At 42.4% G+C, this 60,948-nt stretch overlaps 2 protein-coding genes across 2 annotated transcripts in view; one reads left to right on the forward strand and one right to left on the reverse strand.

Annotated features, from left to right (window-relative positions):
• Window positions 1–8,123, forward strand: part of usp31 (ubiquitin specific peptidase 31) — a 14,628-nt gene extending 6,505 nt beyond the window's left edge. Inside the window, exons 13-16 of the mRNA XM_079281718.1 lie at window positions 1–54; window positions 153–311; window positions 600–752; window positions 2,191–8,123. The exon at window positions 1–54 is cut by the window's left edge and continues 172 nt beyond it. Coding sequence (XP_079137844.1) covers window positions 1–54; window positions 153–311; window positions 600–752; window positions 2,191–3,665 — 1,841 coding nt within the window. The 3' untranslated portion in view covers window positions 3,666–8,123. The remainder of the gene's footprint in view (window positions 55–152; window positions 312–599; window positions 753–2,190) is intronic.
• Window positions 8,124–33,514: 25,391 nt separating this feature from the next.
• hs3st2 (heparan sulfate (glucosamine) 3-O-sulfotransferase 2) lies at window positions 33,515–48,192 on the reverse strand (the record flags this gene model as incomplete). Its single annotated transcript, XM_079281057.1, has 2 exons — window positions 33,515–34,133; window positions 47,696–48,192. The coding sequence occupies 2 exons, from the start codon at window positions 48,190–48,192 to the stop codon at window positions 33,515–33,517; spliced, it is 1,116 nt and encodes a 371-aa protein (XP_079137183.1).
• Between the last annotated feature and the right edge of the window lie 12,756 nt (window positions 48,193–60,948).

Genomic DNA, 60,948 nt, shown 5'->3' on the forward strand with positions numbered 1-60,948 from the left:
ACCTGTATGCTGTGTGCAACCACCATGGGAACATGCACGGAGGCCACTACACAGGTAATGCTGTGAACAAATGTTCCGGTTCAAATGTTGAATGAGACTGCATAGCTATGTGTTCATCCAGTCTTACCCCAGTCTTCCCTTCGCACTCGCAGCCTACTGTAAGAACTCCATTGACGGTCAGTGGTACTGCTTTGATGACAGCGAGGTTTCACCAGTCGCTGACGATGACGTGTGTCAGCCGACGGCCTACATACTCTTCTACCAGCGGAGGACGGTTATTCCCTCCTGGTCGGCCAACAGCTCTGTTGCTGGTCAGTACTCGTCTCCTACCTTCTGCCAAATATCTGCTGTATTTAGAGTTCATGGCGTCTTGAAGTCAAAGTGTGGTTTTATAACAAAAGCTACAAAGATACACTACAGTAGCATTGTGACAGAAGGTTTAGAGCGGAGTACTGGAGAGAAACTAACTAACAATCTAAACATCTAAAGCCCAACACTGACTTTTGCCATTATGACTTTAATGTGCATGAATCTACAATTACAATGTTCTGCCTCACCTCGCCCTGAAAGAGACTGGAGTTCTTATTGTCTTTCCACAGGTTCCACCAGCTCCTCCCTGTGTGACCACTGGATCAACAGGTTACCCGGCAGCAGGCCTGCTAGCTTGGCCTCTGGAGCCTCATCCAGGCGCACCTCTCTGGCGTCGCTGGCTGAGTCGGTGGAGTTTCCAGTAGAGCGTAGTGAAGATGATGGTGAGACGACGCTTACAGGCGTCCATTGTATTTCTCTGTGGCGCTGCCTTGTGTACATTTTCACTACACGTGAACTGCTGCTGTCCTGACTCTTATTTTCAGTTTCATATTTCTAACAGAAGCACAAAGGTCAGAGCTAGCTTGTGATTTTGATCTTTATAAAAGCAAAACCATCCACCAGATGAGACCGGAGTTTTATAAAATTCAGAAGACCAAAACAAATATAGAAACAACACATGTGGCAAACCAGTTGTAGTCCAAGATGAGGAAAGGAAACAGCTTCAAGGAGACAGCTTTGCTTTTTGCTTTTTTAAAACAAGCAACACAAACCTTTGTACGAAGTGCAATTCTCCTTCCACTGACTGTTTCTGTTGGAATCTGAAGAAACCACCAAGGCTTCCCAGAGATGTTTACAGTCAGGATCTCTGACTGGACGAGCAAGGAGAACGTGCTCGAGAGCTCTGTGGGAAACCTGACACAGCGAGTGAAGCCCAGCAGACACGGTGTTGGCTGGTGCTTCTGTTTAACCCTCCTGAGCGCAGTCAGAGTCCCAAAACAATGCTGACCAGGCAAACTGCTACTTAACTACAACTTTCACATGTATCACTACGGATAATGCTGCCAAATGATGTAATATATTTAGCTGTAAAACAGTTTTTTAAACTCCTAATATGTTTAAATGCATCGGTACTTAGCGTAAGTTATCATTTTATTGCTTGTGGTGATTGAGGCCGTACAGATTTCAGCTGATCGGGAAGAAACCTGAGAGCCAGTTCCCAACCACACAAAACACAATGTTTAATTGGAGAAACAAATCTCACAATTGCTTTAACAATGAAAAACAAAGCCTCTTCGGTAATAAAACAAATTCCATAAAAGGGTTTCAGTAACAGAATAAAGCCTGCGGGCGTCAGGAGAGCAAACTCAATTAGAAAAGTTAAGACAACAAAGAAATCTCAAATTCGCCTGAAGACCAGAGTTTGTGGATGAACTGACGTCTGCATAACGTCAAGGCAGAATCAGAATGTGTTCTCCTAAGGCCTGCTTAAAGGGTGTCCTCACATGCTGATTGGCCAAGGGGAGAAATGCACCAAGCTGCTCTCACTTCTTCTTAATTAGGAGCCGACCCCCAACACACACACACACACACACACACACACACACACACACATCCTGCACAACAGGTGATCTGAATAACCCTCCAATCAGCTTGTGACTTGTGACATTCAGCTGAAATTAATTGGGAAAAGGGAACGAAGGCAAGTAGCAGAGATTGAGAGACTTACATTCTTATTTGTTAAAGTTATGTAGAAACTTACGCTTGCTAAAGATTTACTTTTGGAACAAATTAGAAAATGTAGTTAAATACAATTGTTGTTGTAAATGTGTTCATTGAGGGTTTTCGAACGGTTCTTTTTTTCATGTTTCTTTGTTTCAGGAGGATTCTCGGTCCGCCCTTTTGTGAGGAGCATTCAGCATCAGAGCGTGTCCTCCAGGTCGTCCCTCGCTAGCCCTTTAGCCTTCAACGATAGCGGCATAAAGCCCTCTTGGTCTCTCTCTGCGAAGCTGCACATGAGGTCCAACTCGCCCTCCCGGTTCTCCCTGGACTCTCGATGTTCCCCTCCTCTGGAGAGGATAGGAGAGGCCTGCGACGACAAAGTTTCCACTTCCTGTTTTGGCAGCTACAGTAAACATGAACGCTACTTTGGCAGCAGGACTCCCCTGTCTATGATGGAGAGCAACTTCGGTGACCAGGACAACAATACCAGGTTCCTAGACATGTACTGCAGGGCTCCCACTCCAGCGGAAAAGAAGAGCGCCAAAAATGAGGCAACTGAGAACAACAACCAGATAACAGCAATAGATCAAAACATTCTCCCCGCCCAAGCTACTCCCTCCAAAGAGCAGAAGCGTAAGAGCAGTATCGGAGGATTTGCCTCAAAGGCAGAAATCACAGGCTCTTCAAAGAGTTCCAGCAAAGTGGAGCAAGAGAAAACCTCCAAGAAACGCTTGTGCTCAACCCATAAGACCTGCACCGCTGAGACGTCTTCCAGTACGCCCGTCAAAGGCAAAAAGGCGAGCAATACTAAAGAGAAGAGCGTAAACGCCAAGAAAAGCACCTCGACACCCTGTGGAACTCCCTCCAAAACAAAGGAGGCAGCTCAACCTGTAGCCGTAACGCCACAACGTAAGCCATTCGTCCGCTCCACACCTCAGTCCTCAGCTTCTCCTTCGCCGACCGCAAAGAAGAACTCCAGCGTCACCGAGAAGAGCTCCGCGAGTGGTCGCAAAAGGCTGGTGGAAAGGAGCTGCAGCAGAGATTCTATGCACACCAGCCCCCTGGTCGACGGCCTCCGAGGCAGCTTGGTAGCCCGCTCTTCCCTGTCGAAGAGCAGGGACGGCAACCGGCCCGAGAGGAGATCTGTGAGGAGCTCCAGCAGCAGCTCCTCTGTCACGAGCCTGCGCTCGCCCAGCGTCTCCAACAGAGACCTGCAGCGCAGCAGCAAGTCCGAGGAGAAAGGCTTGTCCTTCTTCAAGAGCGCCCTCCGACAAAGGGAAAGCCGCCGGTCGGCTGATTTGGGGAAAAGCACCCTGCTTGGCAAAAAAGCCTCGGAGAGGACATGCAAGCAGAACGGACAAGCCAAGGACATCGGCGGTGACGATGGACAGACTTCACAGGCCTCCACAGAGACGCACGGAGGCGAGTCAAAGCCAGGGACAAAGGCGTCTTCCAAGCCCCCCAGCGCTCTCAGTCGCACTCTATTAAACGTTGGCAAGTCCAAGTCTTCCACTTCTGAAGTAAGTCTCAAGTCTCCCTCTAACGGGAAGAAGCCTCTAGAAAGGACGGCATCTTCCCGAAAGCTGTCGTCGAGCATGCAATCTCCTGCACGTGCAACAAAGAGGCCTCAGTGACGCTCCCGTAGTTCCATCGTACATAACGCAGCTGTTTTCTTTATGCCTACGTTTCAGCGAGCACCAGATGTGTTTGTAAAGAGACACATTTCTGATGTTATGCTTTTGCATCAGCTGGCTTTGAGGTTTGAATATTGGCAGCCAGCTTTGAGTGTTCTTTTATGGACCGGTGACAAAGTGCATCCTCTGCATATTTAGGTGCCAAACAGTTTGTTGGTAGATTTTAAATCTGTGTGTGTCGTTACCAATTACCTCTTGAGCAGCAGCTCTGGATTTGATGGGAGCGAAACAGTTTCGATGCTGTCTGGCCTTTAGGGTACATGAGCATGCCGTATGCATTCAGCTGCACAGCTCAACCTGTTTGATTGCTTGTGCTGGAGGCTTATATGACAGCTGACAGAATTCCCTGTTGCAATCTTGAAATCCAATTATCTTTCCTTCAGACGGGAGGCGTGTTATGTCTTTGAAAAGCTGCAAACATTAAGTTTAGTTTGCTTGCAAGATTTCCTGCCGTCGGCAGCAGATTTAAAAAAGCAGCAGCTCGTGCATTTGCAGACATTAATGGTTTAAGAAGCCTTTTCACTTCGAGTGCACCAACAGTGCATCGTTTGCGTCTCTGCAGATTAGGATGGAAATCAGCTGGGTGTCGATGCTGAAACCTCACTGCTGTTGTACAAGCTTTTAAAACTCTACGTTAGTGAGAAGCGTAACGGCAGAAACAGTCTCTGGACAAACACTGAAACTGGGGTGATGCTCACACACACACACACACACACACAAGAGTTTCATTCCCAAATAACGCAGTCGTTCTCATTGATTGTTTTTAGCCGATCAAGTTGACCGTTAGTGAGCAGAACCTGCTGTTTCTCTCCACACACACACATTGGTTCAGAGGTAGTGTGTCTGACGACGTGAGCCGACTTTATGTAACTTCCAGTTTCATGTCTGGAAGATTGACGCGCAGCTGAAAAGACAAACAGGTCATTTTGATGTGACTGATTATTAACATTAAAGTAATATAAACACAGAGGGGATGGCCCCGGACCGAAAGGATCGGAGTCGGTACACTCATCGAGACAGCTTTTCCAATATTTTAAAACTTTATTTTTGTTTAATACTAGTACTTTTTTTGATAGAAATGTATTTTAGCAGATGTTTATTGAAGGGATGGAGTGTTTTTGGAATGAAAGTCTGTACAGGTATTGACACAATCTAGAGTGTAACCCATTTCTTTTTTCCATGAGCAAGATGAAAATGATCTTGAGCACCTTCCAATACTGTACGTGGAAACATAATTGCCTTTGGCAACATGGTAGTCTACTACTGTATGCATCGCTGAGGAGGGATGTCGTATTGTTCGCACTTTGTACAGATAAAGTAGTTTTCTTTGACTCTGAACAGTTCCACACACGCATCTCATTGTTCACACGTCATGAGCTCCAGACATGTCGTTGAGTCGTGCTAACGGGCCTCAGGCTTGAAAAGGTAAAACGGTGAATTCATCTCAGTGTTTCAGGGCTCATTTTAAGGAATCGCCTCCTTACCCACACCTGGTGCTGGAGCAGACCACGGTGCTGCTGGCGTTGATGTTTCTTAAATGAGCGTATGTTCATAACTGGGACCACACACACCTGTTTGCAGCAGTTCTCATAACCTGTGGGACCTCGTGGGAGGAGACCATGTCTTTTTATTTGCTTCATCAGGCTGAAACTAAACCCGATGAGCCAATGACTCGTCCCAGAACTCCATTTCCTTTGTCTCTGAACAGCTGTTGTTGGAACCTGCATATGTGTGCTGGATGTCCTTTACTACCAGACGCTGCAGGCTTTATTTCCTGTACAGTAAACGGACAGAATGCTGCTGCAGCTGATGCTGGCCGGCCTCGTTTTGAACAATCAGCATTATCATTGTAGGATTACCCCTAATGCAACTGCAATAGCCATACATTAGACACCAGCACAGGGTATGTTTTTAATGAATGAATGACTTTGGTTATGCTGTTATAATGCCGCCATTAGTAAGTACTTTAACATGGACAGAATCTTTGACTTCTAGATGTTTCTCTGTAGCATCGACCAGGTTTACATTTGTTCTCCGGTGCTTTCAGAGGGAACAGCGCTCCATCTAAACACGCATGTGTGTGTTTGAGTAGCCCGTCCGTGGTCTGAGCAAACCAGCAGCCTTCATGTGCCTGACTTTGAGTGCGGGAGGTTGTTTTGGGTCAGAGGTCAGCGTTGGAGAGCAGTCAACATCTCGTGATGTCACAATGAGCTTGAAGGAGACAGTCGGATAGCAAGTCGAATGCTACGAACAATATCTGATATTATTTGTAATTCACAAGTTCATTCAGCACTTCTGGCAGGTAAATATGATGACAAATTTAAACAGCTGGGAGTCCTAATAAGGCCATAGAAATATCCCTTATGAATAAAGACAGAGTGTGTTTGCTCTGTCGCCCCTAACCTTTTGGGACTCTATACTCGTCTTTAGAAACGTAGCGGCTACTGTGTTCAAACTGCCACGGAGCGCGTAGATAACAGACTGCTGTTTAAATGTGCTGCTGCTCCTGTAGCTGCTCTTTTCTACTTCTTATAATCGATCAGGAACGTGTGCGTGGCGGGGTGGTTGTCGGTCATTGTTTGCCTGTTTTTAAAGTCCGTCATGAAGTTGCATTGTAGAGCTTCATCACGCGTCGGTCCTTTCCTCCACACCGGTTGGATCACATGTAGCGAACATCCAGTGCATTCGGACTCAAGACATTTTCATGTCGTTCTTTGGGGGCAATGTAAACAAGGATCAGTAGACAACATCTGTATATTGCGGATGATATTTAAATAGAGGTCTAACCGAACCTTGTTGTGACGCTAATGACTGAATGAATGAACTTCTCTCTGTACAGAACTTAAAGCTGAACTTGTATCTTAAAGCGGCAGCCTGTTCTCCCAACCACGCTACGATATAAACTCTACTCTACGATATAAACCGCAGAAATACGTCCAATTGATCCAAAGACCCGTCAAATGAAAAGGAATCAGCTCCACAGAATCCATTTCCCTTTCTAGCGTTCTTCACTGCAGTTATCGTCGTCAATGTACACAATTCAGAATGATCATTAAGGAATGCAATATTGCATGAAAACGCTAATGCATGCATTTCATTAACTATGCAAGAGGCTGTGTAAAGTAGAGCATGGCTGTGTGTTCCATTGCTTCATTTGCACACCATTCCAATATTAAGAAACTAAATTACAGAATATTTCATCTGTACAGTTAAAAAGATTCAACTTAACAATATGTATTTAATGCCATCGCTTCTTTGAGCAAAAGCTCCATTAATGCAGTGCTAACTGTGTGAACCCCTGTTGAAATGTTCTCAGCTGCATCAAAGATGTGTCCAGTCTCCACTATAAAGGCATCTCAAATAAATAGAAAATAAATATATATACATAGCTAAATGCAATAAAGAAAGATAGTACGTTTTGTATTACAGTATGTAATGAGCAATGACTGATGTAAATGTTCAGTTAAAACATTTTGTAGTATTAATGCCAAGGCAATCATGATGTGATTTTTAAAAACCGTCAGTTTGTCAGAAATCAAGCGTGCTTAAAGCAGCAGCGCTGTTGTTTAAAGCTGGTGAAGGAGCATCGCTCTGAATGCAGAGAACAGGCTAGTTAAGAGGAGAGAATCCTGCACGTTGAGTTATTGTTTGTTTACAGAGTCACACAAGTTCCACTTGTTCACGTAGGAACGATGATGCATGACATCTGCAACATGTTTGTGTCATTTTACCACTGAATCAAAGTTGCAATAACCACTGAAACACCAGAATCCTTCCTGTAGTACGACAGCAATACAGCGCCGTGTTGTCCTTCATATTTAGGACTCTTTTCCACACGTAAACACTACAAATGAATAATACTGAAACTTGTCGGCAGCCTCGAGGGAAACGAACCGTGATGATAGTTTGTGTCTTTCTGTGTGATGAGCGAATGTCAGTGTCTCACTTTAATGTTTCCTAAGCTAACAGTGCTACATGCACAGCACGGCTCCACTTTCACCTTCCTGTCTTCTACTTGTGATTTTATGTATCGCTCATATTGCATTTTGTAAGATGCATTTATTGAGATTGTTTTCACAGACGAATGCTGTTTCACTGTATGTCTTGCACCAGGTTCAGTTTCTTTAAATGTTACATTCGGGCCTCTGTTCTAGCATTCGCCTCTTCATTTCATTTCAAAATCTTTTTTTCAATTTTTTTACGAGCTGAGCAAAGGGTTTAACTTTCATGGTTTATTAGAATGGGTCAAAAATCTTCAATTTTAATTTATTTCTCTGTTGTCATGTATGCACTTTTCATTTTTATTATTTTCCACAAAAAGGACAAATGTGTACAGACTTTGTTGGTTTATCAATGCAAGTACAAAATGAAAAATCTGATTAAAAATGTTAAAAGGTTTGAGTGGTGTCTTGTCATTAAGCTTTGTTTGTGTGTGAGTATTCATTTAGCCACTAGAGGGAGCTCTCCTCTAACACGCTGTCCTGCCGCTTGCCTCCATACAGCAGGCAGCTCTTGGGTTTCTTCACAGAGACTCACCGATGCAGCATGAACACAAACGCACGACAGCAGAAGGAACATTGACGTTACACAAAGCTTTGTGTGTTACGATTGCCCAACCTGAGATTGATGTCAGAGAAGCCGGTAATTAGTAACCACTCCGTGGGCTCAGATCTCAGATCTGCGAGACTGTCCACAGTCTGTTTGTATTTTCGCAGCTGTCAGATGGTGCACTGTTGCAGCATGAGGCACATTTCTGAAGGCGTTTTTATTCTTGATGTGCAAAGATCGCCCTTTCATCTCGTTTAGATCCAAGCAAGTATATGAGCACACCAATCCACTGCTCATTGTGTCGCCGCTGCAGAGACCTCAAGGCTGTGCAACACATGAGCGCCTCTACATTTCTGGGCAGGATTATTACTTAAAGCTTTTCTTAGAGGAGCTGGGATGTGCAGATGCAAGCGTGTCTGAGCTCAGAACACTGTGGCTGCAACGATCACTGATGTTTTTAATAAGCAATCAGAAAAAACAGTTGAAGGCCACTGTGATTCATCAACTGCTGATTCTTTAACTGATTCACAGACACCATCAGAGCAAAGGGTGAACCTGTTTCCTCTCACAATATTATCAGTGAAGTATATGGCATCAGTTAATGTGCATATTGTGTAACATTTAAATATATACTTTGCACTCCAGATCAGTACTTCAAGGCTTATTTATCTTCAGTCATTTCAAGCAAACATTGTTGATGATATTGAAGACGGTCATTAAAAGTCATGAGATCCTTTCTGTTGTTTACAGTTCAGTGTAATACGGGAGTGAATGCTGTACGCACACAATCATCTGGCAAACATATTCAGAAGAAGCCAGAATGTTGAAGCATCTGTCATCGTCTCCCCTCTCACCCACCTGATTTCCAGTCAGCAGGTCATCTTAGAGCAGCTGCTGAACCCAAAGTTTGACGTATTTCAGTCTCGCTCTCTATTTCTGTATCAGCATGTTGGTTTATGCCATGAAAGAAGACGGACAGCCGGCTCTTGGCTGAGATCCACCTCATGAATCATTTGAAATTTCCTGGTAAGCAGAGGATGCCGTTATCTCTCACTCTCCAGTGCTCTTCAATGGACTCGAACCAGCATCTGACTCCTCTCTCATGATAGTATCAGTCCCCCACGGTACAGTGGAGTTACTTTAGCAATTCGCCCGTGGTTTTGTCTCCTTTGTCCCCTCTTTTGACTCCACCCCAGAGTGCAGCAAAATCAATAACAATTGATTTTAGAAGGCAGGAGAGAGCGGTTGGAATTCAAGGGAAGAACCAGAGGAAGACAGAGACGGAGAGGTAGTCGCGGAGAGGTGCAAGACCCGAAGCATAATATGCATGTGCTGGCACAGCTAAAGGTCACCAACATGAACCTGTCTGTAACAACAGATTATGAGAGTGTCTAGGCCTCACAGCCAGCTGAGCTCTCTCATAGGAGATAAGAACAATGGCAGCTGTGAGCCTCTTAACTGCAAGTCATTGTAATCCATTGAGAAGATGCTGGGTTGTGTTCAAATGCAGCCAACTGCACAGTTTATTTGAAATGATTGTCTTGAAGACTGTCTCCCTATAGCAGGGCAATTGTTGATGATTCAGCTGATAAACACTGCAGGATTCAGTTGTCATTCGTTGAGAAATAAGGCACCGATGCCCGCTGTAAAAGCTGCTGCCCTGCTGCCCTGCTGCCCTGCTATCAGCTTCATCTCGTCCTCCTCCTTCAGCCAATTAGTTGTCTGTTTTCTACTCTCTGCTGCTGCGCTTCATTTCACATTCACATGCACTCTGCTTGTTTGTTATCCTTTTTTCTTCTTCCCCTGACCACTCCATCAACCTTCACAGGGTAATGTTGAAAGCAGGACAAGACAGCAGCAGACCTTCACTACAGAGAGGGAGGGCTGTTTGATGTCTGCTGCAGGATTCGCTCCGGGTTGCAATGGGTCAGCGTGGCTGACAGCTCGGAGATTGATAGTGGAGATCTTTCCCAGGCGGAACAGTGTTGGACAACACGAGCAGTGATCCACGGCACCAGCGGAGCGGGTTGGAGGTGGGGCGGCTGCATGTGGCGTGTCCCTATGTCAGGTGTGTGTGCGGGCTTTTGGCTGGAGGCCGTGTCCCCGTTGTCACCAGGACTGCTGAATGGGACTCAGTGTACCTGGGGACCCATCAATGGTTCAGGACGAGTGAAATCTCCTTTCTTTTGTTCCTTGTTTTCTTCATTGAATTTTGATCATTCCCTGCTGCCATTTCCTGTTCTTCCTTATCTCGCGTTGCAGACGAAGCAAAAGCACCAAGATCAGCAGGGAGAGAAATCGTCACTCTTCCTGATTTTGATCAGAGCCATCCGAACGCTGAGTTGATTTTAATATAGATGTGAACGCACACGGACATCCAATCACAATGCTGTTACGGTGTTGCACAGACTTTTATCTCTCTCTTATGAAAATAACATGCTGATAAATGACACTTTGTTCAACATCACAATAGTGATTTCAGAAGTTGATATGCGTGTGGTCGGCTCCACTTTAGAGAGTGTGTGTGTGTGTGTGTGTGTGTGTGTGTGTGTGTGTGTGTGTGTGTGGTGGGTGTGAAAACGTTGTTTCATAGTCTTCAACATGCATGCAGAATGGATTAAATATCACATTATCGGTGGTTGTAGAATCAGGACCCGACTGGTTGTATGAGCCCTTGTTCAGCGCTTGTTCAGTACCGTCAGCACATTTGTGCTGACGGTACCTTCAGTGGGCTTTCAGTTATTCAGATTCCATGAAATTCTGTGTTTGGTCACATTTCCATCAAAGTGGGATAAAACATGCCTGATCTGTCAGCGAGCAGGTCAATACCTGAGTTCTTCATTTGCATATAGGTACAGTCTACATACGGAATACCAATAGATGAGATCATGCTTGTACCATTGAGTGGTACTTGTTTGTTTACCTTGATGCAGATGTAGCTGTAGTAAAAAGAGCAGATGCCGGAAGGATCATCCCGGTGAAATAAAGCAAACTGAATAAGAAGAAGAAGAAGATGTGACCTTGTTTGTGAGGTGCATGCTTATCTAGCTACAAAACATACAAAGAGGAACTTTGCAGGGCTTTTGGAAGAAGACACTCAAATACGAGTGTATAGAGACATTTTCTGTGCACTCTATGTGACAACAAGCCTTTCAAGAAGACTTTGCAAGAGAGTGAAACCACATTATGGCCCGAGAGGAACTGAGAACCACTGCTGAGGTGAAGAGGCAACAGGAATCTGGAAATGGAGCCAGCGGACCATGGACCGGGACAATGGTTCCACCAGCTCTGCAAAACAGCACCGGAAGTCACCGTCTTACAATTTCCAGCCATTGGACCACCTGTTTGATCTCTTATTACGAAGAAGAGCCAAAACTGTCAAGGCAACACACAAGTACGTATAGCAGCTTGTCAAGTATGAAATAGTTTACCCTATAGGTACATGTATATACACATATTATTGGATTCTGAGGCGATAGGAAAAGAAACATTGCATGGCCCTTTAGCTTCTCTGCAGGAACAAAAGGCTTCGTACTTTAATAAAGAGGCCTCAGTGCTCATGAATCCTCTTCATCATGATTCATGGTTTCATGAGAACCGCAGCTAATACGGATATAAAGCCAGATGCACCCATAATCTGTTTCACCATTACTTATTTATGAATGAATGTTCTCCAACTGCAGGAATATGTCCCTGGGCTTAGGGAAATGGCTTAATGCATTTGTAACGCTTGCTCTGGGATTCTTTATTACCTGTCATATCTGGAAAAGTAACACTTCATCATGGGATTTCATTCCTTTGTCTTTCTCACCCCCTACGATACCGAGAATCCTAGCGGATGACAGCTGAGCCTCTGGAGCCGCTTAGATCCACATACATGTTCCTGTTGTTATTACCTGCAGTTGCTGCATTGTACAAACATAAATTAAAATGTGATAATACTTCTGTCAAGAGCACCAATGTTCCCTCAATCAAAGTGTCACGCTACAACACAAAAGCACCTGCGTGTCTGAATGACCCCGATGAAAAGGTGTTTACATCATCAACATAATGCGCTGGCGGGGAGTGAATTGGTCCCTTAATACAGTTTGAAGGCGATTCGTCAATACGTTCCTGCAACACTAGTTTTGTCCACTTGGAAAGACGTGATGGCTGACAGAAAAACACATTTAAAATCTATTTACATCACAATCTGTTTGTTGGTTTCATGTGAACGACTAGAGGAGGTGCCCCTCATGTGCCGAGATGTGCTTATTTGTTCTGTTATGGCGTTTCCATGCCTTCTTGAAGCCTCTCAATGAAAACACGGTGGGACAAACTCACAGGAGACCTAAACATTTGAAGCACTGACTGCCTCATTGCCTCCGGTTTTCCCTCTACATACCATTTCCCCGGTGAAAGCTTTTAAAAATGAGACGTGAACCACAGATTGTGTTTCAGCCATATCGCAATGAGTCAAATGTCCCAGTCACCTAATAGCCTTGTGTCATGTTCAGGACAAGTTTCCTCTCTGCTCCCCTAATCAACAGTAAGAAGAGGCCCTATCACACCCCAGACTCTCCCTTTCACCAATGAGAATAACAATGAGCGCGGCAACATGAATTATAGATCGTCTTAAACTCTGAAGCACTTTAGCACACACAACATTTTGGTGGCCATTCATCGGTGCGTTTTGAAGCTGTTTCCAGTGCCCACAGAAGCTGACTAATGAGTGTACTCACAGCGCTGTAATGAGTCAGCCAAGCGTTGGCTTTAACCAGAGCAGCGCCCTGAACCTGCTGTGTGTGTGTGTGTGTGTGCGTGCGTGTGCGTGTGTGTGTGCCGTATCAAGCTCTCTCCCTCAATTCCCAGCAGTCTCTGGCTGGCCTTCCAAACAGCCTTTCTCCAGAGATAAGTATCGCCTTTGCTTTTTAATTCTGCTATTTAAAATGCAAGTACGAGCCGTAATATCGCCTTTGTAATCACGAGAAACTCTTGAGCCACACTGCAGAGCCAAAGATGAAATGGCATGATTAAAACGATACATGGTTCTGTTGGAAACAAACATTTCCAGACTCTCAATGGATGACATGAAACAGAATTTCATATTTATTTTGTTATTTCGGATGTGGAAAATGTTCTTCCCTGGTGATACGTAATGCAGTACAGATTCCTGACCTGAATAGAACAGCTTGTATCTTCTCTATAGAGCTGGAGTGTCCTAACGAGTTCACTTAGCTGTTGCTCTAACAGACGAGATGAAGCCCTCAAGAGCTCACAGTCAGCTCCTCAGGAAGAGAGAGATGTCACCCGTGACTTTGAGGCTGGTGGTTCAGTCCACCTCCACAACTATGATGTAAGGAAACCCAGCAATGAATAAAATATCAAACTGTGCATTTAGTATGTGAATTTAAAGACCCTGTGACAACTCTTGAGGCTCTTATTTTCATGCATTTTTAATTGGTGGTAAAATTAAGGGCAGAGGAAAGAAAACAGACCAACATGAACTCCACAAAAAGCCTGTAGATGTAACGCAGAGGCAATATACAGCAATTTAGTGTGGCGGGAATCCAGCAGAACTCCTCGGGCGCCTCTTTTATTTTCATAGAAGATCCAGTGACGGTAATGAATCACAGTTAAGAACATAGCGCTGTGTGAGCCTGCAGTTTATTACACAGTCAGCAGCTCATTGCTTTTGATTCTCGGGAGCGTCATTGTAATATATTATAGCCCACACACACTGACAGTTCTCCGACCCATCCTTCTCCGGCATTCCTTCCCCTTCCACGTTTTAGACTTCATATCTCTTCAGCTGGGAGGAACAACAACAACAACAACAACAACAACAAGCAGCAAACAGACCCGAGGAGCCATCCTTTGGAAGGTGAAAGCAACGTCCTTGACTCATGTCATCCTCCTGTGTTGGGTTTCTGTGGCTGAATGCAATTGAAGCAACATGGCACTCAAGAGGCTTTTTAGGCTCCTGTATGCAATTTAACCGAAACTATAGGTTTGTTCTCGGTGTTGCTGGTAGCAACTTGCAAAGTAAGCGCTTTCTGCAGAAAAAGATGGTTGACTTCTGAACTTTCTGAGCTCTAACGTTGTACTTGTTGTGGCTGTGTTTGTTGACTAATCCTCTGTAATATTGCTGATTCTTCTGGACTCTGACTGGGATCATATGTGCCGAAACAAAATTGTAACACAGCATGTTATTCTGAATCTAACAATGTAAAATACATTTTCATAATCAACTGGTGATAAAAGCATTGCTTTAAAAAATTTTTTGTCTTTCACCCTAAAAATAAAAACCAGCAATTGTTTGTTGATAAGAGAAACTTTAACTTGAACTGATCTACAGTTCTGCAAACAAATATCACAACAACAAAAACAGGACTCATATCCAAGGAAGAGGAAGCCTGAAGCAGAATATGTAGAAATGTGGAAGAAGACTGCGGTGTATCAGCAGGCTATTGATGTTCATATCTGTGGGGCATTGGCTGTCAGCACTGACTGTCAGCATCTTATAAGATAGTGATGGCTTAAGATGGCAACAGTTGGTTCTCCACAGAATGAAAAGGATAAAAGCCAGGAAGAACTGCATTTCCCATGTGCACTTGCACAAGATAGTGCAGATGAACTCTATGTGGTCCCATCATAAGGTTTTGGTTCCCTTCTGGCAGACATTGGCTCGAGACAGCGCACACTTATTTCTAAACGCTTGCATTGTTCACAAGTGTGCAGCGGCTTCTCTCTCAAGAACTGCATTTCAATTGTGTCAGAATCTGGATTGTGTGAAATAGTTCAGAAGCACGTTGCTGCCGCCAGCTGCCCATCAGCCATCCTCGAACGCAGTCCGGGACACAATGCTTCACAGTCTGCAGAGTGCGAACACACAGAGCTGCATGTTGAACAATGAGGTCCACGCATCACATAACATGCAGGTGCTACTCCCTCCGCTGCTCTCCCTTCAGGCCGCTCAGCAGGAATCTATCCTCTGGTGATGTTCACAGCGGGGGATTGTGTGGCTGAGCCGGTGCATGCTGGTCTTTGATGCGGTTACTGGAATTATTGGATTATTTTATCGCGCGTTAACGCATTTTTTCATTTATTATAATTGTTGTTTTTTTTTTATTTATTTTTTTTATTGAAAGACAAGAGACAACACATATACATAACAACAAGAGGATGACAAGAACAGTGGGATAAAAGACAGCAAACATCCTACAGTCAGTCATTTTAGCTGGCTTTATTCAGTGTCGCCCATCCTGAGACTCCTCTGCAGGTATTATCACGTCCACAGAATACAGCGAGACAGTCAATCCCACGCCTGCTGTGCTCAGCATAGGGATGTGTGAGCGCAATCTAAAAGCTGTTCCACTAACTCAGACAGAGCGCGTATAGAGTCCTGTTCCTGGGAGCATATAATTTCCCATTTCAGCATATTGGCCTGTTGGGTAATTAATCTTAATTTAGGGGCAGGAGGTGGCAGGGGAGGGTGTTCTATGGAGGCTTCAGAGATTGGTCTGCTGTCAGGTTGGACCTGCAGTCTTTTAATAAAGAAGAAAAGAGGGAAGTGAACACAATCGCTCGTCATCAAGGAATGCAGAGGTGGAATGATTTACGACCTCTTTTGGGATCTTGATGTATGCAAAAGTGTAAATAAGTTATTTTAAGATATTGTGCTTGCTGACTATTCTGATACCTCCATGGGCAATGATTATAAAGCTCTATTTATTATTTTTCTGTCCAGGTTATTGCTTCATAAATCACTACTGGCTTTAGTGTGTTGTTTCCCCAAAGAAAACAGGGAACTATATTTAAATCAGGTGTACACTCACTTCTTTATGACTGTCACCACCACAACAAAGGTGCCTTATAGCAATATTTCCATAATCATACATAACCTCAAAGACTGATCCTGAGATGACATGAGCATGGTTTTAATGAGAAACATGACTGCCATGTAGCATCAGGTTTGTATTTATCTTTATTAGAAACGTTAGAAAATAAATGGTTTCCTCTTCCTATTACGCCATTTAATACCTCAACACACTGTAAATATCTGAGCAGACAGGTGTGTTTAAAACACAAACTCTGTTACTGACATGAGACAAAAGCACACGGAGGTCAGTGTGCTGCTGAGACCAATATGACCCCTGACCCCACACGGTAACACGGTATCAGTTCGGAGCCGAATAGATGAGTGTAGCGTGAAACATGGTTCGCTGCTCAGGGACTGAAGTCAAACTGGTGTTCATGTTTAATTGCGGCAATTTATTAATTTAAATCTGTGAAAGAACACAATGTGCTGCAGGATCCACCGTCAGGTATTTTAATTTTCATTTAATGAAAATAATGCGATTGAGGACATACACTGAAATCACTGAGCAGCTTTCCAAACACTTTCCGCACGTTGGGAACGACGACAGGGAGCTTCGTTTAACATTTGAATTGCCCATCTGTCACAACCCTGATTTAGGCCACACGCTCCTGCTCCGACATCATGAATGCGTTTCTGATATTACAGAGATTATCAGGTTGAGACAGCAGCTGGCTATTCTCCGACTTCTACCTCATTCTCAGGTTCGAGCGGGAAATCCCCGTGACGTGTTTGAAATATCAAGCAGTTCTACACTGAATTGTGCATATTTGCATGGATGGGCTGGCGGTTATTTCACTGGGATATGATATGCAGGATATGTCGTGTGGGGGGTATTAACTTCTCACCTCGCTCTATCTCTTCCTGCCTCTCCTGCTGTCCTCCCTCCTCCTTTCATCTCTCATCTGCAGTTCCCGGCTGATCTGCCACCATCTTTAAAGTCGCTGTGGATCTCGGCGAATATTCGTTGCTCGGCAGCGATGGATGAACTGATTCTCACACCCTGCTGCTGTGAAGAAGACAGGTGAGCGTGCAGAGGAGCCCACAGTTTCACCCACACGCTGGCAGATTTATAAAATACGATACCTCAACACCAGAGAAAGGGCTCAGTAAATAATAGAAAATACCATTTCCCTTGTGAGCGTGGAGGTTCGGATGAGACAACCTTTGTTTTCTGTAACAGCAAAAGCAGAGATTTTTATTTCAGTTCCTCTAACACGTCAGGTTTTATTTGTCCAAACATTGGTAACACGCAGCCCAGAATACTCACAAAGATCTGATGTCAGGCAATTCAAACAAGATCGGCCCTTTCGTCTAATCTGGTCTTGATTGTTATTGATCTGCTCTCCTCTCTGAAAACAGACGTCCGGGACTATTTTTGATCATTTCACAGTGAAGCAGCTTCTATATTCTGAATGTTTTGGTTCAGTAGAGGCCACTTGATTCTTTTCTGATCTGCCATGTGATTGGTGTGGATGTAGTAAAAGCTTTGGCTTCATTTAAGTGTTGCACATCGTGACAATGACTGAGGAGAACGCTCCTAAAAAGAGACATCATGCCTGTCAAGCATTAGACCGAGCTTTTCTGAATAGTAATAATAATACAGAATAGATCTTAATATCTCCTGCTCTTGTTTCTGCTGCGGCCTTTCATTTAAGATAATGAGTTTTTTTTTGTCAAACCACTCACAGTGCCTACAGCCACAAAGGTTAATCTGTAATAATGACTCACTGGATAGCAGAGCAAAACATTAGATTCATAATTGGAATTGAAATAATGATATTTGTGAGGTGCATGCACACGATGATGTTACTGCCTCTGACAACTGCGTGAGGGGGGAGGGTGAGGGGGGAGGGTCTGCCCACATGCCTGAAGCAGCAGTCAAAGCATTTCACTTTCATTGGTTTCAATGAAACCAATGGTGTGTCATGGTGTGTTACTGTTAGTGCTTCTGCACCAGGAACCACCGGAGGAGAGCTGGTGCTCCGAACATCTACGTCCATTTACAGCTTGCATTCTAAATGACTGGCTCATCACGTTGCATCCTGTTGATTGTGTTTTATTATTTAACAAGTTATTATTTCGGTAACACCTTAACGGCCCCACATAGCATTCATAAGCAGGATAATAAACACCACATCAATGGTTTATAACACGCTATACGACTTGTTAAAGCAGACATGAGGACATTTTAACTGTTTATTTCATTGCACAGGATTTGCCATCAATTGTTACTTCTTTTATGAAGACATATGTTCACTATTGTGCGTTACGATTCATTCATTTATTCATTATACGTTTCCACACCAGCCTCCTCTTATGGGTGCACACAAGAAGAGTTATAGTTTTTGACCAATGCATTAATAAATGCTGACAGCTACATTATGGCGTACAATAAATCATTTTGTAACATAATATATCGCCTATAAATGCTACAAAAGTGGGGAGTTAAAAACACAGAGTGACCATTGTTCAACGTTTTGGTAAAATGAAGAGCGGTTTGGTTTGATATGTCTTTAACAACTCAAATGTTGCATAAATTGCTTCCTCGCAAGCTTGTATCTTCAGTAGTTGAGTCCAGCTTACATATCTAAAGCGGAAAGATATCTAAAGATATCTCGGCTCCTAATGGAGATAAAAGCCTTTCAAGGCCCATTTGCTGTGTCGTAATTTGCAAAAGACTCAATGAGTGGAAGTTTAATTGGTTGAATTTAAAATCCCACTTCAACAAGATGCAACTATGAAGCTGCGAGTGCTTCAGTGTTGCTTGTTCTGCTGGTCGATTTAAGCTCAATGTCGACCATTAGCCTCTGGAAATCCACGAAATTAGTTTGACAGGAGGCATAATAATTGTAATGGGGGAATATTCATCATTATTACGAGCACCAGGAGATTTCCTCTCCACCAGTGGACAAACAAGCTTAGATTTAACTTCGTTGTGCAGAAACTCAGTCTCACGTTTACTTTCTCGAGTGATGGATGTTTGATGTTTGATGACTTTCTCCACTTATCTCTATTTCCAATCGACAAGTGTTTAATCAGAGAATAGAATTATTCCAGTCCTCAGTTGCAGCTCACACGCTTGTTAAAATGTCCGCCACTCTTGGTATTCTGGGCCGGAGGGTAAGTCGGCCTATCAGGAATTGTCAGTCAGTATCACGGCCACTTTCTGTGCTCTCCGACCCATGTGGGGCCACATGGCGCATAACAAAGCGCCCCCCCCCCTTCCCTTCCCTCACATCCCTGCAGCACTCGCAGCCTCTGGATTCCTCTCTGGAGTCGGCAGCCCTCCCGCCTCTCAGCAGGAAGGATGCCAGTGATTTTGGCAAGGATGCACTGAGAAAAAAATACAAAATACAAACAACAAAAAGAACACATAAATTCATCATGCATGCTGCAAGTCACACCACTTTTGCAATCAGAAGTGTGAAGCGAGAGCAAACGAGCAGCCTGTGTGTGGCTTGTGCGCAGTCAGAGAGCTGCAATCTGATTCCTACAGCAGAGCCTTCTGCATGTTCCTCCAGGACAGTTTGTGTGACACATAAATATTCCATTACCCTCAGATTAGCATCGTTTTCACCGGATCTGCATCGACCAGATATTTATTATAAACCAAGGATCAGTCCGCTCTTTTTTTCTCTTTGTGTCCATGTGTGAGGGCTTTTTGTGTGTATGCAGGTGTCCAATATCCAACACCATCTCTCATACATTGTTCAATTGTTTTAATGGGTTACAGTGATACGACTGTGTCTTTGGTTTCTGAGTGCTTTGGCTCAAACTCTCATTCAACTTGAGACATTCTCATTCACACCAACTGCCTCATCATCGACCACCAGCTAGTGCACAGAGGTTACTGACCGGCTTAGAATCAGCAAAACAGCACAGAAGTGGTTCCAACAGGAGAAAGTAGTCTGTGAGAGACACGACATTTACATTGTCAAGCTTGTCACACGGTGCTCACAGAGTACACTGAAATAACTCTCACACATCAACCTGCTTTCACACAGTTTGCTGTGACAGTGATTTACAGAATTGCCTCTCTCTCTTGCTGTTGTTGAAATAAATACACAAGCTTTTGGAAAAGTGTTGCACCTGCCAGATGTTGCTACAACTTACTTCCTGGCAACATACAAGACATGTTGTCAGGCAGAGAGGGAGGTTATAACCTCAGAGGACAATGAATAAAAAAAATGAAAAAAGCGTATGAGATCATTTCTGAAGATCTTTTGAATATCATTTTACAACAACACATGAAGTATTATCACACCCACATTATTAGTGGGCTGAGTAGATCAGGAACATCTCTGTGTATTGCTGAGTTGCCTGTCCGTTTATATGCATGTACGGTAAGTGGATTCGAAAAACACCAAATGTTCCAAAAGCTTGACTGTATTCTAAATGCATGAACTCATTGCAGACCTGTTACCTTATACATACAAACAAAGCTGTCACCTTAACTGCCTAAAAGTACTAACTGTACCTGCCACTGTTGCCAAGCATCCACCCAACCATTGCTGCCTGCTGCCTGCTACTGTACAGGAAATGGCTTAGTAATTGTAAAACAGCCAAATCCCTGCAGATACTGTACTGTGTATCAGGGAGCAGATTACTTATTTGCATCTTTCTTGGCATTGATATTACAATCACACACTTAATGGCAGGTTGTTTGAAATGTTTCTCAGGGAAGCCTGAAGCATAAATATTCTTTGAACACAAAAGATCAATTGTGTCCAATGATCAAAAACTGCAGTGCTGCGCTGATTCCCTTTGGAGCCGTTCTGCTGAAGGCTCCTGATTTCAAACATTTGCCGATTCAGTGACATTTCACAACCCCTGCACAAGGATAGCATCTCACAAACACCGCGCTGCTCATTCCTCTATGAAATAGTTATGTTTGATGCGAGGGATGAGAAATAATACACATGCAATGTTATTCCCTCCGACCGTAAGTCTCAGTTTAACTGCTGCAGTCGAACTCCTCTGGTAACAAGTACATGTGTGATGCATTAGTGAATATATATTCATAATTATTCCTAATTACCAGTGTTAGTCGTCCCATTTTGAATGTCAGCTCAGTGGCTACAACATTAAAGTTTGTGTCATTCAAATGTCTGTCATTTTGTACCAACTAATTCTGTAAAGATTTCAACTGTATTTGCTGCTGTTTCTCCTTTCCGGTTGTGTTGGTGTGATGTTTGGAAATATGTAGAACAGTCACTCTTCAGTGTCATCATCAACTAGCATCTCTGCAACGAGGAAGTAGACGGTTGGTTACTGCAGACGTGCTTTGGTGGGAAAAAGCTCTGAAAGAAACTGTTCAAGTCTGTTGATTGTCAGAAGCAACTTGAACATATGAAAACAAATAGAAGGAATAGAAACATTTGTAGTTCCACAAGCCAGCTGCTGCAGACGTCTCTACCTCAGCGGATCACACCGAAACCATCAGCATGATGAGATACTGTGTGCAAAATATATTTATTTGTGTATTTTGGGTGAACAGATCCTTCCAATGATGCCTCGTCTAAAGGGAAGCTTCTCAAATGGGATACAGTTCATTATGGTGTGAAATACTGAGGTTTTAGGACGGAGTGGTGTTCATACAACAAACTGAGTCAATGTTAAATTGCGGCTCCTGTCGTCTTGACATGCCCTCTTCTCTTTGGATGCTCATCAGGCGCTCCATGTGCTCCATGTGTGACCTTTACATGATGAACCGTGCGGGGCCACAGCTCCGACATGCCGTTCTGTCTGTCTCGGGAGTCTTCGGCAAAGAGGCTGAAGTCTCCTCAGTGCCGGAACGCCTGACAGAGTCCTGGGAGTTGTTTGAAAGGCCACTATCCATTTCCACAACATTTAACGAGCAGATTGGACACATTATATTTGCGTGGCCCCACGAATCATCTCTGTACGCCCACATCATTCCCCTTTATTTGCACTAATGTGTTCTTGAAAAAAAAGAGAGATAACATTATTGATCTCATTGCTTGGCTTCAATTTCTTTGTCAACACGTCTTTCGAACATGATTGCTCTCATTTCTGTGAAGGCACCATGAACCTTTGCTTGTTTCTTAATTGCTTGTAATGTTGGAGATATAAAGAACTGAGCCTTATTCTGCTGTTGCACTTACTGAACACTGGGGGCTGCGAGTAATAGCATCAGATACATTCAATGGAATTTTTGAAAATAATTATAGTTTCTCCTTTAAGGCAACCATGGGCATCTGCTGTTAGCCTCATGTAAACGGCAAGGAGCAACACCTCAGATTGGGTTCGATGAAAGCAACCATTCAATGGCAATGTGTTTAAAATAAAACTTTCCACAATTTTTGTAAATGGCAACTACAGTATGGTCGAAGTAATAGTTTGATTTATTTGCTTTCTTACAGAGAGCTAAATGAGAAAATCCATATCTAATGTCTGAGCAATAAATATCAAGCTTAGCTTAGCACAAAGAAACAGCTAGCCTGGCTCTGTCCAACACTGACACAACCTACCAGAACCTCTAAAGCGCACTAATTCATATGTTATATGTGTTATCAGACGGAGTGTGTTTTAGCAGCTTTTGGTGGCTTTTTTAAAAATGATTTTCAATGACAATGAAGCAGAGCAGTAATGTGCCCCACGTCATTTGTGTTATTTTGTCATTGTGGTGACTTTTGCTGGATACCCGAAGCCATATGACTCTATCAACCGTACAGTTACCATGAACTGAACAGAAAACAGCAGGGGGCAAAGTAGTGCGGTACCTGAGATTTTGGTGAAATAATATAAACGATTAGGTAGCGTAGAGTTCATGCTTTGTGTTAAGCTAACATTAACACACAGAAAGAAAGAGGCAGCAAACTGCAAATAACGATCTTGCGTTGTGTCTCAGCATTATCTAGCTTTTCACATTTGTTGTAAACTTAAACATTACAAAATGTGTCCCGGTTTATTTCCTGTTGCAGTGTCTTTGAATGACGTCAGCTGATAGGGAGTGAACATCGACACAAGCTGTTTCCTAGCGATGCAATTCCGTTGAGATGTAAATGTGTATGCGTGTGTTTGTGTGTGTCCTTGCTGACAGTTCATCTGATCTACTTCACAGTTGGCGGGTGTTTTGCTGGGGACCCAACGATACACAGTGTCAAAGTTTGAACACAGAATGCATTAAATATGAATGAACTTTGAATGAACAAGTGAACAGCGCGCCGAAGAGCCGTGTGTTTTCTGTTAAAAAAATGATCACGGCAGCAACAAAGCTCCCAGAGTCTGTTGTTGGACTACCACCAAATCCTTGGTAATAGTTGGCAGCAATAATACTAATAATGTGATTTGCACTTTAATGACCTGAAACAGGCAAAACCTCCCATGTAGTCCTTGAATCTTGAAGTGCCATCTTCTGTTCTGATTCTTGCAGCGCGCAAGTCATTTATTTTGAGTGAGAGAAAAACACATTTGGAACCATCTTCAGCTCCGGTTCCTTGAAGAAGTGCCGAAGCGTTGGTCTCAAAGAAAAAGACGTTCACTTCAAAGTCGAGCGAGGATCTCGGTCTGTGTCAAAGCACCAGCACGACTTCGAGAAACAGGGAAAAAAAAGAAAAGAAAATCGGCAGCAAACAGAATTGCACAGACTCGTTCTTGACACTTTTGTGGTAAGGCATCACTCGACACTTACAGAAAACACAGAGAGCAGGAATTTATTCAAACAAGTGCTGTGGTAACATTATAAAAATATCTTTCTCAGTCTGAGGTCTTTGCTTAAAGATGTCTTCTGTCTCTTTCTCTGCAATATTTATTTACTAGTTCAGAAAGTCTGTAATTGCTGAATGATCAGTCTGAACTTTGATCTCAGAGTCCATTCACCACCTTCTAAGGAGAACGTGTACCAATCTTACATACAGCCCCTCATATCTGTGGCTTTCTTGCTTTCTGTGTATAAATCAAGGTTGATAAAATGAATTGACTGAATATTGTTGATGGACCACTTTTAATAATTCAGTCGACAAACAACTTTGATGCTGAAGAAACAAAGGCTGACAATTCCAGCGGAGCTCAACGTGAGTCCCAGTTATGTCAGTACACATGAATAATCCTCTTACATTCGGAATCTGTGTAGTGCAACTTGTCATGCATTTCAGATTGATTCTTTTGTCGCCTTCAACAGCTTTAGAGCGTCCCTGCCAACCACAAGCCATTAAGCTGTGCTCATTTCATGGGCCGACAGAACAGACGAGCCTTGTTAAGTCTTTTACCTTTTTTTCTCCGATTTCAAGGGTGCGCGTGAAGTCATTCAGATGTAAATGTCTGTACGTCCACAGGAGGAGAAGAACTGTTAAAACCTGGGGTGAATGTTCAATGAGTGATTTTCTCAAATCCACCAAGAAGACGAGGCTGGTAGCGTGATGTTTCAAAAGGTGCATGAATATAAGGTGCAACGAGAGGTGGTGCAATGGAAGAGGTGGGGGTGGACGACGCCGTCATCTACCTGCTGCAACGAGCTCAGTCGCACCTGGATGGATCCGGTGGCTCTGTGAGAATCACTTCCTTTGATTTCTCCAGTGCATTCAACACCATCCAACCAGTGCTGCTGAGTGAGAAGCTGCGGGGGGTGGGGGTGAACGCGTCCACCGTCTCCTGGATCACTGACTACCTCACAGGCGGACCACAGTTTGTCCCACTGGGCCGTGTGCTGTCTGATACGGTGGTCAGTGATATTGGAGCCCCACAGGGAACTGTTCTGTCTCCCTTCCTGTTCACCTTGTACACCACTGACTTCCAGTACAACTCTGTGTCATGCCATCTGCAGAAGTTCCCTGATGACTCTGCAGTGGTCGGGTGTGTAAGGGACGGACGGGAGGAGGAGTACAGGGCAGTAGTGGAGGACTTTGTGGAGTGGGCCGGTAGAAATCACCTGCGTCTGAACGTGGCCAAGACCAGAGAGATGGTGGTCGACTTCAGGAGGAAGACGACGGCTCCACAACCGCTGAGAGTTCTGGGAGAGGATGTGGACATGGTGGAGGAGTACAAGTACCTGGGTGTCTCCATCGACAGCAGACTGAACTGACAGAACAACATCAACGCTGTGTACAAGAAGGGGAGGAGTCGACTCTTCTTCTTGAGGAAACTTCGATCCTTCAACGTGTGCAGCAAGATGCTGGAGATGTTCTACCGGTCTGTTGTGGTCAGTGCACTTTACTTCTGTAGTCTGCTGGGGGAGCAGCATTGGAGCCGGAGACACCAACAGACTTAACAAACTGGTTAAGAAGGCCGGCTCCGTCATTGGCTGCAAACAAGACAATCTGGAAGAGGCGGTGGAGAGGAGGACACTGAAGAAACTATTATCCATATTGGATAACCCGGACCACCCTCTCCATCACCTCCTGCAGGGACAGCGGAGCACTTTCTCCAACAGACTGATGCAGCTCCGCTGTCACAAGGACAGATTCAGAAAAACATTCCTGCCCTCTGCCATTAGACTTAATAATAAAACACCTCGGGCCAGATCGTCGTCCTTCACATGACTACAACGCTACAGGCTGTTGCTTGTTGTTGGTGATCCTGGCTCTACTGTCCAGGTTGTTTACTTTAGTTTACTAGTTGCTAATTTTATTTCATTAATACCACTATATTCATGGTATATACTGTGCATTTCTATTTCTATTCAACTCATTTTTTTTATTAATCTATTCCTTCAATTCAATATCTGCTCTGGTATTTTATTGTACTGTAGATATTGTGCATTCCATATGTTATATTTTATTTTACTCTGTAAATTGCTGCTGCTACAAACAAATTTCCCCCTGGGGATAAATAAAGTTTACATCTATCTATCTATCTATCTATCTATCTATCTATCTATCTATCTATCTATCTATCTATCTATCTATCTATCTATCTATCTATCTATCTATCTATCTATCTATCTATCTTAATTAACATACCATTTTCAGCTATTGTTTCTCCGAGCACATTGTTTTGAAAGACACCTAAATCAGGCGTGTGTCTGCGATGACAGATCAGCCATCTTTTCTTTGTTGTGGTAATCATTTACTGACAACAGAGACATTTGATATTGCCAAAGGTAAAATGTCTCCTGTAAAATCAATGATTGTTGTGACCGGAAATGTCATACAGTGGAAAGTTTCACCTAGAGAGCCGATCGAGACTTAATTCAACAGTATCAGCAAACCCCCCCCCCCCCCCCCCATGATCCCACGATCTATCCAGCAGCCGTGCAGTAAACTAAGTCCACCTGTACATCTAAAGCTCACAAACAAACATAACATTTATTAGATCTGAACAGAAACTGAAGTGTATTTCTTAAGTCTGGGCTGAATGATAATAGTCATTTGTAAAAGTGCAAATTGTCGTTTTTACACTTTTTTGTCATTTTCTTGGTACAGATTGAAGAATCTGGTGATAGCTGTGTTTTCTGTTACCTTTCCACCTGTTCCCAGTCTTCTCTGTGCTAAACTAAACTCACCGTCTCCTCATATCAACAGACATAAGAGTGGTTTCAATTCTTCCATCTCACTTTCCGACAGAAAGAATATAAGGACATTTCTCAAAATGGTTCTTGAACAAGTTCGGACTCGGGTAAAGTTTGTAGGGGACGTTCACATGACAAACCTTTGAGACTGCAGAGAATCAATACATTTTTCATTTAATCCTTCATTTCATTTTGAAAGAAATCATTCAAACACGGATCTGTTTTATTTCATTCTCAAAATCAGTGGAGAAACATGCATTCATATTCCACTTCTTAAATGAAAGACATATAGACTCATATCGTGAAACATCCCAGAGGAAGAGTAGTGTGAGAGCCGGCTGGAGTGAGAGGTATTTAAAAATATTAAATCTGCGAGTTGTGGGTTGAGGGCCGCTGTGAGGGGGGATGGTTAAAGAGAGGAGAAGCAGTTAGACTGATACTGACTGAATGAGCCCATTTCCTCTGAAAGCATGAAAGTAATGCCACAATGGAAACGCTTTGACGAGTCACATTACACTAAACCAGAGCCAGTGCGATTGCAAAAAGCTTCGCTCCAATCTATGATGATTTCCCTCTGAGAATCTGGCAGGCAGAAGCAATCTCTGAGGCTTTGCATTTTGCTCTGATTCTTGTCTCGTCTTCTCCAAAGTAAAGCCACATTAGTTCCACAATTACAGAGTTATATTCAAAAAATGATTCACCATTTTTCGCCAGAATGCCTGCACGTTAAACGAAGCATCACAGCAACAGATCACGTCCTCCATCCGTGTTCACAGCGCTGATGGCATTTTGCTCACACCCCGAAAACAACAGTGACAGCTGTATGGCTCCATTTCATTAGAGATGCCGTCATAAATCCCAAACTCCCGTTAATAATTACATCTGAATAAGCAACACAAATATGCGGTATCGATCATCAAGCCAAACAGAAGCATTGGTCTTGTAATATATTGCTGCACACACTATGAGGGTTTCCACACAGTGTGTCTCTGCAGACCGTTCATCTTATCATGTCTGCAGGGCCTCACGAGGTGAAGAAGAAGAAGAACAGACAATGAACACACAATCTGGCCTTTCATCCAGAAAACAGGGAATAGTATGCGGCACGTGTGCCTGACTCTCGGTAATGGTGTTCAGATTACCTGCTTACTTTTCCATTTGTCACCCATTAGTAGTGAAGTGAACTCTCTGTGTTATTCACAATGAAGGAGTATTCATTTTCACCACCTGCTGGGAGTCTGAAAGTTTCAGGATCTGTGTGCTTGAGCTGCTTTCAGCCGAGGCCGGCGGGCTCTGGGATTTGAATGACAGAAGCGGTGAAAGTTTGGGTAAGTGCCGGTCATTTGGCAGAGCTTCTGCTCTCCTGAACACGCCGGTGGACACATTCCCTCAGTTGAATAAGGACTTAATGATCGAACTTTCAGACTGAATTCATCAGGCTTCCTGCAGAGGACGTCTGTTATCACTGCGGGCCATTTCTTGCCCTTTGGTCCCCTGGCAATGGAAGGCAGCGGGCACTGGACAGCTCTGTGACTTGCAAGGCTGCAGCCTTCATAACAGCAGCTTCACCATTTGTCTTCCCGTTTGATTTCACGAACAGAAAAGCAGTTCATTATCATGCTGTTCAGCAGATGTCATGGAGGTTTCAGATATCGCAGCGCAGGACTGATAGGGTCACTTCAACAATGTATTCTGATATAATTACAATTACCTGTTAGTGACTAACCTAATCCAAGTACCACAACATTGACAGAATGTAACTTGATTACTCTCTGTTACTTTTTGGACAAGATTAAAGAAATATTATTTAGCTTGTTCAGCAGAAAAGGGGAATAACATGGCAGTGCAGTGCAAGTTCTGCTGTCCGGCTGTGAGAATGCTGCCATCATCCAAGGACTCAAATCATCATCCAGGGACTCAAATCATCATCCAAGGACTCAAATCATGGCACATTAACGTTCCTATGTAGATTAGATTGAATGAACCAAAGTTCTGATGACGGAACTTTTTCCTCCAATGAGATTCCAGCTGACAACATTTCCAGATATTTCTGCACATCCAACATTTTTCATTTACGTTCTCCAGCTGTGATTCATGTCCATGGGAACAGTATTAAAATGGAGAAATGCTGTGTTATTTTTTTTTAATCAATAACACTGTTTTATATAATTTGTGTTATCAAAAATAAATAGGCCTATAAATAGAAAGACTCAGACATTAGCACCTTTGTTACGTATTATCTGCTTTCTTTCCTGCCATAGGTCTTTTATATGTTGCATGACAACAATGTAATGTTCAAGGTTCAAGCCAATCCCGAGCCTGCTTGCATGTTCATTCTCCCTGAGGGTGGCTACCGACCGCTGCAGCATCCCAGGAGCTGGAATGCATCTTCCCTCTATTGCTTAATTCGTTGACTGTGTGCCCGGAGACCCGTTCTGCACTTGGCCTTTGTGAAGGCACGCAGCACATGTTCAACAGACCAGAGGAAGTGAGCTTCAGGGGAAAGGTTTTCACATTGGTTGTAGTACATATGCTGGTTGTGTGTGTGTGTGTGTGTGTCCCAAACAACCTGCATGGCCTCTTTCGTGGGAATCCTTTCACGATGTGCGACACTGAACTCGTCAGCTGTATGACATGAAGCATGAAGCAGAATCCTGAGAAAGCATCTGCAGAGGAAATAAATTCATGTTTTGGGTCCATATTTTAATTTAAAGGAGCAGCTTGAAGTATGATGCACAACATGTTCCTGGAAGAAAAAAAAACCTTGGGGAATGATGACATATTCAGAAGGTGCAGGTGCAGGTTAGCTTAATGAGATTTCTGGAGGGGTTCGTGGCTGCTCCAATCATGCTCCTCTCATTGTCCGCTGGAGAAAAAAAAGACACATCCTCATTATCCTCCATAGCTTTGGCTCATCACGGGGGCCAAGGAGATGTCTCGATAAATACTTCAACACTGTAGCCCACAGGGAGGACATCTTCTTGGAGAAAGCGTGTATTCCAGAAAGAAACAAGCTGCTTGCATTACATGTGTTACATCAGCAATCCAAATAGCAGCAAACTTGGTTCGTACAAGAAGTCGCTAAATAGCATTAGATATTCTCTGCCTTTTTCCCATCTTTTGTATTTGAGCATTTTTCATGTCATCGATGAATGTTTTTAGATGAGCCTTTGTGCTTTCTGGGACACGGCACATTTTCAGCTTTATTTCTTTCGATGCCATCCCGACAACATCGAGATTACAGACGCGAGCTTGTAAAGTGTGTGAAGCTTCAGGGTCGGAGCCTCAGTGGAATTTCAAATAGGTCTTCAAGGCAGGAGTTATGAAAGACCGCTGGAGCTTTGGAGTCCATAAGAGGCAACTGCAAAACATATATTCAAATGCTGCCTCGTTATTTATTTTCATTTAATAAGAAGGAAAATAAAAGGTCTCCGAGGTAATTGATTTCATTGTGTACTGTTAGACATGCATGATGAGTGGCAGAGGTGTATTTTACCGCAGAGTCTTTCAAAGTTCATGACATTTGCAACAGCTTCTTTGGTATTTACTCTGAAGTTTAGAACGGTCAGACAGCTTTTAGTTACCCAGAGAAAACCGGTGTTTCTTCATAATGAGGATACTTTATTTACATCGACGCCTTCAATGCTGCACGACAGCATAAACATTACGGCGATACACTACAGGCAATGGCTTCGTTTGTCATGCACCGGTCAATTTAGAGATTTGGTGTAATTTTGATTCCATGAAATGTCTTCTTTCAGACCAGTGGGAAGAAAACATCCAAATTACATATTTACGTGTTTATTTGACCACTTTGTCTATTTACGTCTGTGGCTTTCTCCTAAATTCATCAACAGTTAGCATTAGATAATGCCTCATTTGTTTTCAACATGAAATTACATTACTTGCAATACCGAAATATATCTGTATGTAAGTCATCAACTGGGGAAGTTCTCATGGTATCTGTTGGTTAATGTTTTCTCTTTTAACCGAAGTGTCGTCACATAATCACATATCTTTAAAGGCTGTTTTCTCAAACTTTTTCTTTTCTCAGACTGAGCCGGATATTTTCATTCCAGTTTCATTCATATTCATAATTTAAAGGTTTATACTGAGGAATTAGTTCATTTGTCATTCATAGCCTGTTTTATGAAACTTTTTCCTCCTGAAAAAATAGCGAAAATAGATTTCTTCATGGCCGTTGACATTATTTTCAGATTTATTGAATATTTCAAAAGAGAAATCCAAAATCCCCTCTTTAAAAACCTTTGACTCTAATAAGTCAACAAAGTGAAACAAGAATGTGAACCAATGTTCACATTTGTGTTTCCGGAAATGTGTACAAATTGAATATTGAAACATATCTAAACATTATTTTCTGAAAACTTTCTGAAAAAGTTTCGTGGCAATATCTAGTTTTGGCCCTATTTGCCCGGGATGTCTCCCCTTGAATAAGCTCAAGCATTTAAGGAAAAGCATGTGCAGAACTTTGACAGCTGCCATTTCCCCCTCTGCAACATATGACTTCATCCACGAATACTCCTAAAACATGTTCACCAAATATTCTTCAACTGAATTCACACGGAAAGTAACCATCTGCAGGACTGATAACACATCAAAGTATTCATTGGGTATCACACAGTGGCAGCCCGGTGTTTTTTATTTCCATCGGTGCCATGTCGTCAAAGCCCAAAGCGTTCTTGGGGAGAAGTTATAATTAACTGAGCTGAGATAAAGTTGCGTGTCTGCTGATGGCTCAGTAAGAAGCAGGCGGCTGCAGACGACATGGGCAGGTTAATCAAAAATGAATGTAGAGTATCATACATGACAGTTTAAATACTGCTGCTGGCCGACGGACATGTACTGGAGGAGCACAGTTGGAATGCAAGTGAATGTCTAATTTCCTTTATATGGAAGGTTACATTGTCACTTTTGCACATTAGTCTAAGTGTGACTGGATAGTGCTGCTCATTTCACAGGCCTGCAGCGGCGGATTAAACAATGACAGTGAAACACCTGTGGAAGAAGTCCCAGATATATATATATATATATATTCATACCCTTAAATACTGCTTCATCATCACCTTCGCAGCTTAATTTGGCTGTTTCAGCCAGGGTGCTTTGCTTGGATTATCATATCATCTCATCAACATGTCCATTAAATAACCGCGTAGAGCAAAGTTGCCGTATTTCACAGAACGCAGATGCAGCCTTTCATTTGGGGATTTGTTGGATTATTATCATCATCATTTTTACTTCCTGCACAGATTCTTAGTTTTCTGCAGTTTTACTCTTTTGTGTCGAGAACCTTTTGGAGATGAGTGGAAATTATTAATGACAACTCTGTTTGGCTCCAGGATGCAAATTCACGGAGGTTAATCTGGCCCTTCAGAAAGAGCACGATCACATCTATCAACAGAGGAATCGTGAACGTCAATGAGATCAGTGACATGCATGGCAACGTTTGCTGAGGGACGTGTTATCTTCCAAGAGGCTCAATACAAAGCCTCTTTCTTAGTACTCGTATGCTATCTTTGAGATTTGGACAGGAGATGTGAGTCAATGTCGTGCCCTGAATCACATGAAGTCTAGTCCTGTGTGAACAGGGTTTTTTAGAAGTTTAGATATAGACTACTTTAGTATGACTCATCAGGTTATAAACTAACGAGGGGCTGGCTTCAGGTATGATTCGTGTTTGTTATGGAAACAATTAATAGGTGTTAGATCTGATCATAATATGTTATTGTGGGAAATACATACGATCAGACCTGTTTCCTTCAACTATTTTCCCATACAATGAAACTGCATTGTCGGGGTTTATATTTGGTTTTGATGTATCACGGTGAAGGCAGCATAGTGAGGAGGTAAAGATGGTGGACGGGTCAAAAACCACAGGGCTTCCACCCAGGAGACTGCTGTGTGTGAACCAAGTCTGTTTAAATTTCACATTCATTTCAAGCCAAACCATGATGTTTTTTTACTAAACCCAACCAAATAGTTTTCAATTTGTAACCACGTGTTTCAAACTGTTTATAACTGTTGTGTAAGCTGTAATCCAAGAGAAGATTCCCTCTAAACCTAATTGAGAGTGCAGCTTAGTTGTATGGGAACATGATTTTGTCGGAGACAGGGTTGATATATACGAGACACCATACTTTTACTCACGTGTAGGCAAGAAAAACACAAAATATCCCAAATAAATACATGAATTCAAGACTTTTACCTTTTATTTCGATGATCACAACAAAAATACTGACACAGAAAGCGCTGAAGTTTAACAAACGGTAATCCTTTGGCAGAGTTATAGCATCTGTTTTTAATATATAGCTGTCATTTTTTTTCCTTTTCAGTTACAGTACATGTATTCAGTACACCTGTCACTGTTGAGCCTTCATCAACAATAAGGAGGAGCACTTGTCCGCAGAATAATTGCTGATTCCATTATTCATTTGACATTTTGGTGCAACTTGATGTTGAGAGCTGACTTTAACGGGAAAGCCGGCGGATCATTCAGAGCAGGAATGAATATTCTAGCGATGTCATTAATGGAGGTCTGGCATGGCTTAATGACAGGAAGGCGTTGTGACGGCTGCTGGTTGATGACTTGCTTCATGAATCAATGCCGGTTGTCCTGTTGATGAATTCATATGTCTGGTATGCGGGAAAGAAATGTGACTTTTGAATATATCTTTTAAAGAAATGGCGCTTGTTATCAGAATGAACCGACCAAAATCCCATCATGACGTGAAACCATTTATATGAGTAAATTCTAATACGTTGTATATTCTCCTGTATTCATTTTTCAATGTATAGACAGCTCAATAAACTTGATATTTAAACATTTTGTTGAAGGTGTCCTCATTTATGTTTCTCCAGCCATTTTAAAAACGGCTCTGTTTCTGTATAGCACTCTCATTCCCACTTGAAGTCTTGCCCCACAGTTTCAAAGAATTTGATATTAAATGGCCTATAAAACTCTTGCAGCTGCTCTATGACCTCCTGTTCGATCTGTACGTGAGTCCTGCCCTTGGATTTTCCGAGGCAGCGCGGCTGACTGCTGCTCTCCGGCTTCTTCAGACAGGGGAAGCCTTTGGTTCGATTAAAGTAGAAGTGCTTGTCTGTGATTATTCGTTTCAGTCCTAAAAAGTCCTGAACGCGGCCCATTTCCCCTGCCGGGTCCGTGATCAGCCGCTCCCCGCTCACGAAGTGCATCTGCGACAGCCGAAAGTACTGCAGCCAGTTCTCCAGGTGCAGGATGTACATCCCGATCCGAATGGCGTTCCAGGAAGAGTCGACGAGACCCTGACTTTTGTTCTTAAATGCCAGCTCTTCAAACGTGGGGATGTCGGGCTTCTTGGAAAGAGTCTGTGTGTAGTCGGAGATGGCTCTTGTGACTGGGTTGCGCACCACAACAATCAACTTGGTCTTGTGGGACATGCTGGAGATGCGTCTGGGTGCCTCTCTGGTGACAAAGTAGCTGGGCGTCTTCTCTAATGTGATCTGGCTGTCTAGTGTTCGAGGCATTAGTCCCCTTGGGAGAGAAAGGAAAGAATAAAACACACAGAGATGAGTCAGCAAGAGTTGATGCTTTTCTGTCTCATGTGTACACACAAATGTCAAAGTCAGTGGAAAGCAAATCCCCACTTGTGTCACAAATATCAAGTTCAAAACGACCACGTGTGTTGTGATACATACACATTTACTATGCATCATATTGTGAGGCATTTAGTGTCTGACCAGAAATACAACGGTAAAGAGAGCACAAAAATATGAGCAAATCAGTCAAAATGTTGTTATTACAGAAAACTTCAGAGGGAAAACTGTAAGTGAAATATGTTAACATCTGTTCATGAAACGTATAATTGCTTTAGATATAATCAGTTCATCTTTGAGGAAATCACTGTTCCTGCGTTCATGAGAGTGGACCGGGAGGACGGACGGACAAATCACAAAAGTAGTTTTTGCAAAATGTACTTCAAATATTAAAAGTACTCAGGATGCTGTTTGACTCCTGTCATTATGTTATCTATGTCATAGAAAAGTAATTTCATGATTTTTTTGAAGTCGCACTGTTTATCTCAATCCAAGGCATGTTGCAACCGTCTACACTATTTCACACGTCCACCGAGTACCGAATAACTGCAGTCAAAGCCCAAATAAACACAATGTGAATATGTATTTGTTAGAAGAGGTGACAGGACAGCTTGTACAATCAAAACATGCGTCATAATTATCATCATCATGCTGCCAAGACAATGGCTTTGCAAACTACAGGCAAATGTTTCTATTTGTCACATTTGTCGTGTGGGTTTTCCTTCCCAGTGTAATATGTCATTCTGCTTTGGCACTTCGGTTCAATAAAACTTCATAAATGAGCATCTGATGTCGGCTGTTGAGACAATGAATGCCTCTGCCACAATTCATCCACACTTTGTCACCCGTTTCCTGTTAAGGAATGAAAAAGGACGGCGCTGTGGCGTCAGCTGTGCTGTGGTTTATTTGGACTTTTATGATTACAGAGGATACAGTACTTGAATCTCTCAATTTCACAGCATGTGAGTCTGTTTTTAGATTACAGGTACATTTCTGTGTCGTTCCGATGATGAAATACCACACTTACTTTATTATTACTGGGGGAGGGCTTCGATTAAAAGCTAACCTTTCTCTCTAAAGCTCGAGGTAGCCATAGGTTACCTCTAAAGTCGTGGAAATATTGATCCATTTAGTTTTATTTATGAATCCTGAGTTGTTGGCTCGGGTGCCTCAGGGCCACAAGGCAACTATTAATCTTTTATGAGAACAGCACCTTTTCAAGCAAACAGCTTTGCTACACACACACACACACACACACACACACACACACAAAAACTTGCAGCCATTTTCCAGGAGCTGCAGAATCTTCAGCTGTGTGAGGAAAGCAGTCTTCGTTATCTGGCTTGTCGATTCCAAACATTTCCACCATGCTCAGAGATGAAGATTGTGTAGATGAGAGGACCCTGTACGTTGGTTCAAGACTGCAACTTGTCATCCCGCAAAACTGGGCAGACAATGTGAACACATGCAGTGAAAGGGCTGCAGATGGTTCTGCTTAAAGTATATGGTATAAAGGTTGGATGCAGAATATGAAACCCAAAGTAGGTCTGGCCATCAGAAGAATCTGTAACATTTACTCATTATTGATTTTTACAGCGGTGAGTCTCAGCACCGGTTAAATGACATGTTAAGTTAAACAGCACCGGAGGTACTGATAAAAGACAAGACGGAAATAAGGTGTACAAAATTAAAAGACCGCACATTGGGAAGTCAGCGAGATACCATTTGGATCCATTATCTTCAGAGCGTCGAGAGGGGTAAATGTCAATAAACCATTGAGCTGTTATTTTCCCTACGAAAGATATCCAAAGGCTTTGACTTGAATGAACATACTTAAGACCTGTTTTACATCAGGTGCTATTAACGCAGTGGCGGGCCGTCAGGGCCTGCAAGGCCTTCTCTGCTGGCCTAAACAGAAGCACAAAGCTATATCTATTTTATAATTTAATAATTTTTCTTAAATACACTACATGTATTATAATTTACAAAAATATTTTTCCCATTATCTTATTTTCTCATTGCACAGCTACTGTCTTCATCAGTTGCTCTGCTTCCAGTGCAGCTTGTTTTAAGTAGAGCTTTTATCCAATCAGATCTCACCTCTGTGTCTCTAGGTAAGAACAGAGCCAGAGGCCTGCAGACTCTCACCTGCAGCCACTGCAGATTAAAGTGAATGGAGACGATATTGTTGATTGTCATAGTGTTCAACCAATCAGATCTTTAGTTTGACATGTTGGGCGTATTCTTTGACTATCAGCGACTGCTAGCCGGCCTATAATGACGTCAGCATTACGTGCCGCTCAGTGTCCACGTGTAGCTCTGCCGCGAAACTTAACAGCAGAGGCTGATGGGTAGTGAATCACATCACGTGATGCAGCTCAGCCAATCAAATATGGGCATTCTGACCCGGGTACGATGTACCACACACCATGACACAGGGGGATGAGACGAGGTACGTTCAAGTTGTGAAAGTAAAATCCGATGATAATCTCTTTGGGTCGCGGCTTGTCATTAAGGAATGATGGTGGATCCCACAGCCAGACCAGCTGAGAACATTATATTTCACTGAATTTAGGCTTTTGCATTTTGTAAATGCTCTAGCATTATTCAAACGACTCGTACCGAACGGTTTAATACGAAGACGTACATAGTTACAGCCTTAAAAATGAATAATAGCTGTGGCGCCATAATGTGGTTATAAGGTGGTATTTCAGCTGCAGGAGAGCAGTGAAGGCCCAGGTATAAAATGCACAGCCTGCCACTGTATTGACGTGACATTTGGATCTGGGCAAGAACGCGTTTGTCCCGTACACAATCACTGGAATGTAGGAATTACTCTTTGCATCGTCAGAATTTGATCCATTCTTTCCAATAACATTTGGCATGTGGAGTGTGAGTGGTAAACATGAAACTGTCAGAGTCAGAGTAAACAGTTACTCTATAAGATCCACAGTGTAAATGCAGATTATTGTCAATGATGGATGAATAATTCCTCACAGAATGTATCTTCTTCTGAGAGTAGTTCTCTTGAAATAACTCAAAGCAGAGGACAAGTTTTTACCTTCGTCGTGATGCATTCATTGTGTCTTCAGTATCTGTTCTCAAACGGTTTCGATGGAAACAGAAATATGAGCAGTGCTGCGCTTCATCTGACTGAAATCTCTCCCCGTGGCTCATTAAACTGATACCTACAGCCTCCGTGTCCTCGGTTGTCTAACTGCAGCCAAGACAAACAAGGTGCGATCCAATGATCAAAGGATGTTCCTCTTTATTTTGATTGAAATCAGGGCTATTCAGAAGGGATGCGTTCCATGTCAGCGGGAGCAGCCTGGATAACAACTTCCAAGTCGCCTGTCTTGGAGTGATGTTAATGAGGAACACTGGGGGGGGGGGGGGGGGCACCTGTAATATCTACAAACATTTATTCAAACTAGAATTTTGTAGTTGGGTCTCATATTCAATTATGTTATCACAAAATCACCATCCACACATGCGCCAGCCCTTCCCTGATTTTAGTGCCGCATTATTAACCTTTAATAGCCATGTGATGACACTAACAGAATGCAAGTGACGTGCAGACTTTTTAATTTGAATTTTAATTATTTTTGATAAATCATGTTCTTCGCTCACTCAGAAACACCTGGCAGCAGCAGCAGCAGCCTCATTTATGTGTCTGCTCGTTATTCAGGCCAGGAGGGGAACACGTGGTACCTGAGGCAGCTGTCTCAAACAATCTGCAGGATTTTTTTCTCCCCGTGCCCCCAAGAAATCTGAAAGCAAAAGATAAAATTGAGGATCTTTATGGCAGTGGGTGATTTCACTGAAAGCTGTTCCGTCCTTGCTCGGTAATGATTATTTGCACTTAGAAAATCGACATGCTTGTAATACCAATGGAAGCACTTCGAGGGTATAATCACCAAAGTTTCTGACACTTTAGCATATTTATCAGTATACAGGTATCAGAGGAAATAAAACTTTAAAACATACTGTAATATGAACATCTTGCTCTATGGGACACACACACACACACACACACACACGCACACACCTTAATTAACTGACATTTGAGTGAAGTGCTCTGATTGATCACCACCTTTTCACTCAGAGTCAACGCTACATTCCTTGGGGGTGATTTACTGTCTTCTTCCCAATCCGTGGTGAAACTTGAAGTCAGGATGCATTACTGGCTTGGCTGTGACATTTTAATCACTTTGGGAAAATGAACTCAGGTGTGGAAGATCAGCTCGATACTGTAGATGAGACCCGCTCCTGGTCAAATGAGAGGACTTGGTTGAAGGCTAATTTGTTTGGATGCTTCAGTATTGCATTTTGATGCTCTAATTGAACAATTCTTGCTGTTGATGTATGTAAACATTGCCATTCTGTGACATTGACACACAACCACACACCTAGTAGAACACCTTAGATCTATTGCAAAATGAAACACCTCATTCAAAATTATTCAGTCATTTATGAAAACCCAATTTTGTTACTGTATGGCACACACACACACGCACGCACGCACGCACACACACTGCTGTGCTCAATCTAAAATACTTTTAACATGTGTTAGATCCTGGGGTATGCATGTTTTCGTGTATGTTTTCGTGTATGCATGTTTTCGAGGCAGCTCTGTGGGCTCAACTCTTCTTGACACATGATACAGTCTGGAATTATTTTTTCAGCGATGTTGTAAAAGTAAAGTTCATGAATATATTGACCAAACACAACACACAACACCAGCACAGCACACTAATGAAAAAACGTATCTCTCTCCACATTGTAGAATCAGTCAATATATCAATGCATTTCCAAAGATTGCTTTTTGCTCTGAAAATCAGAACAGGATATATGCTAAATATAATATAGTACATTTCAGTAACATGTTTTTGATAATCGCTGCTATGTCGGCTTCCATTGTTCTCGTAAACAGGTACTCGCCTGTGCCCTGCGGCCTCTTTTTAGTGCCGACATCCTGATTGACAAGTCGACAGTCAAGCAATTAGATGTTTGGCCATGTGGAAAATGTCTCGGCCCATTGTTCCGTGGGAGTGGGACTTTCAATGGCAGTGAGAACTGTGTGCAGTGTTAAACATGTACATTGGGTGCAAACCAGGAAATGTGTTTATAAGAGTTTTGGAGATTTAAACTGAGGCTCTATGAGTGTCAGTTTCAATCATTGTGCTTTATGAGTCATTTTAGTGTGTTAGCATTTAATAAATACAGATTATTTTTGGAAATAAAAGCAATTAACAGACATAGTAAACAGGGTCTCAGCTGGTTAATATCAATATAGCAGAATTATGAATTAATCATCCAGTATCAGTTTTACTTTTATGATGATCGCTTTAACAGACGAGGAGAAAGGAATCCTCTGGGAGAATCCAATGTGATCAACATCTCCAGTCAAGAGCTTCGTAATGATCAGCGTAGGTTGTTATCCTGACACCTCTCATATGTAGATGCCTTTACTATAAGAGTGGAATTATTCATGTGTTTTAGAGTCATACGATTCAAAGTTTTCCATACAAAGGATACTGCCAGTAACTCTGAGTGTCATCACAACATGCTAAAAAGGTTTTCAAACCTAACGGCTAAATAATGCATGAGTGGAAACCATCTGTCGGCCAGTGGAAAGAACAATCATGAATGATGAGGACATAGCAACACGCCATGCAGATAAAGGTGGGGCAATTGTGGTCCAGAATAAAATCGAACACATCAAATAAATGGAAAGACAAGAACATGACAGAGATGTGTATATTCCTCGACACGACTCTAAAGTTTGGTGATGAAATTAAGACTGAAGGACAGAATCCTTCTCAAAAGGGAGGCGTATTGGATAACAATGGGATGAATGAAGAGACATCATTTGCTTCATTCTTATAACTTGTATGGTTTTCTTGGTTTTTCATGGTTTAGTACGTCATCCTGTGCCTGGAAAGGTTGTGGCTCCCCCTGTGGGGTTGTACTTGTGCAGAATACACGCTGAAGAAGGGCGTCTTGCGTCTTATTTTAAACGGTAGAATTGGAGCGCTGTCCTACCGTTTCCTTTTTTATCATCTATGGATTCAGCAGTCTTCATGGTCTAATCGTATGGCATTGTGTCTTAACTTTAATGGCCATACCATGAAATTAGACAATTTCTTACTGTAAATAAAGTGAAAAACAAATGTTGTATGTTAACCAAGAAACTCATAACCACTTTCTTTCTTTTCACAATTCTAATAAGAGAGATAGGGTCAACAGTGGAACGCATGCAGCCATCGGCGCTCATTACTGAGCTGTGGTGTGCTGAAAGCTAGTCTGCATATTATAGCAACCCTGAAAGAGCCTGCTGGCTATCCTGCTGAACAGTTTATCTCTGTTGGAGCAGGGGAGGCTGGAGGTCTGGAGTTCACCCTCACTTCCCACTGGATGCTGCTATATCATTATGGAGGAATAGGCCACAGACATGGATGTCTTTATTTCAAAGTACTAAGGACTTCCCATTAAAACCAGACACCCCGTTCTCCTGCAGTTCCACTGGGAGAACATGCAACTCTGACTGCAGTTTGTATACCTAAAGTCATTCATCAGCAATGGATCATAGCTGTGATTTAATCTCCGTAATCATCGCTTTAACTTTTGCCATCTTTAAATTGCTCAGTTGTTCTACTTCACTCAGGCTTTCACTTCTCATAGGGCCCTAACCTTTGGGTCATTCATCTGTGGTGTTCAACATAACGAGCATTTGTATATTTTGTAAGCTGAACCAGTTGGGACACTTTCAGCCCTACAGTTCCCACAGGTCTGGAAAAAACACATCAAAAGATGTTCATTTGGCTGTGCGTTTGAAAGCACCCATCTGGGCTGCACCTCTGGTTAATTTGTGGAGTATAAACTGTATGTACTGTAGTGCAGCCCATCGTGTAGCTGACTTTGTCCTTCAATTAGAAGGTGGTCTGGCAATACAACATCAGCAGTGGGACTTCAGTGTCAGCGCCAACAGAGTACTGCATGATGGTTCTACCCCACTTACAGGAAATCGCCACAGTTGACCTGCTCAGATGTGATTTCGCTTGGAAGGAGATATTGTTGCTGTCGACACTGCAGTGTGGAAGAAGCAACATCTCCTACAGAGTCCACGACTGAGGATGGCACCAAAGTAAATCATACAGTCTCTGAACTAGAAAGGGTTCATCCTTTAGGGAGCATGAATATACTCATTAATGTCAACATTCTACGAACATTCATGGCAACCTATCGCCTTTCTTCCAGAAACACCTTGCGGTTTTATGTGTCCGCCAACCAGTCAAGCTGCAGTTTACATCCACATCTGTCCAAAATGTCATCGCTTCATAATTTTTTTCCAATTATATATTAATGTGCAATTGTCCGAATTAGAATATAAATTCTTGCACAGGTCACAGTGCCCTTTGACCACAAAAATCTAATCAGTTCATCCTGGACTCAAAGTGGAGGTTTCTGCCAAATTTGAAGACTTTTTCTCAAAGCGATACTTAGATATTGAGTTCACGGTGACCTTGATCTTTAAACTTTTGGCACACTGAAGGATGAACTCGTCAACTTTGGTGGTCAATTTGAAGAAATTCCTTCCAAGTGCTCCTGAGATATAATGTAGACGAGACCACAGACGTTAACATTAAGGGGTCAGCTGATATGATTTATTCAGGGGCCACTAATGAGGAATCAAAGATGTTAGGGTAGCAGTTAACATCTCCCACTGTTTCAAACAATCGTTGACAGATGACCCTACGAACATCACATGGCTACCAGAGCAAATAGCAAGAACACATTGAACTTCAATCCAGTTAACAGTAGAACAAATCAGCAAATACAACTGATTAGGACCAGAACCTCACAAATTCACAAAGTGAACTAAGATTGGACATTGAGAGCTCTTTGGTGCAGGGCTGTTGTATTACAGACTGCAGACTGTAAAGACCCACAGCCTTCATCGAACACTGCATACAAACATCACGAATCAAGAAAATCCTTCACCTACAGAACATCCATGGTTTGTTAGCGGGAAGACAGGCAATGCACGGTGACTGCATTAAAACGGTGGACTGTTTAGCTCCAGACAAGTGTGTCTTGTTGTACAACTTAAAGTGCCAAAGAGCAACGCCGGCTCATCAGGGATGCAGACCATCAGAACAAGTAAAAGGTCAGCTTTGAATCATCTCCTTGTGAGCGATCAATGAACTCAGAATGTATTACTGTCATTTCGCTGTGGTTTGAACTTAAAACAGAATGTTGCATGTCGTCAGTTCAAGACAAGTTCTCAGTAAATGTTTGCAGCACAATTACAAAGTTGTCATAAAACAAATGCAAGGACCTTCTGAACAGCAAACACAAAATGTATCTCCAAAACTGCGTATTGACATAAACATCAGGCACCTCTGTATTCTCTGTCAAAGCTAAGGTAGGGCTGGGCGGTATGGAAACATTACTTGCACATTGTAATGACACCGAATGTAAAGTCAACGGGTCTAAAACCAGCACAAACGTCCCCTCATAGAGCTAAACTCTGTTATAACCAATATGCAATAATAATAATATTGTCGACATGATGGAGACTTCATACAATCCACACCAACAATCGTCCAAAAACCCGATTGGAAGCTAACCAGTGCTGAATGCACATCATCTCCCTCATGGCTTGTAATTAATCAGACTGTTACTAATATTACAACAGCAGCTGAATGAGTTGGAGGATTTCATGCAAACACTGATCTGATTGGGATTTTACTGGAAGCCACCAGTGACCACGTGAAGTGTTTCTGCAGGGGCACAGAGATTTAGAGAATGGCCTGTCCCTCCCGCGGGACAACACATGTGTGTCATTACGAGGACGAATAATGAACCCTGGCCATTGAACAACATGCAGCCTCACGGACTGACCGTAGAGGGGTCCAAATCAAAGTGTCCATTACGAGTGCTGTGTTTGTTTGGTCCCCGGAGCAATTTAACAACAAAACAGTTTCACAGTAAATTATAGGGAAAAAGTCTCCTCGGCTCTCGTTGCCTGTGTGTTATCGCAGTAAGCAGCATGCGGAGTAATGGTGGTCGCGGTCCTCAGCCACACATAAAAAGCTCTGCTTTCGAAACAGAAAGGTGAAAATGTATTGAAGAAATAGATTAAAGCTTTTATCAGAGATCTGCAGTCAAAGTAATGTCCAACTCAATTTCAATAGCTTGTCTTGTTATCTTCAGACTGAATTAGAACAAGACAAAAACATGCAACAACAGTGCTATCAATGGTAGCAAAAGAGAACATAACATTAATGCTGAACACACACAAAACCATGCAAATTTTGACTAACAGTATATAGAATTCTGGTCCAGTTAGTAAGAAATTAAACGGGTGTCTGAGTTGCGCACTGTCCTGAGTCATTGCAGCTTCAGGGTAATTGCTTTTTTGGAGACATTTGTATGTGTTCAAATGGAGCTTTTGGGTTTATTTCTGACATCATTTAATATATGTTTTTTTTAATTTGCAATCTTTCTGTCCATACTTTCAGAAATTGACTTGGTGAAATAGCATTTTCACACAAACCATTTGTCCTGAAATGTCCTGAAAAGGTAACACCACACACAGACCTGCTTCCCTGCCGTCCAAAGCCATTCGCTCCGTTCGTATGACTCAGGTAGACTGCGCAGAGAAAACGTTGGTATGCTGGGTGATTCTCATAATGTCTGTGCCACTACACTTCCTAAAAAATGTCATCTTCTCCTTTTTATGATCTAGCATAGATGCAGTAAAGAGGACTGCTTCATTATTAAAGTATCACTCACTGAGATTACATCTGAGATGACATCTGATCATGAATCACCAGCAACAGAGGCCCGGTGCCTAGGAAGTCTATTAAGAGTTAACACAGAGCAGTCCAGACAAATACGCCAATCCTGCGGCCAATTCAGCTGCGTGAGGAACAACTCCGCTCTCTGAGAATCAAGCATCTATGTTTCTAATTTAATAGAAGACAAATTGGATGAAAACAGCAGACAGACTGAGCCAGATCTCTGGCATTAGCGATGTACTGGCCCGTCCTCGGCCCCATAATAGAATGAAAACATATTCAGAGCAGGACAATACAGTCCGGCGATGATGCGTTTGACCTTGAACCAAACCCTATTTAATTGCTGTCATTTCAACCCTCGGCTCTTGTGTTCCTTGAAGGAACAATTATTCATGGTTTGGTCTGCAGAGGGAAATGACTGACACTTGGTCTCCTTGAACAATAACATGCCGAATTGAGCTGAGCTACGAGGGGTCACATTACCATGTGTGATGAGGAAGTGTGCTGCTGATTTTAGTTGATGAAATCAAGTCTAAAGGCTTTCTGCAATGCTATAATATCATCTGCGTGGCAGCTAAAACATCTTTTTTTCTCGTCGTATAATTGATGTGTATCACCCTTCATAATAATAACATTGTGAATGTCTTAATTGAATGAGTCTGCTGACACTTCCTCTCTACTATCACCCATTTGTCCATCTTAACTGACATGAGTGGAGATTTCTTGAATTTCCATCAACATTGGAGCTTTGAGAAGTTCTTTCTGGATTTACACGATAGCCTCTCGCAGTGCGAGTCAAGGACGTGCACAGAATACATGGAGAGAGGACATTGGATTGGGAACAGAATGGCTGGTTTTTAATTTGGGCATATTTCTTTTTAAAGACCAACAAGGACTCACTTTTAAACCGGAATCAAGTTCCTTACAATAAGTTGGGGGACGGACAAAGTCAGCTGAGTTTTATGATGCTGCTGCCATATTTCTCCCAAGATACCGGTTCAGAAAGGAAACTGTTCTGGAGCTGAACAGGAAGTCTCTTTTAACTTTACTGTGAGTAAAGTAAAGTTATTTTCCTTACTGCGCTGCTGTGCGTGTTGATCTGCTATTATTTGGCAATAGTGCTCCATTAATTCAGCCACAAGTCTTTTCTCAAAGATGGAGAAGTTAGAAAATGATTCATTATTTTAATTTGGGTAAACAGCAATCTCCATATTGATACAATTATTTCATTTTAGTTTAAAGTTGGATTTACTGAACAGAAGTTAGTTTGTATTTGTGCGACAGAGCTCTGCTAAATAAAAAGTCTGGATTTACTCATTTTAAACATTTGAGACTTAAGATCCTGGAAATATGACCCGACGACGCCGCTGCTCCACGGAGGAAATACCGTCTAAGTCGTGCCTGCAGTGCCTGATGGTCAACCAGCGTCCAGCCAGCACCCTGGACGTGTGCAAGGATGCATCCTATCGATCTAGGACTTCTAGTCCCGTTAGGAAACTGCGTTCTGTTACTTGTTTCGTATTTCCTCACAGGACTTTTTTATTTTCAGCTTTCTATTATATGGATCATCTGGAGCCACTCTTCCTGTCTCGTTCATGTTTTTACAATGATTAAAGGTGGAATTGTCTTAGTTTGTGATTTGTTTGATTGGTTGGTTTAGTATACAGATGTTTCTTAGTGTTGTTAGTTGCATGCCTGCCAGAAGGTCTGTGGACCAAATGACAACTTGTGCACAAAGCAGAGCAACACATGTGGAATACACAAATATATTGTTACTTGCTTTACAGATCAATGTGACAGTTCATCAAAATGGAAAGATACTTTAGATGACGTGCTGCCAACAAACCAAACATTGTGACAGATAATCACTGAGGGCCAGTCAAACACAATGAGCACCACTCAGCCAATTGTCAAGTTGAATAACAGCTGAATTAAACCAGCCTCTGTGTTCATGGTATTGTTCAAGTACCTTGAGTATATGAACTGTCAGCTTGTGACAAGAGAGCAATATTCCAGCTTTGTAATTGTGGCATCATATCAGCGTGGGACCTCGATTTACTTAGCTTTAGTGAGACATAGAAAAATAGACATAGACATAGAAAAGCTAAAACCTCTGGGCATAAAGTTCCTGATGCATCATTAAGCTGCATTTAGATGGCAGATTCAAGGGAAGGAAGGTGCATGGTGCAGTGAGTGGACTAATGGCTGGTGCAGGGCCATGTCGGTCTGATCTGATCTGTTGGAGAAACAGAAAAACGCATCGTGGTTGTTTCTTTCTGCATACTCTAGTCTGCTGTGTTGAACTGGAGTTTGGTTACTTCTGTTGCTGCAGATGCTTGTTAATAAAGAAACACCTTCAATTATGTACAACTGACTCCATTACACTGCGTCTGCCTTCTGTGTGCACGTGTAAATCAATCAACACTTTCACCCCTGAAAAGGAATATCCTCTGGGCCACATCAAGTCGTCATGTGTCGAGGCAGCCGTCGAGGTTGTTAACAAGCTTCCCAGCTCCTTCTGTTAAGTGTGACGAAGAGCTTTCGTTGCGTTTGTGAAGGTCTCTGAATCTATTTAATTTGTCAAATACACACAACAATAAAGACTAACTGTCTTTGAAGAAGCGCCTTAGGAACTTTTATACATGGGGAATTAAGATTAAAATCAGGAATTGTAATTAAAACGACACCTTAATCAATAAACATGCAAATTATGAAATGTTTATTTTTCATCTTCAAACCGGGGAAGTCTGGAGTGTTTTTGCGTCTTACATTAACACATCTTTGTCATCGTGTCGCCCCTAGTTCATTCGTTTGAAGATGAAAAGTACTGATTCTCATTTCAGGAGTAGGAGCAGCGTTCCACATAACTCTATTGTACAGACCGTCTCTGGGTGGAAGTGTGTGGTGGAGTGTCTTGCATCTGCATGAGTAAACTGCATTCACACTGACATTACATACACTGACTGCATTATTTCATTTCGTGAATGTATTTTCACTCTTGAATTAACTGTCGGACGAGACATGATGAAGTTAAGGTTAAATCAAACTTAATTTCTATCTGGAAGTCACAAATGTAAAATAATAAACAATTTGTTTGTACTTTATGGACTGATTGTATCACTTAACACTTTGATTTATAGCTGAAATGAGGCCCTATAATCAAACATGGTGTAATGATCTTAGTGACAGCCCACTGATGCGTGTCTGTGTTGGGTTAAACGGTTAATATATTAGAGGACACACCTTGATAGAATTTCTTCATGGTATATAAATCTGTGATCCTGCATCAGTTTCATGGAGCTGTCTGTTCAGCACCATTGAGATCTGCTGACAGCAAACATCTGCAGCGCGTCTGTGTGACATCCCCAAGATATTTTTGCTTAATTGGCACAGCCAAATGTGGCCCCTAAATTGAATTATCGGCCACTGATGAAGTGCAACAGAATTACATGACTGGGAAGTGCCTGGTACTATAATAAACCTGCATTCATACTTGCCAGAAAACGAGTTGAATGGACATTGCGACGTGGAAGTCTACATCATGACGTCATATCAGAGTCCCTTGCCCGGCAGAGCGGAGGGGTGACTGAAGTGCAAACAGTACTTCTATGCAGAAATATATCATGGCAAGTGCTATTTCTCAGAAACAAATATATACATTTTAGTATCAATGTTTATTTAATTTGTTGCTCACCTGTACCAGTCAATCCCTCTGTCATAGTTCCTGTCGAAAAAGTGCGGCTCTGTTCCAAGAGCGCGCACATCTGGATGTATCCGGATGAACTCCAGAACCGCCCTGGTGCCTCCTTTCTTTACACCGACTATCAACGCATTAGGCAGCTTCTTATTCCCATATTTTTGCGCAACACTCATGTTTCTCAACTTCATGTCAGCCCAGTGGCTTCCAGACGAGGCAGGGGCTTTACTTTGTTCGCGGACATCACTTGATCCCCGCCGGGCAGCGGACCTGACTTCCAGCGAGGCGCAATTGTCTAATTTTCCAAGAAGTTTCTTCCCGCCTGCGTTCTTGCTCGGCGAACATCTTTCCCCCTCGTAACCCTGGTTTGTCATGATTGTGCTGCGGCAAAAAATAATACTGTAGCATAAGTAGGTGCAGGACAGTGACACAGTGAATATGAAGGCGAATCTGGCGCTGGATCTGTTCGTAGATGAGAGGAACCTATGTGCCATGTCTCCATGGGTTCAAAGCGCTGCATGATTTTCCATCGGAGACTTCTTCCTCTTATGGTCCGCCGCCGGAGTCAATAATATAGATTCGAGACTGACTGGCATGTGAGGATAGGGGCGGCTTGTCGAAGGCATCAACTGCGCGTAAATCGCACTATTCCTTTTCATAGGTTGCTGAACTGTGTGAGAAACTTGGAGCTGAAGACTATAGGTTAGAGCTATGGGGAAGAAATTGGTCTCGCAGCCTTTAAAACAAGTTTTTTTTTTCCACAAGTCGTGTGAAGTTAGTCACTTGGATCAATCGCGGATGCCACTGTCTTAAAACGAATCCCAGAGGACGCCCATCTTTATCCTCCTCCTTGTTGTGTGTGTCGATGGAGAGAAAAGTCCGACACGTCCTGCGTCTCAAAAGCGCTGACCAGCGCGAGTGTTCTGTTCCCCTCCAACGGGATTCAGACGCTCAGCCCGCCTTTCCTTTTCATAAAGAACTTGTGAAGGTATATGCACTTAGGCTACCGGCTATACATATTTAATGAACTCCCCGACGTCATGCACATCATCACAATTATATATGCGTTTTATGTTTTAAAGGAACATCCTGAATATTTTAGATATCGTCATTTCAATTTTAACTGCATCACTTAAATATATCAGAGCTGCACATGTGCGTTATCTGATTGTTATGGCATAGAGTTTATGTATTAATAACATTTTAATTATCATTTCAGAGTAATCCAGCCAAATAACCTGTAATCATTTTTCTGTTAGGTGCAACTTGTTTCCTTTTCACTTGTAACAGAATGATTAATCAAGGCTGAGCATTCGCTACATGAGTATTTCCTTTTAAAAATATGGGCATTAGCAGCCCCTGAAAGCCGCTTTATCCACTGTTGATGTAAGCTAGATGCAGACCAGAGTGCAACGTTTTCAGGTCTTTCAATGTCATGGTTAAAGTTGGTTCATGAATCGCTCATGCAGTGCCTGGATAAAGCTGCAATATTCATTCTTTTCCACTTTTAAGTATGAATATGATAAATTGTCTGTTTCAGCCTGTGACCCTGCACAGATGAACACCATTCAGACATTATTTTATGTCATTAGTGGTGTGGAAACAACTTTTACTTTTATTATTTCACCAGCAAAATATACAAAGTATACAGCACCCTTTTGAGTGTGTGTGCCAACAGTGCACACAGGCTCAGACTGTGGCTTGCAGTAATGTGGCAACACAGCCCTTCGGGGGAGTGCATACACATGTAACTCTGAACAAAAGTTCTGTTCAATGAAATGAAAGGAAGGTTTAAAAGAAAATGTCCCTCCCCTGCAAAATATATGTTCTCGACATTGGCATGACTTCACAGTACAACATGGACGATGGAATATCTTACTCATAACTGCAGTATATCAAACATAACATATTCAACATGTTATCCCCCTAGTGCCAATAGTTTTCTTTCAAATACAAGTGGATGGTTTTCAGTAAATGTAACTCCACACCACTCTTAAATAGTCCCGTAACGCATTCATCTGAGTGGACATGTGGAGTCCCCCAGGGTTCGATTCCTGGGCTGCTATTATTCAACCTGTACTCTAGTTCAAGCACGACAATGACTCTGCTTATCACAGCTACGCAGACGACACTCCGATTTACTTAGCTCTTGAGATTCACTCCATCAATTCTTAAAGCAAAGCTGGACGCAATTACTTCAAATAAATAACGACGGCAATCAATGCTCTCCCTGTGGACTCGCAGTCTTTGTACTTCTGTGGAAACCCAATTTGAGTAAAGATTGCTGTTGTATTTCAACAGATCCTGTAGTTTTTTTCTCCAGATTTGTGCATCTGGAGTACATTTACGTCTGGCTGGTTATCTGCAGCTATCTCCTGAACATGTGGGCTGCAGGAAAAAGGCAAGGATCCACGGGACGCTTGTGTTTCCACTGCACAGAATATTGCAGCTAACACTTTTCATTCACGCTCACAGGTGTGTGGGACAAGAAGTCTGCATTTGTATTTGTGTTGTCTTGCCTGGTGTTCCAGGATTCTGTTGAAGTGAGCCAGCTCAGACACCCTGCGATGTCTGGTGGGGTTAGTTTAGCTGCGCTCAGTACTTATGAAACAGGCCTCCGTCCTCAAAGTATTTGCCAGCAATTTTACAGCACTCACAAACAGTTCTTCAGTCCAAGCACCAAAGAAACTCAGATGTCTTGCTTGGCAAACATTTTACATTCTATTACATGTGAAAAGCAATAAAACAGGTCGGTAGCTGGACTAAGCTTCACAACTCAGTTAATTAAAACAGTGTTAACATAGTCGTCTACTGCTCTCACACACAATGTTCATCAGGTTTCTTGAAGTTGGAAAGTCTTGCACTGCAAATAAATATCTAATCTCCGTTGTACAGCAAAACGGTTTTACCATTCAAACTCTGACAGCATCAGTAGTGTAGAAAACGCTGCCTTTAGCGAAACAGCCGAGCCGTTGGTACAGCAGCACCGAGCACACACGTTCATGACTCGTCTTGCGAATCGCAGTAAAAATCCACAGTGCAATACGGGTGTAACTTTAACCAAGATAACTTATTATTAAAATGAATTATTAAACAATTGGCAGGTTTTATTTTACAGGTAACACATGCTTGAATCTTAGCTTTTGCCTGAGATATTTCTTTTCTTGAAGTTTGGGATCCATTTGCTGTGGTTGTGTGTTGAACGTCCTTTGAAGCACCACAGCAACAACAATGATGTAAAGCAGTTAAAAGCAAAAGAGTACAGAGTAAATGTGTGGCAGCATACATTTCCTACTTCAAGGCAAAGAGTTCTTAAAAAGGCTAAAGCACAACAGTGAAAAAAGTTGGTTTTCTAAAAGATTATGATGAAAAGTGCACTTGTACTGTACAGCTAAAAGTGAAAACCAGAGATGCAAAGAGATGAAGGTGAAACCACTCAAACTGAAAAACAGGAGACGCTCATGCTACTTTCTATTGCTTCATGATTGCAGTGCTCATTTCTAAAAACAACAGTGTTGTTGCATTAACAGGACAAACCATTCAACTGTTATTATTCCCTTTCATGCTCGTTAACTTGTGTTTATTGCAAATTAAAGAAGGGTGTAAAGCAGTGTTATGGTGCATTAACTGACAGGAGGGTTAAGTGAATCCCTTTGAAGAACATTCGGAGGTGCTTTGTGAATATGTCACAGTATTAAGTAAAGATTCAGTGCAGCTAAGACAACAGCTTTAGCTCCCTGGGGTTTACCTCCACAATGCTGCACTCTACTCCAGGGAATAAACAAGTGGCAGTTTTATTTTTTACTCCACTAAAACTTCGACATGTTTTTATGATGTCATCCGTGAGGCTTGAGCTGGCAACCAGAGCGCATCAATTCACCTGCAGCTCATGTTTAATGATGATAGAAAATGTGACCGGCACCAAAAAAGTCTCCTTGTTGCTCCGCCAGTTGCCGCCATACTGCGAGGCCCATGCTGTACTGCTGGGCTCGCTGGAGGGAAGAGAGGCACGTGGAGAACCAGAACCAGGACTGTGCGTGGAGGACTGTCTGACACGAAAATAAAACCTTGATCATGAAATATGATCAGCAATCATGTAGACCACATGTGTCATGTTAAGGTCAAGCTGATATATAACATACAAATGTTCATTCGAGCTCAAACCATCTTACAATTTAAAGGGACAGTGAGATACTTGAAACTGCTGAAACTGCATTTAAGACAGCTCCAACTCCTTCCCACTTCACTGTTTTGGAGTCACTCTAAACTGATTTTGAAAATATTTCTGCTTTGTAATCAGTTGCAAACACGGGCAAGTTCACATTTCTGTCATTTTCATTTGCTTCCAAAGCAATACAATTCATTTGTACAAATTGGCAATGGGTCATGTTATGCTTTTACAATAACCTCACATAATGACTTCACTGCTGTAGCAGTACTAAAGCTTCACTCCACACACACACACACACACACACACACACACACACACACACACACACACACACACACACACACACACACACACACACACACACACACACACACACACACACACACACACACACACACACACACACACACGCCTTATCCAGAAAAAAGTCCTGCACCTTTTTCTAAGTCTGCTCACATATCCAGCAGGTACTGAGAGGCCCTTTACAAAACCTTTCCTCCAACACAATACGTGTGGACACCACTGCACTTTGTCTGCCCTCACACCCCTCACACTGTGAGAGATGAACTCCCTTCCTCAGAACTAGAGTTGTTCCAACACCAGTATTGGAAATGCCTCCGGTACAGCCTGAAATGTTGGATCGGGTATTGGCGAGTACACAAGTCTATATACACCGATCCGCTCTCACATAATCACATGCTGTTGTTGTTTTTCCTGTGTAGCGTCAGGAGCTGATAAATGATTCGTCACTCGCTACCCGATCCACACATCCTGCTTGATCAGTACTGCACATGTACAAACTCTTTCATGGACCTTGTTTTTTCCCTGATTATTCTACATTGTGGACGAGTTTGAGTTGAAATTAGAAGGACGACGGCCAGTTAACATTAGCTGTTAGCAGGCGGTGTGCAGCACAGTCATGCTTGTTTATAATAGACGTAAACATTCCAAATTTAACTTCCTGTTGCAGTGCAAGGCCCCCAAAAATGACATACGAGCTCGAACAAAAGGTTCAAAGTCATATTTGAATGATCCTTGGAGTGAGAGTGAGCTGTGATTGGTTACTGACTGATTAAAAACAATGATGTAATCATGTAATTAATTTATATACACACACATACGCTGAGTAACGCTTTAATGATAGAAAACACTGAAATGACTTGTGCACTGTGTGCCACTAAACCTTTGGACTAAAGACCACTGCTTGAAGTCCCAGGCAGCCGAGAGAACCTCATTGAAGATGAACTCTGAAGTTCTTTTGTATTCTGTTGGAATGGATGCAATTCCACTGAGTAACAGAGCAGAATGTTATATATGTTGTTTGATGTGTGCAGGTATCCCAGACATTGCCCCTAAATTACAAGCCTCTGCTATGTGTGATAGTTTGGCATGCAGCACGTTTTCAGAAAATCTGACATTTGTAGGGCAGCATCATGACTTTCATGCTGTGCTTCTCTCTACTTCTGTAGACATGAATCTCTGCAAACACAGAATAGATTCAAGTCAAATTAATATTATATTAACAAAGCAATCATGCCTTCAAAAAAACCTCGTTTTGTTGACCACTTGCTGCTAGATGCCAATTAAGCTCTCATAGGATCTCTTTGCTGATATAAATGCTGCTAAACTGCCAGCTGTGCCTGAGCTGAAGCTCATTTTATTTCCAGCAGGAAATATTATCCACAGGGGATTCAAATAATCTTTCCCTTCTGAAATGATACAAACCACTGAGAAGAAGTAACCTTGCCAAGCCTGGTGCACAGTGGTGCCGTGGAGCGCCCTGTGGGGATGAAATACCGTCCCCTTGTTCTTGCCGTCGTCCTGTAATGCCAAGGATATCAAGATATCTCGCTTTTTCATGAAGTTTCTTCCTATTCAGAGATTACAGGCTCACCGTATCAGTGTGATATCGGGACTTGACAGCATTAAGTAATTCCACCCACTCTATGTGGAAAACCTGACATTACACGACTAAACTATGTGGCACACCGCAGGCTGCAATTTTGTAGATACATTTGAAAGAGATGCCAGCGTACAGACATCTTTTTTCTTTTTTGACGAAAAAAGTTTGACATCGACGATGAGTTTCAGAATTAGTTTTTGAGTAAAATGTGTCATCTTTATTCGTGACAAACACCCAGTCATTTGTCTGGGAGGAAATCAGATCGAGAGTCAACGTGACTGCGTATCGACACGATCCTGCTTCAAACTAAAAAACAAATCCACTGGAGTTCGTCATTAACTCAAAATATACAAGTGCTGTAAAAGCTAAATGGTGAGTCAAAGTCTGGAGAACCAGTTAGGAGATGATTGTTCAGACGGAAGAGCGCGGAAGAAGAACAACCCTGGGAGTTAAAGCAATGTGTTGCTGCTTTGAGACTGCACTAATGTTTTCTTTGAGAACAAACGAAAGCATCCTGGACGCTTATTCGCCTCCACTGAATCCATAGCTTTTAAGGATGGATGCACAAATATAGGAAGAGTTCACAAGTTACAAGTCCGTCTTACGCCAATGCTTACTGGCCCATATGTAGACAATGACGGTGAACACAACCCACAAAGATGTTTTATGAAGTTAATATGAAGCTGCAGCCATTTGACTTCATTACATACAAGTGGGGCTCTTACAAAGTTACGGCTTTTTGGTGCAACATTTGGGGGAGGAAGAGGAGTAACACAAAGACACAAACATTTGTAGAACTGAGACCGCTGAATCTTCACATCAACGTTGGAACAGAGTTTTGCCTGGAAGGAGACTTTGGATGTTGTTCCCCAGCACTTAGACAGGAAACACATTCGGAGGGGATCTCTTATTCATGGCTTCTATGAACAGGAGGTATGATTGCGGCGAGCTAAACGATGAACATTTGGAAACCTGACTGTGATTTAGGGTTTTAACTCTGACTGGTAACTATCCCTCAAGATGAATGAAAATTTGAATCACTTGAATCACTGAAGTGGTTGAATTGGTTCACTTCTACCATACTGCCGGTGTTTTCGCTGATGCAGGACTCGGAGCACCTTCACCTCCAAAATCACATATCATGACAACACGTTTGGTGCAGTAGAAGCTCTGCATTTTGTGTAAAAATTGAATCCTGTAGTGCCATGAAGTAAAGTTACATAAATCAGCAACAGGTTTCAATTGAGCAAGCTTAGGTAACACGGTTACTGCTAATTACTTTCAGCCTCTCTCTTCAGGCTCTCATTCGTGCTCTCCCTCTTCTTGTGTATGATTTGGAGAAAAGACAACAAGAACAAAAGCCAAGCACCGACCAAAGGCCATTGAACAGCAGGTCACCTCTCTCCTCGCCAACCATGGTGTCAGCTAATTGCTGATGACATTTTGCCCATGTTGTTTGAACCAGGACTATTCTACTGCAGTGCTTTCTTTTGTTTGTTCACATAAAGGGGACACGGTTCAGAAATGTCATCCTCTCTGCCGTCCGCTGAGCGTCTCGATTTTCGACGACATCGCCTAATTATCACACAGTTTGCTTGGACAGTGCTCGGCAGTTTCCTGAATCCTGCAGATATTTCTGATCCCCATGCATGGAGGGTGAAGTCAACACCTGCAGATCTAGCTGCCACCAGGACAAAAAGACTTTCAACTGTCAGGAGGAATCCCTAAAATAGAATCAGTTGTAACTTTAGCACAAACATGAGAAACACATCAGGAGCCTGAGTGCTGCGATCCCTCCGGTCCCGATTTCTCACAGCTGATAATGGAACAGGAATCTGCTGCACATTTATTTGAGATACTCTTTGATTTTAAGCATCTGCAGCTCTAACTTGCATTGGTAAGTCATTTACCAAGATTGAATTATTTTCAAACTAGAAAACATAGATTGCCATCTTTGTAATTTCTGTCGGTTTCATGCGATGCAGAGGCTGCCTGTGTCCCCGCAAAATTTAAATAATAACACCTCCGACTGATTTCCATCCACGTCAGCTCTCTGTTGATGGACAGCTGCCATCCGAGAGAGTTGTTTAAAAAAATGAAGCCATTTATTTGCGCTAAGCACTGCTGAACACAACCTCTTATTGATTGAGACAAACCACACGGCTGATGGATTTTGTGCTGTTTATTCGGGGTTCAATGACACGGACAAAAGGGTCACTTCTGCGAGTGATTGATCACCATTCATAGAAGGCTACACCTCTTCTTCTGGTGCTTAAAGGCAACGAGATTCGATTGATGGCTGTGAAGTAGATTTCGATGTGCTTTCAGTGACTCTCAGATTTATTTTCTCCGATTTATTTTCTTTGATTGCATCTCTACAGATGTTTTATTTTGAAAAGCCCATAAACAGGGAGCATCTAATCCCTACTGTTGTTCTGAGGCTCAACAATCCTGAATCCAAACAAGATCAGAACTGTCCCTCAGTGGGACGGCCGCATCACTGCAGCCTGGGGCTGGGAAGTAGGATGATGGCACCGGACACGAGTCTCATAACAAACCTTGTTGCTTTTGCTCAGTTAGGAAAAGAGTTGAGATGAGCTAATACAGTCAGTCAGTACATTCATTCCATCCAATCAATATGGAAACTCCTCAATGTCGAAGAACCAGAAAATGCCAAATTTGGTTCTGCAAATTCAAGTGGTCTGACTGAGATTTGCAACCTGTCGCTAACGTCCCACATTTCAGCGCTAGTTGCCTCGATTGATGGCCTCAAGAGACAATTAACAGTGAAAAATATTGATTGGAATGTCCTGCGGCGTAGTATGTCCGACAGAGATGAGAATATTTAATTTGGTGATATTCTGCTTCAAGCTAAACTGTGCGAGTGTTTCATTTGCACACAAGCTGATGAGACCGCATGCACAGAATAATGTGTGGAGCATTTACGAGTCGAGTCTTTTCAAGTAAGCGTTCTCCACAACGAGCTGAGCGAGAAAAACTGAAAAGAAAATGTTCTTTGTTTGAGTGCAGCAATTATATTGGTCCCCATATACATTTACAGTGTACAAAGTGGTAAATAAAGTTCTGTTCAAATGAGCAATACACGAAAAATGTTCAGGTCATGAAACTAATTTCCTTCAAATCAAAAACAAGGGAGTAAATACGCAGGTTAGCTGTTAGTGCCAACATGTTAAAGCACATCGCTCCAACAGGCAAAATGAGACTCTCTGGGATTAAATGGACCTCTAGTACTGTACATGTCACAGAACAAATGTATCCGAATATTATCAGAGCCAAAATATAAATATAATATTTTGTATTTGTCCTTTTTTTGAGTTGCATTCAAAAAAAATGTTTTGAATTTAATTTCAATAATTGTTTTTGCTGCTGCAAATGAACGTGCGCTTCCATCTAATAGTGTGAATAGTGGACGTTGGGCCATCGACATTATAACCCTGGTGGGACTAAATTATTGCAGAAGAAGAGGGTGCAACAAGATGACATCATTTAAAGAGCGCCAGTCAAAACGTCAAACGCTGGAAAACATGATGGAAATACGGCATTTATATTTGTGTCACATGTTAACTTGAGAGATATTTTTGTCCCTTGAGTTACGTTGAAGTCCCATGACTCACATGTTCCACGTCACTTAGGAGTAAAAAGTCCTTGCTGAAATATTCCATGTTCCATTGTTTTAAAATTTTATTTCCAACAGGTTTTTATGCAAAAAATGTAAAATATGCATAAAAACATGTGAATGGAAGGATGCAATGTTCTATTCGAGTGTCCTCGTTAGCCGTGACAGTGAGTCAGCATGCACAACACCATGTCCCTAAAACTGAAGCAGCTAAATGGAATGCAGCCATCCTCATATGAATTATTTACACTTGTGCTTCTCCTACTGTGACAAATGAACATGTCTGCTGTGAAAAAGGCCTGTTGAATATAGAAGAGATGACCGTCTTGGGTGAACCTGCTTGTTTTGTTATCTTGCAGGTAATTGGCGGTTTTATGAGACTGGGAACCCGTGGGCATCGCAATTCCCATAGAAAGACTCGTTCCATGCACTGCGTTTGCTTTCTTTATCTTTTATGTCCTGCAAGCTATTCATGAAAGCATCACTTTCTTTAAAAATAAACAACAACTCATCTTTTTACCCAAACTTTGGCTGCGTTGGAGACAAATTGATGGTGATGTTAGCTGTTGAAGGGAGGAGATAATTCGCGAGTTAGCGGTCGACCCATCACGCACTCGTTCATCGACAATGACAAAAACAAGTAGCTGCTCCATCACGTTCTTCTGTGCCGTTTATTGTTTGGCCTTCATCTTATCTTACATTATTTAAATCTAGCAGGTGATGCTGTGAGAACAACTCAGATAATCGTTGGTTGTTCACTAGTTGTGGAAAAATACAGTATTTTTTATCATGTTCTTCAATTGTATCTCTTATCATACAAAAACCATTAAAGTGTACTTAAAACGGGGAAGTTGTGATTTACGTTTTGCCCCTTCTTTCCTGAGCAGACCTACTAATAATCTCCCATACGACATACAAGATGCAGAGCGCCTGTCTGCCTGTATTCTCAGATTCATTCTGAAAGATATTAGATACTGTAACCCTGTGTCCTACAAAATAACGTCCCCGTGCAGCTAAATGACACTTTCCAAAACAGTCTATTACAGTCACAGTTCACGCTTTAAGTTCAAACAAAACAGAACGAAACTACGTCCTTAAGTTTAGGCAACAACACCACATCATGTTTTGGCTTAAAAGGAGGAGTTGGTTTACATGGGACACGAACAGCAGCCCCGTGTTCTATGACCCATCTACCGCCCTGACCTTGTCCCTACATGGACTAATTCATTCATAGTTACGTCAAAAGCAAAAGTAAGATTTTGCTCAAAACATATTTGACTGTGCAGTTTGGACGTCATTTTTTCAGTCCTGCTCTGACAGAGCATTCCACTACTGAAAGCAGAAGTGCAACCTCAGCTTTCTGCATCTGTTTGAGAAGGCATTTGTAAAAAGTAACTTCATATGTTAGTGTATGTCACAGATGGCTGAACCCAGCAATCACACAGAGAGGTAATGTGCAGCACAGTGCAAATCCCCAGCACTCACTGCAGGCTGTACTGTACTATAGATTTAGGACTTTTTGTCAGTTTTTGAGGTCAGACCCCATCACTCCTTTCCGATCATCCGAAGGCCATGTGCTTGAAGATGTTCCACGCCTTCACAAACAAAACAGGAGGCAAGCCTGAAGCCAGCAGTTACTAACAAGTGTTTACACCCTCAAGCACTACTTTAAAGGGCTGAGCTGAAAAATCAAATACAGAGTCGTAAGTTTAATTCTTCTCAACAGGCATCTCATGTAAAAAGGGATTGTTTGACATTATTCTCACAAACAGAACAGCGGTGTATGAATGTGGATACCATATGGATCTGCAAAGCACTAAACCATATCTATTATTGAAGCATGAGGGAGAATTTTTAGAGCACTCTGAATTTCTGCCGTATTCATAATTCATATTTAAATCCTTCTTATAATCAGATCTCATTTACTGTCATCCGTGCAGACCCGCCACCTTTATCCTCCAGGATTCTGGTCTCAATTAACGTTCTTATTGAGTTGGGAGAGGATTTTAAAGAAAAAGGTGCTCGGCAGTGACCATGGAAACACGAAGCAGAAGCAATATGTGTGTCCTCACACAGACATTGGAGGTATTTCACAGTATGGCAGTGTTTTTTCACTATCGTTGGAATCACACTATGTTCACCTTGTTGCCCTGTATATCAGAGCCTGGTACCACACACACAATCCACCAGGACTTTCTCCGCCTTAGGACTGCCGCATAAATATTTCATTGAAACAAATTGATTGTTGCAAATACTGATGGAGGCGTTCAATTTTCTGCCTGGTTTGTCTTTTCACAGAGGCGTGACTCGGTATCCACACCCCTCCAGCACTGCCTGGGGGAAACTCCACACACAGCCAGTGTCTGTCAGAGGAGATAGTGTTGCAACTATATAGAGGAATCAAAAAAAAATGGCTGGGCTTCAATCATTCATCACTTCTCCCTGCACCAGTGTCACAGGGGTAGAGATTCAGAATTCAAAGAACAGGGTTCAGGGATGCTAAAGTTGCAGAACCAGAAGCGGGTTCTTGAGGTGATTTGTCACGCTTTCTTTGCATGGTAGACAGAACTGCAAAGCGCTACAATTTGGCTCTGGGAAAGATCTTGCAGGACCACGAGATCAAAAGTGTGAGATTTATTGTTTGTTTTGTTCTTGAAAGTACCGTCGCTGTTGTTTTTAGGCCGTCACAATAATGGAGGCCATAAGCAAAGCAGAAAGTACACGACAACACAAGAAAAATGAAAAACAAAGCAAAAATAAAAGTCATGTTGCAGAGTGTTTCTTCCATCCATTTAACTGTGAGAAACTAAAATGATTTATTATAGGACATATAAACAAGCGAGTACAACATTTTGTCAACCAATTGAGCTGCTATTAAACTGGGAAATGCCATATTCCTCTTACTGTTACCATGCCCGCAAACTCAGTGATGCAAATGTTCATCACAATGTCTTTGTTTTTGAAGATGGAGTCTTCTTGTTTACGCGTCCTCTTCCCTCATGTGCTACCTGTTAGCTAATGTGGGGCACACCAGTGATGTGAGTGCATTCGTTAACATAAGTAAATGTTGTCGAGCAGATTTAATTATGAATTGAAGGGGGATGCATATTTGATTGCTAGTGTACACCTCTGGGCTTTGCTAGACAAAGAAAGCTCTGCAAACAGGAGTTGTGATGCAGGCTGGTTCTCCTGAAGTGTGACACGAACACATCACTTCCTGTGGAGCTCAGCGAGTCCATCTAAACAGTGAAGTAATACGACTACAGCCAAAAGTGTAGGCGCTGAAATGCATTGTTTTGCCGATTGTTTAGCTGTTTGATAAAGTGTCAGATGCAGGAAAGATTATTGATTTATTGTATTTCACAAATCCCAGTCTGTTATTAATTGTGCAAGCTAAGGAGAGACTAAGAGAGCCTCCATTCATTTCTATATCATCGGACTATGAAGTTATAACTAAGCTACAACTATATCTCGTCCAAACATGCACGGAACGTCAGCACTGACATTGCCTTTCAAGGACATCAGAAGCAGGGGAGATG

Source organism: Melanostigma gelatinosum, assembly GCF_949748355.1.
Source record: "Melanostigma gelatinosum genome assembly, chromosome: 13".
Lineage (NCBI taxonomy): Eukaryota > Metazoa > Chordata > Actinopteri > Perciformes > Zoarcidae > Melanostigma > Melanostigma gelatinosum.